The 72,089-nt window shown below is 35.5% G+C and overlaps 3 protein-coding genes and 1 non-coding gene across 16 annotated transcripts; all 4 read left to right on the forward strand.

The window, feature by feature from the left end:
- The first annotated feature begins 3,212 nt into the window (after window positions 1–3,212).
- Window positions 3,213–3,295, forward strand: TRNAL-UAA. The gene has a single exon. It is a non-coding gene; the product is annotated as a tRNA-Leu (tRNA).
- A 1,927-nt stretch (window positions 3,296–5,222) lies between these two features.
- LOC110871591 (proteasome subunit beta type-5-B) lies at window positions 5,223–14,199 on the forward strand. Its single transcript, XM_022120284.2, has 8 exons — window positions 5,223–5,362; window positions 8,107–8,232; window positions 8,337–8,466; window positions 10,133–10,239; window positions 11,756–11,890; window positions 11,997–12,100; window positions 12,608–12,708; window positions 13,928–14,199. The coding sequence occupies exons 1-8, from the start codon at window positions 5,225–5,227 to the stop codon at window positions 14,053–14,055; spliced, it is 969 nt and encodes a 322-aa protein (XP_021975976.2). The 5' UTR covers window positions 5,223–5,224; the 3' UTR covers window positions 14,056–14,199.
- Window positions 14,200–36,790: 22,591 nt separating this feature from the next.
- Window positions 36,791–41,600, forward strand: LOC110871592 (receptor protein kinase-like protein ZAR1). Its single transcript, XM_022120285.2, has 4 exons — window positions 36,791–37,019; window positions 38,777–38,955; window positions 39,050–40,664; window positions 40,750–41,600. Exons 3-4 carry the CDS (start codon window positions 39,152–39,154, stop codon window positions 41,373–41,375), a joined length of 2,139 nt encoding a protein of 712 aa, XP_021975977.1. The 5' UTR covers window positions 36,791–37,019; window positions 38,777–38,955; window positions 39,050–39,151; the 3' UTR covers window positions 41,376–41,600.
- A 1,792-nt stretch (window positions 41,601–43,392) lies between these two features.
- LOC110871593 lies at window positions 43,393–55,707 on the forward strand. 13 transcript variants are annotated; one of them, XM_022120286.2, is made up of 19 exons: window positions 43,394–43,565; window positions 45,776–45,874; window positions 46,343–47,222; window positions 48,612–48,762; window positions 48,998–49,093; window positions 49,207–50,009; window positions 50,103–50,288; window positions 50,505–50,748; window positions 50,821–50,988; window positions 51,091–51,363; window positions 51,441–51,689; window positions 51,819–52,082; window positions 52,203–52,310; window positions 52,401–52,622; window positions 52,799–53,160; window positions 53,285–53,332; window positions 53,478–53,658; window positions 54,780–55,061; window positions 55,184–55,707. In XM_022120286.2, the coding sequence occupies exons 5-15, from the start codon at window positions 49,015–49,017 to the stop codon at window positions 53,038–53,040; spliced, it is 2,838 nt and encodes a 945-aa protein (XP_021975978.1). In that variant the 5' UTR covers window positions 43,394–43,565; window positions 45,776–45,874; window positions 46,343–47,222; window positions 48,612–48,762; window positions 48,998–49,014; the 3' UTR covers window positions 53,041–53,160; window positions 53,285–53,332; window positions 53,478–53,658; window positions 54,780–55,061; window positions 55,184–55,707. The 13 variants fall into 13 exon arrangements, with proteins under 13 accessions (XP_035832216.1, XP_035832218.1, XP_035832219.1 ...); XM_022120288.2 differs by having other exon boundaries at window positions 46,343–46,423; XM_035976323.1 differs by lacking the exon at window positions 46,343–47,222 and having other exon boundaries at window positions 43,393–43,565; window positions 48,656–48,762.
- The last annotated feature ends 16,382 nt before the right edge of the window (window positions 55,708–72,089 follow it).

The following is a 72,089-nucleotide window of genomic DNA, read 5'->3' on the forward strand; positions in this document are numbered from 1 at the left end:
TCATATATAACTAGTAAAGACATGTGTGTTTAGTGTTTACGTTATGAAAACATGTACTAGAAAAAAAAAAACATATGTAAAATAGACTAAAGACTTTCATTTTATATTTGGGAAACCTAACATTTAGTTAGAATGATACAACTCTTTGTGTAAGAATATGTCAGCTGACAATTAAAATGGTTTGGAGTTATTCAATTATGTTATTAGGAACTCGGTTACCACTAATGGCCTAGTCGGTGATGATTGCAATGTCTCAAGATAATAGTTCTTGTTGATGGCCCAAGTTGCATTAACTCACAGTTTCTAATTCTAATGATGATTAGTTGTTACTATCAACTATGGAAATCGAAATTTCTACCACTAGGTTTTGATGTGTCAGAAATCGAAATAATCTTGAAAAAGTATGCACTCCACATATCTAACACATATACTTATAACTAAATTATTTGTAAACGTTTAAATTCATGTGATACATGACCCTAACTATAAAACTTGTATCTTTATTCCATATGATATCCGTCTTCTTCAAATGTCAACGATAATTGCCAAAATTATATACGATGAAACAACGATTGAGTGTAACAATATCAATTCCAAAACGAGCATATTAGAATCTTTTTAATAATTCATAATGTATAATTGGGAAATTAACTAAAAATACACATTTATTGCACATAAAACATGAATGATACGTGAAAATGACCCATGGAACCTAACCTTTTACCCCAATAATCATGACACTACAAATCAAATTGTGGTTCTCGTCCCTTTTTACCAAACAATTTTGTTGAATCTTTGTATTTGTTTTCCAAAATACGCAGTGGTGAACCCTGAAAATTTTCACCGGGGGTCGGAAGTCACCGAACCTAATATTGGGGGGGGGGGGGGGGGCGAAAACGTATATACCTAAAAAATTCTATACGAAACGTACATACATAACACTACTGAGCGGAAAGTTCGTGGGTCGAGCACCCCCGACCCCTTTGAAAGTTGCGCCCCCTGAAAATACGCATGGTTGTACGTAGGGGTGTAAACAAGCCCAGAGGCTCGAGAGCTACTCGTGATCGGCTCGGTTAAAAGCTCGAACGAGCCGAGCCTTAACGAGCTCGAGCCTGAAATAGAGCTCGTTTTGTTATCGAGCCCGAGCTCGAGCCTGAAATACAAAGCTTGTTTAGGCTCGTGAGCCTAAACGAGCCCATACAAAATTTTATTTTATTTTATATATAATATATTAATAATGATGATAACATTGATGAGCCGAGCTTTGGCTCGTTTAAGCGATGTTGAAGTGAGTTCGAGCCGAACTTTTAGCTCGTTTAAGGTTGTTCTCAAAATAGTTCAAGCCGAGTCGAGCCGAGCTCGAGCTTTGGATTTTACTCGCGAGCCAAGCTCGAGCTCAAAGAAGTAGGCTTGAACCGAGCCGAGCTCGAGCTCGAGCTTCATAAAAACCTAACGAGCCGAGCTCGAGCCTGATCGAGCTCGGGCTCGGCCCGGCTCGTTTACACCCCTAGTTGTACGTAGGATCGCAAATCGATTGAGCATTTTTTATGCCGGATGAGAATGAAAGTATACGTAGAAAAGTTATATTCTGATTTCTCAATCGAAAAGGTTGTGATAAAACATCGTTCCACCCATTATATATGTATATACAATGAAAATATTTTGAAAACATAAACTTATGGGGTAATCTTATTATAATACGTCATTCAACAAAGTAACAAAGATAAGCAAGTTAGTGGATAACAATATGTTTACCCTAGTTGTGTATACCTTTTTTTACAACGATGAGTTTCTTGTATTAGGCTACCGTATTTTCTAAATTGGAGAATCTCGTTGCTCCAGTTCAGCCAGACTACGTTGTCTAAATCATGCCCACGCTGGCTTCAGAGTTTAACTTAGCCGTTACATCAGGAAACCATACCGTCGACTGTCACTTGACAGATGTTGTACCACCACAAGAGCTGAACACTCTCTGACGTAACACACGGTGGAAAGAAAACCCGGGTGAGCTCATAATAAAACCTGACACATTTGTAAGGAGCTATATCCTCATAACCTAATCCACCAAAATAACACAAGTAAAGATTGAATTGAGCCTTCATTAAAGAACCCAAACCTTTCTACATTAGGCCACAAGTGGTGGATACCTAGTTGTGTGTATATATGAAAACTTATGATAAACTGAATTTGAGTAGCTATATCATAAATGATGGTAGGGTATGATCATCAAATTCATGTGACCCTACATGAAAGTATGATTGGAACACATCCACATTAATTCCATGAGTTCTATTTCCAACATCCATGACTTATATTTTCAACTTTTAAATGGTTTACGGGTCAAAAAATGCAACAAAGATTTGAAATTAGTGGCAGATTATAGTCAAATATAAATAGATATGTATGCATGTCTATATATTTATATATTATATATTTGCTTTGGTTTTAAAATCAATAATATGTGGAATATCTACGAGAAAAATACAAGACATTTGTATGGTTATTTAACCGTCTGTGTTTCTCTTTCCTACTAATTATGACTAGCTTTGTAGGATTTCACATCTAAGTTTATATATTGCATAGTTTTTTAATTTATGTTTCGGCATTCAAAAGTCAAAACTATGTATTTAACGAAGTTAGCCCCCTTGCTTAGACCTGCGACAAAAATCTTACTGACCATGGAGATCGAACACCAATCTATTTGCGATAATGGCAAAGCTTATAACCAAATGGGCTAATCGATAGCTTAATATAATTAGCCACATTTATTTTATTTAATTAAGTGACGACTTAACTTTTTTTCTTTCTTTTGTTAATCTCTTGGAGTTTTTTCCTTAATTTGAAACAATTTCAAATTTTGAGCGATTACAATATCAGTACTATCGCCATTCTTACCGAAAAACATCCATGCCAGTTTCAATTCTATCAAAAGCCTTACCGATATTCATTTTTATTGTTCTCGGTCGTTACAAAATACATATCGACATCTTCTATTGGGTATACAATATCAATAATATGGCCATTCTTACCTTTGCATTTTGGGTTTTCTCAATCGATATCAATTGAATTCCCACCGTATAGAGCGGTTTCATTTTACTAGTTCTTAACATAATGTTGCTTCTAAAAACGTTCTAAAATATATAGTTGTATACACAACAAAAAAGAGGACAATAATATAGTTTTATATTAAAAAGTTCCATTTCAAAACAAAAGCTGGTTTGCCCGAGAGGTTAAGGGGGAAGACTTAAGATCTTCTGCACATAAGTGCGCATGGGTTCGAACCCCATAGCCAGCATTTTTATTTATTTTTAAGTTATTTCCAACCGGTTTACAAAATAGGTCCATAAAAATTATATGAGGCCCTTGCAGTTTCAGTTTTACAAAATAGGTCTTGTACTTTCCAAAATAATTTGATTGATTTCTTTTTGTGGGACAATGATGCGAAAAGACTATCAGTGTCATCTCACCTCACCTTTCTATATATAAATGCTTGTATAACCAATCAAACGTGCAAAGTAAATAAAATTAAAATGGTCAAAAACCAAAAAAAAAAAAAATACTTTCTCATTTATCTCATAAAATATTTCTCAACAAATCTTTTACTTTCATTTATCTCAAAGTCCCTCAACAAATATTTTTTCACATAACAACCCAACATACTTTCATTATTAATGATAATATGGATCAAAATATATTGAAACATATAATATAATTAGTTGGTAATTGTTGATGGACCATATTATCTTTATTAACTAACTGGGTTTTCCCTTGAATGTATATAAGGAGATTACTAGAGAGAGATTATGGTTTAGACATTCATAACATCACATAAAAATTCGACCTCTTCTCTCTCCATTACTACGAGTTCTTCAACCCTAAAGAATTCGGTACTACCATCAAGAACATACATCCTAAAGGGGAACCAGATTATCCTTACAATCATGTCGAACTCCATGGCTGCATGCCTGCATCTGTATCTGGATTCTCTATTGGCCTGTCTGCTGTATCAGATATTATTTACATGTTTTCCATTATGTTTAAAACATATCTGATCAACATGTTGTAGATCTGACATCACTACCCTGAAAAAAACCATAATTTAAGGTTAGAGACTAATAAGTATATAATTTATATAAGTTACGAAAAACAATTTTCTTTCATAATCGACCGGATATTTTTTTAACGGCAAAGGTTACTCCTATTATACTTTACACCAATAATGCTACATTACTCCCTTATTCGTGTTTTTGAACATGACCTCCCATCTAAAAGGCACAATTAACAGAATTATGCATTTATGTGGTTAATTTGCGATGCTAACAATGTCTTAAACCCTTAACATATAATCTAAGATCAAAACTTCTAGATTGCTAATTGTTATTTACTGAATAATCGGGTCAAGCCCAAAGTTATACAGCTGGCCCAAGTGATGAAACACACACACACACACAAAAAAAAAAAAAAAAACCCACTTGGGCTTATGAGATCCATACTAACCGGGTCAAATACCGGACTAAAACTGCTCGATTGCTAATTGCTATTTACTGAATAAATGGGTCAAGCCCAAATGTATACAACTGGCCCAAGCGATGAAAAAAAAACCACAAACTGACTTGGGCTTATGAGATCCATACTAACCGGGTCAAATATCGGATCAAAACTGCTCAATTGCTAATTGTTATTTACTGAATACACGGGTCAAGCCCAAATGTATACAACTGGCCCAAGTGATGAAAAAAACCACAAACTGACTTGGGCTTATGAGATCCATACTAACCGGGTCAAATATCGGATCAAAACTGTTCAATAGCTAATTGTTATTTACTGAATAAATGGGTCAAGCCCAAAGTTATACAATTGGGCCAAGTGATGAAACAAAAAAAAAAAAAAAAAAAAAAAAAAAAAAAAAAAAAACAAACCAACTTGGGCTTATAAGATCCATACTAACCGGGTCTAATATCATATCAAAACTGCTCAATTGCTAATCGTTTTTTACTGAATAAATGGGTCAAGCCCAAAGTTATACAACTGGCCCAAGTGATGAAAAAAAACCACAAACCCACTTGGGCTTATGAGATCCATACTAACCGGGTCAAATATCGGATCAAAACTGCTCGATTGCTAATCGTTATTTACTGAATAAATGGGTCAAGCCCAAAGTTATACAACTGGCCCAAGTTATGAAACAAAAAAAAAAAAAAAAAACCCAAACCCACTTGGGCTTATGAGATCCACACCAACCGGGTCAAATATCGGATCTCAAGTTATATTGTTGTTCAAGAAATCACTCTCTCATACATTCAACCTTTTGTCTGTTAAATCAAACGCATTAACGATCTGTTCTACACTTCTCGATCAAAAGGTATAATCTCCAATTGATTATTCACTTGTAGTTGCTTTTCAGTCTGTTTATATGTCAGTAATTATATGCATTATATAGAATTTGATCAGAATCATGTGTTAATAGTTAGGGTTTTGTTACGAAATTTACTTTTTGTTGTCTTGTTCGCTACGAAATCCATACAATTTGATCAGAATCATGTGTTAATAGTTAGGGTTTTGTTACGAAATTTACTTTTTGTTGTCTTGTTCGCTACGAAATCCATACAATTTGATCAGAATCATGTGTTAATAGTTAGGGTTTTGTTACGAAATTTACTTTTTGTTGTCTTGTTCGCTACGAAATCCATACAATTTGATCAGAATCATGTGTTAATAGTTAGGGTTTTGTTACGAAATTTACTTTTTGTTGTCTTGTTCGCTACGAAATCCATACAATTTGATCAGAATCATGTGTTAATAGTTAGGGTTTTGTTACGAAATTTACTTTTTGTTGTCTTGTTCGCTACGAAATCCTTTTTGTTTACATGAATTATCGATTTTGGTGCTGCTGAGTATTTGTTGATTTGTAATAGCTTTAAATAGATGTTTAAATTCAACTAGTTTGTTGTTTGCATTATTTGGAATTTGATTAGTATCATGTGTTAACTGTTAGGGTTTCGTTACGAAATTTACTTTTCGCTGTCTTTTTTTGCTATGATTTTGTTTTTGTTTACATCTAGGGCTGCAAACGAATCAAACGTTCGGCGAACAGTTCGTAAACCGTTCGGCGGGAAGTTCGTTTTTGTTCGTTCGTTTATTAAACAGACGAACACGAACAAGAAATTTTGTTCGTTTAGTTAAATGAACAAACATGAACAGAGGTCATGTACGTTCGTTTATGTTCGTGAACATTCGGTAACGTGTTCGTTTGTGTTCGATAGTTCATTAGTGTTTTTAGTTTTTATATTTATTTAAATTTAAATACTTCAAAACTCCGACAAATTAAATATCTAACAAGTGTCGGTGTATTTTATATATTTTGTTTGGTTTGTGTTCGTTTGTGTTCGTTTGTTTCCATTTGTGTTCATGAACATTAGGTTGTGCTCATTTGTGTTCGTCAACATTTTTTTTTGTTCGTTGCCTAAAGTTAACAAACAAACACGAACAAGTTTATTTTCTTAACAAACGAACACGAACATAAAATCTCGTTCGATAACTGTTCGTGAACGGTTCACGAACACATATATTTCTTAACAAACGAACACGAACAAGGTCTTGTTCGTGTTCGTTCAGTTTGTTTGCAGCAATACATCTAATATTGATTTTGCTGTAGAGTATTTGTTGATTTGTAACAGCTATAAATAAAGGCTTGATTTTAAGTAGTTTAGGTGCAATTGGTTTTTTACTTGGATGATTGGTGCACCAATGGATTGAGAATATTTTATAGCCTCTAGACAAGTGACTGATATTACTGATCACCGAGTTAGTTTAACAGTTTCTATGGTTTGTTGGTTGTGGATAATTTGTAGGATTTTGCTTGATGACGCACACGACTAAGTTTTGTTTTGTTTTTCATGATTCTTTTACTCGAAGAGATATGCACGTCTACGTTTTGAGATTGAACGACTTATGTAACAAATGTTGGTGGCTATTGTAGTTAATAGGCAAAAAAAAAAAAAAAAAAACCATAACATGAAAATTTGAACATTTTTTAGCATTGTGCTTGGCTTTGCTGTGAAGAAAATCTTATACTTGCAAAATTTGATGCAAAATTAATGGAATAAAATAAGATAATTCTGTGGTAAATGTTCTTTTTTGGGATTGTGAGATGGAAATGCGTTTCTGAAAGCTAAAGTGTGGTACGACGGTTATGGATTATAATTACTCATGGATATAATTGTTAAAATGTATTTGTGAGCGTAGTTAACGGCCATAGCCATTGTACCGGTTTTTTTTTGCAGCCTATGACCATTGTTATTGCAAAAGTATAATAAACTGTACCTATAAGATGAACATTTCTCCATCTTTGGCAGATACAATTGGTTTTATTTTATAAGTAAAATGGTTAAAAAAAGTTCTCACTCGGGTTTTTTACCTTTTCACCACCATACAACAATTATTTATTTAGCATAGGCTATGACGTTTGATGTAGTTATCAATTTTCTCTCCTACCAATTTATAGTTCTCAACTTCTCGTACATATCAAATTTAGATTGTAAACATGTTTAATCCTGTAAGTCAAGTCTCAAGCATAGTTGTCAATAGCGATCGTAGCGATCGCTATAGCGCGCTACGTAGCGTATAGGTCTAGTGTCGCTATTAGGATTGCAGCGATGGATAGCGAGAATAGAGACACTTCATTTATTTATTTTTTGTTTTTTAAATATATATAGCAATTAAATATAGCTATAAATAGCTGGATTTTAGGTTTTTGATAAATATACATGTAAAATAGCATATATACCAGGGTATTTTGATATAATATACATATAAAATTTTTAAATTTTTTTTTTCTAGTGTATCGCTATTTATAAAATAGCCACCCGCTATTTATCGCTATTTGCTATGTAGCATATAGGTACCTTATCGCTATTTGTCGCTATTTGGCATTAACAACTATGGTCTCAAGAGTATATCTGCTCTTGTTCTTTCAAATTGGAGCAAATATTATCAAGATTTTCATTTTAGTCGTTGATTGTATCAAATTCTTTTGTGTATAATATAAAGTTTGTAGTTTCCCAGGAACTTGAAAGTTAATAACTTCTGAGGAATTGTTGTTTCTAGGTGAAAATCATGAAGTTTGACTTTAGTGGACTAGAATCAAGTGCACCACTCTACGGGTTAAATAACGAGTTGCTGTCTGATGGGTTCTCAGCTGCCCCTTCATTTGATCTTCCGGTCACATCAGATGTGAGTTTTTCTACCTCGCTATATCGTAAATGCCTCTTCTTTTTAAATATAAAATTGATGAATGCAATATTATGCTAAAAACTACCTCGAATCCCTTGCTTCAGTTTGATGATTTCCAGAAGAATTCTATCCAAATGGTAAAGCCAGCAAAGGGGACAACAACCTTGGCTTTTATCTTCAAGGATGGTGTGATGGTTGCTGCTGATTCCCGAGCTAGCATGGGAGGCTATATCTGTATGCACTTCTTTTGTTTTAACTGCAATGATAATCTATTCTATAACTTTATAATACATTGTGCAATCGCAGGGCATGCATTTATTTAAATCTTTTTAATTTTCAACTTTTTATTACAAACTTTAACATGAAGCAGCTTTTATTAGATCTGCTTGTTAACCTTTGGGTCTGACCATAGTTGTTAAAAGCCATCGCCTCTTGCGCCTAGGCCCAATTTCCTAGCGAGGCGAGGCAATTGCGACTTAAGTCAAGGCAATTGCGCTTTAATTCTCCAAGTGATGGTTCATGCGCAGGTTCCGGCGAGATTCCTAGATTCCTGAGAGTTTTCGGCCAAATTCTCTAAATTCTTGCAAGAATCTAGCTAGTTATCTACTTTTATCTAACGAAACTATTTTTCTGCACTAATAAACTAGCATTTTATAACTTTTAGTACTAAATAGACGATATTAAATGTTATATAATAGCTTTAGTTTATTTTATTTGAAGAATAGTATTAATTTTCTATTATACAAAAAAAAATTAATTTTTTTTTTGTTGTACGCTTTTTTTTTTCTCAGGCCCGCGCTTTTTTTACGCCTTGCGCCTAGGCCCCAGGCGAGGCCTATGCGCCTTGAGTGTGCTTAACGCTTTTAATAACTATGGGTCTGACTACATATAACATATCCAAAAAATTTTGCAAATTGCGTTTGGACATTTTACCCACTTCGATTATCCTTATTTGTGCTAAAAGAGATTGAATATTGTTACATGAAGATGGAACAAAGGCAAAATATCATCCTTGATTAAGATGGAACCCAAAATACTTGGTGTAGACGTGTAGTAAACCCAGAAAGATCTTCCCAGAAGGCTTTTTTTGTGCTTTCCGTAATTCTGGTCACAAAACACTGATATGTAACTATGTTAAGTGATAACAATTAACAAATTGATGGTTAGTGATAGATATATCATATATCGTTACCATGTGTCAAGATGCTATAGCGGTATGCCTGTAGTGGTAACCTAGACACAAACATTGTATCATGAACTATTTGTATACCCACCATCTATACTTTTTTTGCGAATGGGGAATGGACCTCATCAACCTTCGTTTTTATATCGTCCATAGTAAATAGTTAATAGGGCTTAAAAAAACCATATTATTACAGTTGTAATATATATTTCCCTTTCAACTATTATTTTTCATTCAGTCTATTAACGCTAAACCATAACCCAGCTCGGTCCATATATAAGTACACGAGCTATGCAGATAATATCAGTGATATATCGGTTATCGGTCCCCATGTAAAATATTGGTGTCAGATATCGGTCCGATATTATCAGCGATATTGACAGATATTTGACCGATATAACCGATATATCACTGATGTTTGACCGATATATCACCGATATTTGACCGATATATGACTGAATTGTTAGTGTTAAATTGCTATATATATAATTCTGATTGATATTAAAATTACACCGATATCTCACCGAGATGACCTATGTCTCAAATATCGGTCCTTGACCGATAGCTGATTTACTTATAAGATACCTTATTTAGTTTTCAACATTATTACACTTATATAAGAGTGGTGAAGATTCGCTCTGTAAGAGGTTTTACTGTAACCACTAACCAGTGTTCGAAAGCATTACACGGTCTAATATATCATTCTGATATTTTCAGCATCTCAATCTGTGAAGAAAATCATTGAAATTAATCCCTATATGCTGGGTACAATGGCTGGAGGAGCTGCAGATTGCCAGTTCTGGCACAGAAATTTAGGTATTAAGGTAATATTCATGTGTTGCCTACATCTTTTTGGCTATCGTAGCTTCTTTTTAGATTTCTCTTGTTCTTAAAAAACCGAACTTTAGAAACTTTCTGATAAAAAGTAAAATGCACGGATAGTCCCTGTGGTTTGGTAAAATAACACCTATAGTCCCCAACTTTTGGAAATTACACCGGTGGTCCTTGTGGTTTGACAGTTTGTTACTTGAATAGTCCCTGGAGTGGATGTCCGTTAGTTTTCACTGTTAACACCATGTAAAATGACCAAAATGCCCTCAGTATTAAATTAAAACACATTAAAAGACTATTTTTAAATAACAAAACAAATAAATCAATTGACCAAACCAGCCTGCAGCCACCAACAGCTACCATCTCTGAACCACCACAGTCACCACAGCCACCATCTGAACCACCACCATCATCATCTTTTTCCGCCGTCAACGCACCTATCATTGCCACCACCGTCATCAATAACCATCATCAAAACCCAACCAATAAAACCCTAAATCGGTTCTAAATCTACAAATTCAACTCAAAACTCAAAACCCTAAGAGGCGATATGTACTGTACCTTAATCGACTGATGTTGATGGAGGAGGGAGTTGCAGTGGTGGTGAGTGAGTTACAGTGGCGGAGATGGAGGAATTACAGTGGCAGAGATGGAGGAATTACAGTGGCGGAGTCAAGTGGTGGTGAGTGACCTTTTCTGGGACCATTTCTGTCTCTCTCTCTCTCTCTCTCCGATCAACCTTTTCTGGGATGGAGGAGGGAGTTACAGTGGCGGAGATGTTGATGCTGGTGGAGGTGGTGAGGGTAAGAGTGGTGGATTGGATGGTGGCGTTGTCGTAGAGGGAGATGGAGGTGGAGTTGAAGAGGAAGTCGACGACGGAGGACAGTGGGGATAGGAGGAGGAGGAGGGTGGTGAGGAGGAGGTGGTTGTGGTGGTTGATCATGGTGGAGATGCGGTGGTGAACATGAAGGTGGAAATGGTGGATTGGTTGACTTGTAAATAAAGGGTGTAGATTGTTCTGGAGCTGCTTATAATACATGTTGATGATTATAGTATGCTGACTTGTACGGATATGCACTCAAGGCATTTTTAGTGTTTAATTTAATATTAAGGGCATTTTGGTCATTTTACATGGAGTTAACGGTAAAAACTAACGGACATCCACTCCAGGGACTATCCGAGTCACAAATTGTCAAACCACAGGGACCACCGGTGTAATTTCCAAAAGTTGGGGACTATAGGTGTTATTTTACCAAACCACAGGGACTATCCGTGCATTTTACTCTTTTTTTTATATAATGATGATGTGGCTATGAAATTTGTTACCTGCTGACAATGTTGAAGAAAACCTTAAATTAAAATTGCTAAAATTGGAAACTATTGATGTGGCCTTTTTTCTTCTAGAATGTAAAGTTTGCTGAAAGCCTGAAATATTGGATATATACGTAAATAATATATACATTGCGGCAGCCTAAACCAATACCTGTTTTTTTGCTTATTATATTCCAGTGTCGTTTGCATGAATTAGCAAACAAGAGAAGAATTTCAGTCACCGGTGCTTCAAAATTGCTGGCAAATATATTATATTCTTATCGTGGAATGGGTTTGTCTGTCGGGACAATGATTGCAGGATGGGATGAAAAGGTATTATATACACACAATCAAACATCCAAATATTGTCGTGTACTTAAGTTTCATGTTTGGCATGGTTAAGGTGGTTCGAAAGTTACACGCATTTTACATGTTGTAGGGTCCAGGCCTGTATTATGTAGACAGTGAAGGAGGACGCCTGAAGGGAACAAAGTTCTCAGTTGGGTCTGGTTCACCTTATGCTTACGGTGTACTAGATAGCGGGTGAGCACCCCACATACGTTCGCTTTTAATAACATTGTTGAAGGCTTGTTTTAGAGTTAAATGCCATTTTAGTCCCTGTGGTTTGTGCCATTTTGCCAGTTTAGTCCAAAGGTTTCATTTTTAACCTGTGGGTCCAAAAAGGTTTCACAGTTGCCATTTTAGTCCACTTGGTTAACTTCATCCATTTTTTCTGTTAACGAGAAGGCCAATTTGGTCATTTTGTATGTAATTCTGTTAACTAAAAGGGCAATTCAGCCATATAAAATAACCGAATTGGCCTTTTCATTAACAGAAAAAATGGATGAAGTTAACCCAGTGGAATAAAATGGCAACTGTGAAACCTTTTTGGACCCACAGGTTAAAAATGAAACCTTTGGACTAAACTGGCAAAATGGCCCAAACCACAGGGACTAAAATGACATTTAACTCCTTGTTTTATTTTCATGTGTTTTCATGCCGTTAAGATTATAGTGGCTTCATGTTGTCTTAAATTTTTCAATATGGTAGGTACAAATATGATTTGACAATTGATGAAGCTGCTGAATTGGCTAGAAGAGCCATTTATCATGCAACGTTCCGTGATGGAGCTAGTGGTGGTGTTGCTAGTGGTACGCCCTCTTTCTTTCCGGTGTCAAATTATCTGTACTAGATGTTGTTAAACGGGCGGGTTGGTGACTTGGGTAATGGGTCAAAATGGGTTCGGGTCAGACTAATAATATCTGGTAGCTCAGGTTACCTGAAACACGTTTTGTCCAAATCTTTTAAGGTTTTTTGAATAAATGTCATTTTCGTCCCTAAGGTTTGGCCAGGTTTGCGACTTTCGTTCAAAGGTTTGTTTTTCCCTATCTGGATTCAAAAGGTCTAAAATCTTGCCATTTTCATCCGGCTCTTTAACTCCATCCATATTTCGCCGTTAAGTCGGAGGTGTTTTCGTCTTTTTTGTAAACTTAAAGGTCAATTCGGTCTTTTACTTAACGGAGAAAAATGGATGGAGTTAACGAGCCGGATGAAAATGGCAGGATTTTAAACCTTTTGGATCCAGATGGGAAAAACAAACCTTTGGACGAAAATCGCAAAAACTGGCCAAACCTCAAGGAAGAAAATGGCATTTTACTCAATTTTTTTTTATAATTCGTATCAAATATGGTAACAGAGTTATGTATAGGGAGGCCACCCAAAATGTAATTTACTTTTGGTTTTCTTTTCCATTTTACTTTATTGACCAACTAGGTTAAAACCCCGTGTATCTCACAGGTTGCATAAATAATTTATATACTAAATAATAAGAAAATACATCTTTAAATAAAAACAGCATTACAATTATTAGGTGTATATCACATGGGAACGTTTGATTCCTAATTTACCATAATTTAAATTACCGAACTCCAAATATCTACTCATAATATTCGAGATATAATTTTATGATTATATAAAAAAACAAAAGTTTATTCTTATCTAAAGTTTTGTTTAAAATTATTTATTGAAAAACAAATATTTATTCTTATCTAATTTTCTGTTTAAAATTATTATTTATTTTTATCTAATTTTCTGTTTAAATTATTATTATTATTATTATTATTATTATTATTATTATTATTATTATTATTATTATTATTATTACTATTATTATTATTATTATTATTTAATATAAGAGATAAATAGAAAAATACGTTGAGAAAACACCAGAAAGTGACACGTGTCCAAAAAATATTTTTGTTTATTAGTATAGGAAGATTAGAGTATAACCCTAACTAACCCATTCATAAGTTGAAGGGTTGAAATTACAATCTTACATCATTTTGTTGTTTTTTGGTGTTTTTGTTTTAGTTTATCATGTGGGCCCAAACGGATGGACAAAGCTATCGGGTGATGATGTTGGTGAACTTCACTATTCATACTATCCTGTTGAACCAGCCACCGTTGAGCACGAAATGACGGAAGCTGTAGTTGCCTGAGTCGAACGGATTGCTGTTGGTAATTTGTCAAAAAAAAAACATTGGAGCATGATGTACTTTTGTTATGATTTTACATGTTCGAATGACATTAACTTGTTTTTTTCTTGTTTATCGCTAGAGTTTGCCATTCGTATCGTTTCTTCATCTAAAAACTTCTATGCATTTATTAACAGGAGTGTTCATCCACCTCTTGAACCGATCAAACCACCCAAACTGTACTAAATAGACTAAAATAATGATTTTTGACAAAACACAAGGACTAAAAATGTAAGTAACTCACAATTTTTCTTTTAGAATGAACGATCAAACCGACAATCTATGTAGTTTCTTAGATTGATACAACTATGGAATGCATGTAGAAAAACAACCATACTTGACAACTTTTGTGTGCATCTTGCTTATTGTACGACAAGCTAGTGTCGGTTAAAATCTGATTAGACCACGTTCTAAATGTGTAATAATATTAATACTTATATTTTCTTTATCATATATTGTAATACGGAATTCTTTTTAAAGTGACAACGTTCTACCTTAATAAAAGACCTTATATGATATCTACATTAATATAACACACATATATATAGTGTTCAACGTGTGATGAATGATGATGATGAGGCTAATTGATGTCTTTTTTCTATTGATTTATGAATTTTGTAACCCGTTCAAAGCTTACTATGCTAAAAATTAGTTTGATAGTATTTAGAAGACGAAATCTGCCCAATTTGCCGTAAAGCCTGCATGGATAAATACGGGGAGCATGCTATTCATTGTAAGGAGCTCCCTGGTTTCAAATATCGGCACGACTGGGTGAGGGATGTTTTGGGGGACATATTGAGGAGAGCGGGGATTTCTGCCAAGAAGGAGGCCCCTGTGAATTTCCTTACAGATCCCATGGAAGGAAGATCTACATTGAGACCAGCGGATCTGCTCGTCTTTAGCTGGGCGGGAGGGAAACATGCTTGTGTGGATCTCACAGGAGTCTCCCCCTTAGCTGGTTTAAGGGAAAGCGGGTTTGTAGCAGGACAAGCTATAAGGAAAGCGGAATCTAAAAAGGTGGATAAACATGCTAAAGCATGTGCTGATAATCAACATGCTTTTGTCCCCTTCGCCTTCGACACATTTGGCTCCCTAGCTCCAGAAGCCATCCGTTTGTTGACTAGGGTCCAAAAGGTTGTCCATAGCAGCTGCTCATCAACAGGGGGGCAGGGGTTTATCTTTAATAGGCTAGGGTTTGCTATTCAGAAAGGGGTAGCGGCGCAGCTTGTTGCTCGCTTACCTGCGATATTGATGTAACTCGGCCAGTTTTTATTAAACTAGTAAATAAAAAAATGTCATTCACGATCAAAAAAAAAAAAAAAAAAAAAAAGTCATCGTTTGTTTATTTATAAAACACAAATAAATAAAAGATTCTTGATTATTTGACATTTAATGTTTGTAAGTGACAGCAATTGGCCCATGAGCCATGTTGGTTAGTACCCCCACGGCCACTCCCCCATCTTCAAGACAAAATATTTTTGTTTATACAAAAACACAACAATTAAATATTTATTAATTTTATTTGATTTACTTAACGTTCATTGATTCCTATTTAAAACTATGACCATTGTAGTTACAAAAGTATAAAAAACCTATACATGTAAAGTGAACATTCTCCCATATTTTGCAAAGACAATTGCTTTTCTTTTAGGAAAAATTACAAGTTTTGTCTTTTATCTTTATAGTACTTTACAGGCGGTGTCCTTTTTTTCAAATGTTGACAGGCGGTGTTCTTTTTTTCAAATGTTGACAGGCGGTGTCCTTTAGTAGGTATTTTGTTACAAGTTTTGTCCTTTCCACCCAACCTGGTTTAAAAACTCAGTTAATTTTTGACACATGATATGCACATCAGAGTAATTATGTCTTTTCCACCCCACCAAAACTTGTAATTTTTCCTTAAAAAATAAAACAAAACATTTTTAAAATTATTATTATTAATATATTATTACTACCGTCCCATTAAATGTGTCTTATTTTGAATTTTCAAAGTCTTTATTTATAAACTTTGACTTTAATTATATATTTTTGTGTTATATAAAACTTGATGAAAATTAACCCGATAAAAACACTTGTAAAACACCCTCAAATCATATAACTTTCATCAAGTATTATATAACACAAACAAAATTATTTAAGGTCAAAGTTTACAAATAAAGACTTTGAAAATTCAAAATATGACACTTTTAATGGGACGGAGGGAGTATTATATATAACCCTCTTTCTCTATCTGTACGACTATCTCTCTCTCCCCAGCTTTCTCTCTCTCTCTTACCACACTCTTAAAGATCCCACCATCACCTCCCACCTCTCACCACCAACATTAACCCACCTGCCACCACAATCGCCGTCAAACACCACCATTGTCCAACCCCACCATCGTCGGAACCCTAGAACCACCGTCTCCTAACATCCACTGCCACTACAACCAACCATCAAACACCTCCACCACCACTACCACTACTCCCCTTTCTTCTCTCTCTCTCTCTTACCTGCCGCCACTTCCCACCCCCATAATCAGACATAGCCGGCGAGTGGACAGAGTTTGGATGATAACAGCGGTTTGAAATCAGATCTGAAGAATAAGAAGAGTGCCGTTGAAGATCCCGCTGGACACAAAATTGAAGGCGAAGATCGGAAGTTTTAAGATGAAGAAGTTGCCGATTAAGGTTACGTGTGACAGAATTAAGACGGTGGCTCCTTCCGGAAAAACGACCACGACGGCGACGACTACTGGTGCGAAATGTAAGGTGGATCTGAGGATTAAGATCTGGAAATGGACGCTTTGATTTTGTGACTGAGATCGGCATTTTGCGTCGTGATTTTGTTGGATAAAAGGATTTTGATTCAGTATGTTAATTCTTGATTACAAAAGTAGTTAGTATGTTCTGTACATATTTACAAATTGATTTTGATTTTGAGATCGACATGTTATATTGGATATAAGATTTTGATTTGTTTGTATACTTTCAACTTGAATCAGTTCCCTGCAGATTTTTAAGTACAAATTAATTTATAGTAGTTTAAATATGATTTGTTCATATGTACAAATTAATATGTGGTTGGATTTGTTTTGTTCGAGATTATTTTTGGAGTAAATTACAAATTTTGTGGTGGCTAGTGCTGGCCACGGTGGTAGGAGGTTGGCAGGAGGGTTGCTGGTGGTGATGGTAGATTTAAGTTATTTACATATTTAGTCTTTTAAGGTGAAATGACAAAAATACCCTCACATGCAAGTCACATGATCAGATTTAACAAGAAAATTTAACCAGGTTAGTGCTAAAGGACAAGACGTGCAACAAAATTCCTTGTAAAGGACACCGCCTGTCAACATTTGAAAAAAAAGGACACCGCCTGTAAAGTACTATAAAGATAAAGGACAAAACTTGTAATTTTTCCTTTCTTTTGTATAGTATAGATGGGATTAGGTTTATACATTTATACATTATACATCTTATTGAATATTAATATTCTAGGTTAGAACCCCGTGTATTACACGGGTTGAACAAATGTATTTTTATATACTAAATAATAAAACAATATATCATTTAAAGTTTTGTTTATCACACGGGTTGAATAAATGTAATTTTACATATTAAATAATAAAATCTTTAAGAATCTCGTATATTGTACGGGTTGAATAAATGTAATTCTATATACCAAATAATTAAAAAAATAAATCTTTAAAAACACCGGGTATTACGATAAATCTAATTTTCTATGCTAAATAATAAAAAAAAGTATTATTTTAAAAAATCTCATGTATTACAAAGGTTGAATAAGTGTAATTTACATATTAAATAATAAATAGTTATATCGTTATATTTTAGCACCGTATTCATATTTTAATTAAACAGGGTATTAACCTAGTAGTTCTTATATATGATTAGGAAAATAGTAATTGGGATTATATGGTTTGATTATAGTATTAGTCAACGCATAATACGATAATTATACTTTGGCATTCGCATTTATATCTGTAAATTGTAAAGCATGTAAACGAAACCTTTACAATATTGTTTTCGTATAGTGGAACGTCAACTTGAAAAGCATGTAAATGAAACCTTTACAATATTGTTTTCGTATACTGGAACATCAACTTGAAGTTAAGATCAACTGTTAAGATAAAGATAAGATTAAAAAAAACTAAAGACTATTTATTTAGTATAAGATAAGTATGAAAAAAGACGGGAAAACAAAAAAATAGAGTCTTTTAATGAATGACACGTGTTATACATGATTTACTTTAATATAGAGAATGGATAAAGTGTATTCACTAATACTTATTTTTATATTTTTGAGTAAACTTTCACTTTGGTCCCTGGGGTTTTGACAGTTTTGCCATTTTGGTCCCTTAGGTTTAAACGGTATAAATTTACTTAAAAAGTAAAGAGAGTAATCGGGGGGATGAACTTTTCTGAATTTATTATTATTATTATTATTATTATTATTATTATTATTATTATTATTATTATTATTATTATTATTATTATTGCAGCTTTATTATATACTTTCAATTCTTCTTTTTGTTCTTGTTTTAAAACTGAAATCCAGTACTTGAAAAGTCTTCACGTGTCAGAGTTTGTGACATATCCATTTCTTAAAAAACATTATCCTCCACTGGCTGTGATTTAAACCATGAGTGTTAGGAATTCAATTCGGATTCGAGAAATTTGAAATTCGACTTGATTTAAATTCAATTATCAAAGTTTGAATTCGAGTTGATTCGTATTCAAGTTCAGTAATCAAATACGAATTTATGATTTTCAATTCAATTCCAATTCAATTTATATACAGCATACACACACTTAACTTCTAAATTTGGCCAAAATATGAATTACATTCATAAGTGATAAGTTTATTATTAATAACATTTGCATAATTATCGACAATTTCAATCCCTTGGCCAAGTGACATCCCTCTTCTTAGGTCACTAGAACAACTTTGTTCTTCTCTTTTGAAACTTTGTATGTTATACACAAATGGTCCTTATAGTTTGAGGGTCATTTAAAACAAGTTCTTATACTTACAAGTTACAAGTTGTATTTTATTGTGTTATTATGCAAACAATTAATATGAATCAAAACAAAAGTTTTCCTAAACGTGAGAAATGACAAATAGATAAAATCAAGACTTTGTTGTATAATTGTATTCATTTTTTATAAACTTCTTTTATAGTTCCCAAATCAATTCGTCATCATCTCATGATATATGCTTATATGGTTGTTGTTTTCCTTATAAGGGGAGGGGGCGGTCAGTGATACAATCACGATAACAATGTTCAACGCGTGGAACAATGGTTTTTCCCACCGTCACCTCTTGCTATAACGCGTTATAGCATAACGAAAGCTGATTTCGTTATTTTTTCAACGCCGTGATGGCCAGATTTTGTGAGTGGAATTGTTGGTTGGGGGAAAATTGTTGGGTGTGGTGGTGAGTGATAACCATTGCCACCAAAAAAGGTTGTGAGTGATGGAAAAATGGTTGATGACATGGCGGAACTTGATTGGTGCTTGTGAGTGATAGAATTCTATCACTAGTGATCACCCCCTCCCCCCTAACTCATTAGAAACAATCCAAGTGGGAGACCCATGAAATAATTCAAGAGGAGCGAACGAGGAGTTTAACCAAATTTTCAAAAGGTGTAATCGGGATTTTGCCTATAAAATACATTTTTCTTAAAGGAATGTGCCCATCCTCCCAGACGTCCGCCCCTGAATCCAACATTTCCTTATTTCGTGATAATCTTAAGAGAAGCATCTACAGATCCACATCGTTATACAAGCACATTCATATATTAAAATGGTTTATGAGGTTTATCATCTATGCAAGTTGTTAGGGTTGACTAAAAATGAATCTAAAATCTTCAAATTATTTTTTTCACATGAATGAGAAAAAATTCTCCTTTATATATGCGTAGGGAAAATAAATATACACAATAATTGAAATCTTTAGATCTATTATATATATATTATTGGCAAGGGCTCATGAATAGTGTCTTTTTTTACTTATGATTTTCTTTTATATATATATGAGTGAGATAGAGTTGATCAAAAGAAAAGCAAGTTGGTATAGTGGTTAAACCAAATGCTACTTATAAATTTCACTCAAGTTCAATCCATGCAACCCTCACTTTCATTCTTTTTTCACAACATTTCTAATTTTTTATTTTATTAATTCGTTTATTCCTTTCTTTTCCCTTATCTTTCAAACATTTAATATTTTGCTTATTTTTTTGGTTTAACTAAATGATTAAATCAAATAATTACATCATTTTTTTCTAATATTGTTTCATACACTAATCAACCAATATCCATACCAGTACCGTATTTATTTTTACAAATTTTTTCAATGTGTAAGTAAAAAATTCATTGAACACAAAGTTGCATCTGTAATAAAGTATTTTTTGATATCGTAAGTTATCTCGAGTGGCGTAACATTATATATGTGTGTGTATATATATATATATATATATATATATATATATATATAGTGTATACCTATATAGGGTAAGGATAGTGTAAAAAGTGCTCAAAGTGTGAGAAGTGTAAGAAGTGTATTATAACACTATATATAATACTATATAACACCATATAAACATCGTATAACAATATGTAACACCATATAATACCATACAACACTATGTAACACTATATATCATTATATAACAAATATAACACTATACATCTATAATAGACATGCTATCAGACAACCTATAGTGTTATATTTGTTATATAATGATATATAGTTTTACATAGTGTTATATGGTATTATATGGTGTTATATATTGTTATACGGTGTTTATATGGTGTTATATAGTATTATATATAGTGTTATAATACACTTCTTACACTTCTCACACTTTGAGCACTTTTTACAGGATCCTCTACCTATATATATATATTATATTATATTGTTGCTGAAAGAACATGAATAGTAACTTTATTTTTATAATAATATATAGCTTCTTTTTTTAATATATTATAATAGTTTATTATTATATTAACTTTTAATAACATATTTTTTGTTTTTTCGTTTTTTTAAAATCATATATTTCATTTACTATTTTTAATAATTCTTTTCTAGAACATATATTTATTAATATATCAATTAATTTGATACTTCTTTAATAATTTATGTTTACAATTTTTTTCTAAAAACTTAAGTACGTAGGTGTTCTTGATTTTCTTCCCTCGACATTCTGTTATAAGTTTTGTTAAAAACGAAGTTGTACTAAAAATAAAGTATTTATTTGATATCATAAAACGGTAAGATTATAAACTAAACCGTTCTAATGGTTTTACTTTCTAAACAACATGTTTTATTTTCAAATCATGTTTGCTTTACACTATCATTTGCTCGATTTCGCCGCAACGCGCGACTCAAAAAAACTAGTAAATATAAAATATGAAGATAAAATTAAAAAGAATTGAATACAATTAAAATTGAGGAACTCATTAAAATTGAAGAACTCACATCCATCATTTGAGTTGTAATAATCCATATTATAATAGATTTCAAGGGTAAGGTTCAGATACAAAGTTCATTTTTTTACAAAGTGTACAAAGTCATAAAACCATAATATCAATCATAAAACACACTTAAAACTAACAAATAACAGAGTGAAGATCACTAAAACACAATATCCAAACCCTATCAGTCCATAAAAACCTCAAACACAACATCGTAGAATTATGAATAGAAAACACAACATGATAATCAACATAAAACACACTATTGTTAATCATTTGATAATCAAAGCCATATCATCCAAAACAAAACACAAAACCCACAAACATGGCGTTTTAGTAATCTACACTTTGTTATTTGTGAGGTTTGAGTGTGTTTTAATTTAAATATTAATTTTTTATTTCTATAATATAGAAATATATATGTTAAATATTAATATAATAATTTGTATCTCTATCAACGTCGTACATTTTATTTATCTATTTTTATACATAAACTTGATAAATAAAAATCTTAAAGGACACAAGACATAGCTCTAAGCAATCTTAATTTTTATTTTTCCCCTAAAACGTATACCCATTTAACTTACACACTGATCCTTACCCATTTTAAATTTACCTAATTTCATTTTCAGTATTACATTTCTTATTTCGTTTCAATCAACGTCGTACATTTTTCATTATTTAAATAGTTAATTACATAGTTAGTCCTTGTGGTTTGCACAAAGTAACATACTTAGTTACTAATAGTTTAAAATCACATTTTAGGGTATTAACTTTTTATTTTGTAACGTTTGGAGGTATTAACGTTATTTGTAGGTTTAAAATCACATTCTATTAGTACCTGCGTATGTTATTTTGTGGAAACCACAAGTACTAACTATGTTACTACCCTAAAAGTTAATACCTCCAAATGTTACAAAATGAAAAGTTAATACCCTAGAAGGTGATTTTAAACTATTAGTACCTAAGTATGTTATTTTGTGTAAACCACAGGGACTAACTATGTAATTATTAACCTTTTTTTATAATATGATTTTAATTCACCGTTATTTTGTTTTTATTTTTTAAATTTAAGAGTTGTGATTTTTATTATCCTCTTTTGTCTTTTATGATCCCACATACTAAAAAATACAGAAATACAATTAAGTTTTACTAATTCAAGTTGTATAATACATAAGATCACCAAGTAGTAGTAATAATAATAATAAAATATTATTATTATTATAAGAAATACTTTTCCAAGCATTCATGAAATCAATGTCATCATTAGGACATAGAGTACGTTTTGCTTCTAAGCATGTTTTCATCATTGATGCCTTATGTTTTATCTATATCATCTACTTCCCCACTCAAAAATTTTCTTAATTCATATTTTCGTATCATTATTTTTAAACATAAAAAAAGGACAGAACTTAAAACTTTACGTTCTAAAAACCAACCTCAGTTTATATAAATTTATTTTATATATCGTATAAATTACAAAAACTTATTTTAAGCATCTCATTATACCTATGTGGAAAAGCTCACACCGACCGATGAGTAAAAAATGAAGGTTTGATTTCAACTTTCACCGATGTGTTTAAAATGTTTTTGTTATAGACAAAAGTAGAGTATATAGTTTAAAACACCCTTTTAGCAATGTTGTTAAAACTAGATCGGATTAGAATAGATCACTAACCATTTTGGTTGGCATGGTTTACCGGCACGGTTAAGTGGTTGGGAAATTTACAAAAATAACCATTTTAGTTGGATTGGATTAGATTAGATTGATGTACCTTTTTTAGTATTTTGTATTTACTATTTTTTAAATACATCATATTTATCTGGAAAATTTACAAAAATAACCATTGTAACACTACCTAAGCTTTATTTAATACATCAATATTTTAGATCTAATTGTGAGTGTAACACTCTAAGCAAATTTTGCATTGGTTGTAGACAAGAGAAATTATTTCATAAGACATGCCCTATACCAAATATGGTTTCAATTTGTTTATTATTCTTTGATTAGTTTAATATTTGTGAATTAATTCTTTTCATATTAGTTCAAGAGATATTAATAATTTATTAGATATTAGATTTAGATATTATTAACATTATTAAAAGATTAAAGAAGAAAATGTCATGTGGCATTAATTGAAGTTATTTATTAATCTCAGATAGATAAAGATAAGTGATATCTATATATTAGTTACTAATATAAAAAGAAATATAAACAAGGGTTAGGATCAAATACAAAGGATAAAATAAATAAGAAGGGTAAGAAGGATTCTAGTCCATTGATCTTAGATTTGGATGGCTGAGATTAGTTGTAGGGAAAAGAAGATAATAGAAGGGTATAAAGGGAATCCTATATTTATGGATTTTCTTTCTCCACATGCAAGGCACATGCCAATTCCCCCATCGATTTAAAACGTCCATAATTTTTTCATACGACATTTTTTTAAAATTTTTTTTTACCATAATAACGAGTGTTTTTTTATCTTTAATATGAGTACCATATTATCATATAAAAATAAAATAAAAATTTTCATTTTTACTGGGTTTTTTTTGCATTGTGTTAAAGGTTCAGGTCATTGTGTCTTTTAACTGGGTTTTGGTCAGTAGAGTTTCTATACATTGTGTTATTATCAAAACCTATAACACAATGTTTATTTGGGTTCTATCCATTGCGTTTTTATAAGAACCTATAACACAATAAATGACACAATGAAGATGGTGTTATATCTGGGTTTCTATAAATTGTGTTATTAGTTCAGGTCATTGTGTTTAATATGTTATTCATTGTGTTTTAATATGTTGTCCATTGTGTTTTAATTATTTCTTTAATTTTTTTTATTATCTTTGTTCATTGTGTTTTAGTTTGTTGTGTATTGTGTTTTTTGTTTGTTTTCCATTGTGTCTTCATCTGCTCTCAATTGTGTCTTTTATCTGTTGTCATTAATTGTGTCTTTTATCTGTTGTCATCAATCGTGTTTTTATTTAGTCTGATACTTATTGTGTTATATGTTATCGTCATTGTGTTATACGTTATGGTCATTGTGTTTTAGTATTTTGTCCATTGTGTCTTTATCTAGTTGTAATTGATTGTGTTTTTGATCTACTTTACATTGTGTTTTACATCATGTCCATTGTGTTATTATCAAAACCTATAACACAATGTTAATTTGGGTTTTATCCATTGCGTTTTTATAAGAACCTATAACACAATATACGACACAATGAAGATGGTGTTATATATGGGTTTTCTATAAATTGTGTTATTAGTTCAGGTCATTGTGTTTAATATTTATTTATTGTGTTTTAATATGTTGTCCATTGTGTTTTAATAATCTGTTCAATTTTTTTATTATCTTTGTTCATTGTGTTTTAGTTTGTTATGTATTGTGTTTTTAGTTTGTTTTCCATTGTGTTTTCATCTGCTCTCCATTGTGTCTTTTATCTGCTGTCATTAATTGTGTCTTTTATCTGTTGTCATCAATTGTGTTTTTATTTAGTCTGATACTTATTGTGTTATATGTTATCGTCATTGTGTTATACGTTATGGTCATTGTGTTTTAGTATGTAGTTCATTGTGTCTTTATCTGTTGTCATTGATTGTGTTTTTGATCTACTTTACATTGTGTTTTACATCATGTCCATTGTGTAATATGCAACTGGGTTTTTGAATTTTTTTTTTTGAAAAATATAACAATATGGTACTCATATTAAAGATAAAAAAACGCTCGATTTTATGGTATAATTTTTTTAAAAACAAATGATGTATAAAAAAGTTACGGACGTTTAAAAATTGAGGGGGAAATAACATGTGACTTGCATGTGCATATTCTCTTTCCTCTTGTAGACAAAATTACCCTTTTTCATTTAATTACTCATAGGACACTTGTCACTCTCTGGTGGCTTCTTACCCTTCTTATTTTTAAATACTTTGTATTATAACTCAACCCTAAATAAAATTTATAAGGTTGAATAAGAGAATGACATGTACTCTTTTATTATAAGTTAAATTAGATATCTTTTCGCATTTAATTTAAAAGGTATAAATTTTATTTCTGATAATTAAATTGTTTTTCTTAATTATATATCGGTTTTAAACGTTATATATATTGTATGATAATACGTGATAGTGAGGAATTAAAATGTTGTATACTGTTTGTGAAATTGTGATAATTTGATATATCAAACTATAAGAACACTCTTCACTTAAATACTAGTACTATATAGAAATATTATTTTGAGGAAATGGTTTTCAAATTATTTGGAACCAATAAATCCATCATAAAGAAAGTGAGTATGGATGGTGTTAGTTGGATGAAAGTGATGGGTATACAAATAGCCAACCCAAGTAAGCCTAACAAATAAAAACAATTTGGTGTGTATATTCAAGTGCTTTGAAGAAATGGACACAAATACACTTGTAAATTATAATTGAACTTTATTGTGCAAAATTTTGGGGGCAAACAATTAAAACCTTTACCTATTTTTTCCGTGATATCACTGGTGACATAATTCATGATTTACCTTTTCTTTGTGATTTATTTATTCGAAATTCAAAGTTTAAAAACCATGTTCATAGACTCAGAGGCGCAACTTAGTGGGAACCGGGGGGTGCATACGCCCCCCTCCCAATGTTTCGGTTAGAAGTTTAAAATTTTCGATTTTTCGTACAAAAATTTTAAAATTATATAGGATCTCCCACCCTCACCCCAGAATTATTTTACCTAAACATTTATACAATATATAAATTAGGTCCCTAACTTTCCGCCTCCTCAAAAACTTTTAGTTAAACTCCACCACTACATATAGAATAAAGCACCACCTATGTTTTTCACGTTTGTGCTTGTAATCACGTGAAAAGTTATTTTTTCATACAAGATGACAACTTGTTTTGTAGTTGGTTTTTATGATTCAACTTTTTGAGAACTTTATACACTTCAAGATAAATACCAATACATTATCAAAATATTTATGCCAATGTGGTTTACTAAAAAATTGGCAAGCTTTAGCATCCGTATAAGCTTGTGTATATCACAATAAAAAATACTAACTTTTTGTTACTATTTTCATGACTTTTTTATCAAAATTTGTTTCATACATAATATATTGGTATTACATAATGATAAAGTAAAAGACCTGTGATTTTATTAAATAATTATTTTTTGAAAGGCGATTTTGTTAAATAAATATCCAATAGTAATCACCATGTGTTTCGTCTTTAAAACTTCATGTGATATGATTACTATTAAGTTTTCTTTAAACATTCTGGAGGAAGAAGTATGTGTGTGAATTTGAATTGTTTATGTCGGATTTGTGTTAGTATTCAAAAAGAATAAGAAAATTATATTCGTATATCTTCTTATATATCATTACACACTACTATCGTTGAACAATATATCATATTTTACGAATTTGATTATTCTTTAAATCTTTTATCTTATTTTCACTCTTTTTTAACATGATTTCTAATACAAAGGGGGATGTGTATATTTTTCTAGGACAATATATAAAAGACGAAATACTTGACCAACTATTAATATAATAATCATTGATTAATAATACTTCTATAATTTTAAGACATCATTAATTATTAAAATATTTGATAGAAAAGTTTGTCGTGAACAGGATTCGTGAAGTTTAAAAAAAGTATTATATATAATAACAAGCGAGGGCATAATTAATTAACGTGATTCAAAATGGAGATTAATTTACAATAGACAAACATAACGAAGGAAAAAAAAAAAGTCAAACATACTACATATGACTCATAATATATTGGAATTTGGCCCTTTCCCGGTTGTATCAGAGCTGTTGTTTTGTATTGGCCTTTTGCCCGTTTGAATCGGATGTTTGTTTTAATGAAGTTTAATTTTCAAAAAAGAAAAAAAAAACATATGACTCATAAAATATCTACTTATATTTTTTCGTTAAAAAAATCTACTTATATTCATTTTTAGAAAATATAACAATGAGTGTAGTTCAATCAAGTTACTTATATTCATTTTTACAAAATATAGCAATGAGTGTAGTTCAATCAAATAACGAATAACTAAATATTAATTTATTTTTGAATGACAAATTTGGATTAATGACGGTCCACTAGAGTATTATCGTGCCATCAGCGAAACCACCTAATTATATATTCATCTCCACTAAATATTTAAAATATTTTATATGATAATACTTACAATATTTTATATGATAAAACTGAAACCTAGACAAGAAAGGTAATGGATCGCAAGTCGTAACACATCGAGCTTTCTAATAAGTGTTATTTGCCGAATATGTAGTTTTGAACAAAATCATAAAAAAACTTTAGCCTTTTTTACAAAATAGTATTTATTTGGTCACTTTGTTTCCATTTTTACCTTTAAAGTAGGTTTTGCTAACATTTCAGGTTATTTATGCATTATTCAAAGCTATCTCAGACTCTTTTTAGGTTGTTTCTAGAATATATATATATATACTAAAATATCATGTATGTGGGTTGTGTTTTGTGGTTTGGATGATAAGGCCACCCGTGGGGTGTTTTTTTTAAAAAAAATTCAAAAAAAAAAAAAAACGCCGGAAAACGCCCCGGACCCCATTACACCCGGCGTTTCCGGGCGTTTTTTTTTGTTCAAATTTGTTGTTGGCGTTTTTTTTTTTAAAACGCTCATTTTGTTTTGTGGAATGGTTGACCATGTGACCATGTGTTTGACCAGCCAATCACCATTTGTTTCATTTTTTTTAATAATTGGAAGGGGCGTTATTGGAATAATGCCCCATTACGCCACTTTTGCTATAATGCCCAACGTTGACTAGGATGGCACGTGTCGGATAATGCCCCATGGTGGAGGCATTATTTTTGTTCACCACTACGGGTGGTCTAAGACTTTAATTATCAAATGACAAACATTATTGTGTTTTATTTTGATTATCATGTTGTGTTTTATATTTATAGTTCTATAATTGTATGTGTTTGAAGTTTTTATAAACTATTATAGTTTGAATATGTTGTTTTAGTATTCTTCACTCTGTTATTTGTGAGTTTTAGATGCATTTCATGGCTGAAATTATAATGTTTTATAGCTTTTTAGACTTTTTAGAAAAATTTGGACTTTGTAGCTGAAATTATATATATAACCTTTATTATATTTAGAGAAGAATTACTTAATAGTAAGGCTATGGGGTGTGGTATACCGCCCCTAGCCAAATCAACAAAATTAGCGCCCTATAGCGCCCCTTAGCCACCCCGTGGGCGCCAAGGGGGGGGGGGGGCGTTGAGTCTCCGCCAACACATCACCAATCAGATTTCCTTTTTTTATTTCATTTTTCTTTTTTTTTTATAGTGTTTAAAAGGGGCTTTAAACCATTATAAGGATGTTAAAAGAAAGGGTTTTAAAGCCTTCCATATGAGCTGGCGCATAGATGACACTGATGTGACATGATAAAGTCTGTAGGGGCTTTATACCACACCCTACAATCTAAGAATAATGTAACGAGAATAATATAGTTTTACTTTTCATCTTATATATTAGAACAACGTGTGATCAATATATCTTTATGGATTACTAAATGATTTTAACTAGGATTAACACCCGCCCGCGTTGCGGCGCGGTATATCGTGAACATTGAATGGATTGGTTCAAACATTATATGATGCATTAACTATATGAAAACATATTTTCGACGTATCCAGTTGAACTCAATGTAACCTGTATAAGCATTGTGATTGGATCAAACGTAAAGTAAATCAAATTCATATCGAACAATCATAACATATTATATGTGACCCAACTCATACATAAAAAAACGTAACGGGTATGAAGGAAAATCTGCACATGTAATCGAAAGGGATTAATTAGAGCTTTCGAAAAAAAAAGAGAAAAAGAAATCATAATTTGACTCCACTCGATTCGAAACAAACTTTACGAAACATACATAAAATAAACACGAAAAATATTATATTTGACCTGAATCATTTCCCAAAAAAGTTTACGTCGAAACGTAGAACAACTTGAATTTATACCAAAATGTACATAAAAATATGCACGTAAAAATGGTTTCTTTAAACGAAAACGTATTATTTGACCTGACTCGTCTATAAAAAAAGTTTACGTCGGAATGTAGAACAAATCATATTTATACCTACCCGTACATAAAATATGCACGTAAAAAATAGTTTTTAAGTAAATGAAGTATAGGGGCAAACCGAAACAAAATATTAGTAAAAAATTTAATAGGTTAAGAACGTTCGTAAACCGTGCCAAGTAGCACCAATGCCATGACGGCATCGACTCTCAACATCGTAAAAATAAAATAGATAAAAATGGGAAAATTACACTGAACGAAAAGCAGATTTAAAATCATTGAACCACACACACCCGTTACAGTGTGTTAACGCGAAGAAATTAACCAGAAACGTAAAACGTAGAAAATAATAACTTATTCGATCTAGGACCCGCTCGTTGTGGCGAACTTGTCAAAAGGGAAAAAAATAGACACGTTGCGACGGGTCTGTCAAATATGAAAAAGTAGAGAAAAAAACGTTGAACCTCATATGCACTCTACGACGTGTTAACTCGCAAAATTTAGAACGAAACGTAAAACTTGCGAAAGATAAAAAGTATGGGGACCAAAGTTGTAAATAATAAAGTATTGTGTTAAAATATAAAATATGGAAAACTTTGGGTTAAAAGTAAAAGTTAAAAGAAGCTAAAATACAAAATATGCAAAATGGGAAAATTACACTGATCGAAAAGCAGATTTAAAACCATTGAACCACACACACCCGTTACAGTGTGTTAATGCGAAGAAATTAACCAGAAACGTAAAACGTAGAAAATTATAACTTATTCGATCTAGGACCCGATCGTTGTGGCGAACTTGTCAAAAGGGAAAAAAATGTACACGTTGCGACGGGTCTATCAAATATGAAAAAATAGAGAAAAAAACGTTGAACCTCACATGCACGCTACGACGTGTTAACTTGCAAAATTTAGAACGAAACGTAAAACTTGCGAAAGATAAAAAGTATGGGGACCAAAGTTGTAAATAATAAAGTATTGTGTTAAAATATAAAATATGAAAAACTTTGGGTTAAAAGTAAAAATTAAGAGAGGCTAAAATACAAAATATGCAAATACTTGGGTTAAAAATGAAAAATCAAAGTTTTTCTTTTGAAATACTCCCCAAACTTGGGGTACAAACCACAATGCAATAAAGAGTTGCTAATTTATCATATGGGAATTCACTTATTTCTTAGACAACATAAAACATGGCTCTAGAATAATAATAAAATCCATATGTACTTATTTCATACGAAGATATTAATATATGAATTCAGTTGGTTGTCCGTTATCTTGGTTTGGCAGATTTGGTTTTATTCTCCAAAATTTCAAACGGAGCTTACTTAAAATTCAAAATCAAGGTCATGAACTTATTAGGGTGTAAGGGGTGCTCACCTAAGAGGTGAGTCCTCTCTCTTACGCTCAACCAATCCTCGTGTGCCACGTCAACTCCCCTCTTAAACTCCCCTAACACCCTAAATTGATGGCGGCACTCCCCTCTTAGGTGAATTGGTTTTTTTTTTTTTTTTTTTAAAAAAAAAAAAAAGAAGAAAAGCATTGATTGGTCAAGCTCTCCCTCTCTCCTCCCCTCTCTTCGGCATCTCCCCACCGGTTCTCTCTCCTCTCTCTAACTCACCTCATTGTTGGCAATGCTCACCTAATAGGTGAATTGAGTCACCTAAGGGGTCACCGAAGGGTGCCCCGGACACCCTTACACTCGAATCAAACCAATGTTTGACTATGGAGTGATATTTGTTTTTCTGTTATTAAGGGCATGTTTGGCTAAGCTTATTATAGTTAAAAAGAACTTTTGGAAAAGGACTTTTGTGAAAAGGACTTTTTGAAAATGAGTTTTTAAAAAAAGTGTTTGAATTAGCTTATTGATGTAAAATGACTAAAATGGGCATTCTTTTAGATATAAGGGGGTAAAGAAGGGGTATATTGGTAATTTGTAGTTTGAAAAGTTAAAAGCTGGCCAAAAAGTCATAATATTGTGACTTCTTGAAACCTCCTTTTTCTTCTTTGCAAAAAGCCATTTCTAAAAGGACTTTTGGCTTAGCCAAACACAAAAACAACTTATTGGCTTTTTGATAAGTCAATAAGCCAATAAGTTGTTTTGAAAAGCTTAGCCAAACATGCCCTAAGACAGATAATGTATTTTAATTATATTGAAACTATTTATTTGGTTTTTATTAGGGGTGTGCAATAACCGAATCATTAATTGAAATCGAATAAAGACTGACGAAACCGAACCGAAATAACCGGAAGTTGGTTATTGGTTATTTTTTTACTATCGGTTAACCGAACTGAACCAAACTATTTATATTTTCATATATTTCTAGTTTTTATACTTCCAGTTCATGTTTTTATTAGAATTTGGGCCCACGGGCTTAGTTAGGTTTCTAGGGTTACTCGTAATCCTTATATATTGTAACATACTCATTCAATAATGATCATTCAGTCTTTCATAATCTTACATGGTATCAGAGCCAGCCTAGGCTCTATACCGTTTCCGCCGCGCCACACACAAATATACAAACCCTAGCCGTCACAACTTGAGAAAAACCCTAGACAGGGCGGCGTGCCGCCACTGCCGCCCTGTCCGGTCTTTGTTAGTTTTCCGTTTCCGTTTTTTTTCAGTTTTGTATTCAAATAAAGCTTCGTCTTCGGTTCTAGATTCACCAGTCTTCTTACGGTCTCTTACCACACAGATGATGCTACGGCTCATCCTATTGATTTCGCATATCCGTCAAGCCGCCCCTTGCCGCCGTGCTACCGCCGCTCATTAGACTACGGTCTTCCGCCGCGCCGCCTGCAGGATTACGATCCGCCGTCGCGCCGCTACCAGCTGCCGCTGCACTGCCGTATTGGTTGTCTCTTATAGGATTACGAGATCATTCAAAACTGTGGATTGAAGATTGCAAGATTATGGAATTTTGACCGAAATCGAAGACAGTTTTTTAGGGTTTATTATTGTTTTTGTTTTTCAGTCTAAGCTTCTAGTTCCATCCGCTACGACTGCGGGGGTGTATTAGAATTTGGGCCCACGAGCTTAGTTAGGTTTCTAGGGTTACTCGTAATCCCTATATATTGTAACCTACTCATTCAATAATGATCATTCAGTCTTTCATAATCTTACAGTTATATACTTTGATTTCATGTATTTGTACCTCAATTCATGTATTTATACCTCTATTTTGTGTATTTATTTCTCTATTTCATTTATTTATACATCAATTTCATGTATTTATACATCTGTTTCATGTATTTATACCTCCATTACATGTATTTCTAAGAAAAAAAATTAGTTCTTATTTGATTTGGTTATTAACCGAACTGAAACCGAAAAATTAACCGAATTAACTGAATCGATTAACCGATGATTTTGGTTACAGATATGCTTAATGCTAATAACCAATCCGAACCAAACTATGCACACCTCTAGTTTTTATATCTTATGTTTAGAGTAGTATTTAATATTGATTTCAGATTTATGATAAAAAAGTGATATTTCTAGACATATTTATTTTTAACACAAGTTAACATTAATTAATATAATAATGATAATACAAAAGAACCTATAAATCAAGGGTTTTTTAGGGGACATCTTTCATCTTTGTTATGAAATACAAACAACCATGATCGGAAAGAATCAAAACACATAATAATAATTTTTTTTTTTTTTTTGACGGTAAACACATACCACCACAAGTCTACAACTACTCCTCAATCAGTAAATTACATATTTCGTTCATAATAAGACTTGAATTCTCACAACTTTTACAGATAAACATTTATTTTAACACTTAGATATTATTGAGCTATTTTGAAAATTATTTTTATTCAAATTCTAACTTTTTTTAGTTATGTTTTGAATAGAGTAAATTGCCATTTTAGTCCCTAAATTTTGTCCAAATTTGTCATTTTAGTCCAAATAGTTTTTTTTTGCCTCTGGGTCCTTGACTTTTCTCTTTTGTTGCCATTTTGATCACATACACTAACTCTATCCAAAAACTCCATCTTTAACCAGGGGTATTTTGGGGATTTTCATTTTAAATATTTTCAATTGCCATTTTGATCCAATTCCAAAAAATCAAAAAAATTCCAAAAAATTCTAAAAAATCATAAAAATTCTAAAAAATCCGTTTCGACGCGAACCGTTTCGAACACGAACCGTTTCGACCCATACCGTTTCGACCCATACCGTTTCGACCCGTACCGTTTTGACCCGAACCTTTTCGAGCTGAACCGTTTCGACCCGTACCGTTTCGACGCGAACCGTTTCAACGCGAACCGTTTCGACCCGTACCGTTTCGAACCGAACCGTTTCGAGCGGAACCGTTTCGAGCTGAACCGTTTCGAGCCGAACCGTTTCGAGCTGAACCGTTTCGAGCCGAACCGTTTCGAGCTGAACCGTTTCGATGCGAACCGTTTCGACCCGTACCGTTTCGACCCGAACCGTTTCGAAATGGTACGGGTCGAAACAGTTCAGCTCGAAACGGTACGGTTCGAAACGGTTCGGTTCGAAACGGTACGGGTCGAAACGGTTCGCGTCGAAACGGTTCAGCTCGAAACGGTTCAGCTAGAAACGGTTCGGCTCGAAACGGTTCAGCTCGAAATGGTTCGGCTCGAAACGGTTCAGTTCGAAACGGTTCAGCTCGAAACGGTTCAGCTCGAAACGGTTCAGCTCGAAACGGTACGGGTCGAAACGGTTCAGCTTGAAATGGTTCGGGTCGAAACGGTACGGGTCGAAACGGCTCGGGTCGAAACGGTTCGGGTCGAAAAGGTACGGGTCGAAACGGTTCGCGTCGAAATGGTTCAGCTCGAAACGGTTTGGGTTCGAAACGGTTCGGGTTCGAAACGGTTCGCGCCGAAACGGATTTTTTATATATTTTTTAGAATTTTTATTATTTTTTATAATTTTTTGGATTTTTTTGGATTTTTTGGATTTTTTTTTCTTTTTTGGAATTGGATCAAAATGGCAATTGAAAACATTTAAAATGAAAATCCCCAAAATACCCCTGGTTAAAGATGGAGTTTTTGGATGGAGTTAGTCTATGTGATCAAAATGGCAACAAAAGGGAAAAGTCAGGGACCCAGAGGCAAAAAAAAAACTATTTAGACTAAAATGGCAAATTTGAACAAAACTCAGGGGATACGGTGTGGTTTGCGGCAATCAGCGGCAAACTTGTTTGCCGAGCGGCAAACACCGCCGCCGACAAACATGGGACGCGGCAAAAGAACAAAATCGGTGATGGATTACCGATTCAAGAAGCATGAGAGAGAGGGTAGTGAGAGAGAGAGAGGGGGTATTGTGGGTGGGGTCCATTCCTATCTCAACCAATCACACCTTTTTCCTTTTTTTTTTTAAAAATAGTTTACCACTTCACCAAGTGTTTAAACCATTGCCAACATTTTTCACCAAAGTTTAAACACTTTTGCCTAATTGACATGGCGCGCTCTCATTGGTCGGTTTTTTGGTTTGCCACTTTAAAGTGTTTAACCACTCCTTATACCCTCGGGGACTAAAATGATAATTTACTATTTTGAATACATGTAAAATTTCACTTGTAAGAATTACTATCTAGCCATTAAATATGTGAAATAAATGTAAAAAAGCAACGTAGGTCACACCTCATAAAACTAGGATGTGACATCATGAAACATAACAAAATCAATGTAGCCACAATACGAAGTGTAGTCAAAATTACGAATTGATAACACTCAACCAACTATTTATGCGACAACACCCAACCCAAATTATTAATATTATATATGGTATTTAACTTAATTCACACGAGTGACTTTTTTAGCACTAGTGGTATATTTGTATGGTATATAACTTAATTCACACGAGTGACATTTTAGCACTAGTGGTATAATTAAACTAGTATAATAGAAATGCATACACATTTCGTAAGTCTAAAGTGACTAAAACTCGAAAATTTTTGGTTTGATTTTTTTTACCATGCTTTCTTTCACAATAGCAACACAAAATATAAATTAACAAATACTTCACTTCTGTAAATATAGAGTAAATTGCTAAACTCATCCCTGAGATTTGAGCATGCTTGTAAGTTTAATCCAAAACAATTTTTTGTACCATATTGTCTTTCATTTTTGGGATTTTTTGTCATTTTCATCCAAACGTCTAACTTTTTTTTCTTCCCAAAATCGTCCTCGAGATTTGTATTTTTTTTTTCATTTTCATTCAAATGTCTGACAGAAAAAATAAAGCAAATTAAATGTTTGGATGAAAATGACAAAAAATCCAAAAAGCGAAAGGCAACATGGTAAAAAAAAAGTTGTTTTGATGAAACTGATAAATATGTCCAAACCTTAAGGACGATTTTGGCAATTTACTCATAATATATTTATATAAATCAGACAACCATACATAAATACCTGATTTTTCACTTTAAAAAAACTGATTTCAGATGACCTCAACCGGATCACGCTATACTAATTAACGCAAAAGGTAAATCAAGTTAATCAAGACTAAGATAATCAATTCTTAGTAGTAATAAAGTTAAGCAAGAGTCCTCGAAGAGATATCCTGGTGGTTAAGATGTGTATCTCATAAGTCATAACCAAAAGGTTAGTGGTTTAAAGCCTATAAAATACATGTTATGGTGTGTTTTCTAGAAAATCTTGGAATTGCGTAGAAAAAAATTAAGTTAAACAAGAATAAAATTAAATGCAAACATATATAGTAAAATATAACCAATAAATAAATAATAACAAACATACTAATGCTAAGTAACCTAATTAAAGAAAACAAACCTTAAATACACCACTATAAGCACATAATTAATTATACATATATCCTGTAACTTAAACTAAAAGCGATCACATATCACATACTTTTTTTTTAACGGCAAATTTGGATCACTGACGGTATTATCAGCGAAACCGCTCGATCATATCCATCTCTCCACTAGACATAATGTCTATACACCAATTCAGAAGGAAACCCAATAAATATAAAAAAAACCCTTATTATAAGAATCGAACCAGGACCTATTAATTTTAAAACCTTATCTCGCCTCTAAAAGACCACCGGACACATATCAAATATCACATACTTGATTAGCAATATAACAATCAACAAGTTGTTAGAAAACAAAAACACATTAAAAGCTCATTTGCTTTCCTTCTACTTCTAGGAACAAATATGTGTGGGCCCCCAACCCATCGTCTTCTCACTGTCCATTTCTCATTCATAAATACTACCACCCACCACCACCACCATCCCCACACACACATATACACACAAATATCAAATAACCCAATGTCACAATTCAACTAATCTTCAGTCCCAAACACCCCTAAATCATCTTCTACCAATTATTATATACAATAAAGTTTTGTGGGTAAAGATTTTGGAGCTCCAATTTCACAACGTGTGCAGGTAACACTTGTAATTTGTTGAATTTTGTTGTGGGAAACGGGTTGATTCGTTTTTATGGGTTGTGCACGTAAGGTGTTCGATGAAAGTCCTGAATGAGTATTTTCAAAATAAAGAAGTTGAAATCATGAAAAAAAGGATTATGTGTAATTGGGTATGCTGTTTTTTTTTATCTTCACGGTTAAATTGTGTTTGATATGAGATTTGGGTTGACGAAATTGCCCTCCATTTTGTGCTTAATTATTGGCTAATCATGCTTTTTATTATAAAAAAAATTGAATCTGCTGGTGTTTTTGTGATGCATTTAGCTTCAAGATCTCAACATATTTGAGTAACCCCAATTGGGATTTTGTTTAAAGGATTAGAGTAAATTGCCATTTTAGTCCTTGAGTTTTTGTTTAAATTGTTATTTTAGTCCAAATAGTTTTTTTTTCTCTTCTGGGTCTGACTTTTTTTTTTTCTTGCCATTTTGATCACATTGCCCAACTTAGTCTAAAACCAGGTTATAATCAGGGGTATTCTTGGCATTAAATTATTATTAGGTTATAAATTTTGTTGTAAACTACCCTGGTTATCATTACACAAAAGTTATGCCAAAAATACCCCTGATTATAACCAGATATTTAGACTGAGTTAGGCAATGTGATCAAAATGACAAGAAAATGGAAAAGTCACGACCCAGACGAGAAAAAAAACTATTTGGACTAAAATAGCAATTTGAACCAAACCTTAAGGACTAAAATGAAAATTTACTTAAAGGATTATTATTTGTTTTCTTGATAACAATTCGGTAGGAAGCATTATGACTTTTAGTACCCAAGGGTTTTATTTAATTTTAGTTTCCAATATGTTAATTTAACAGACTTTTAGTACCCAAGACACTTTATTTTTAAATTTTATTTATAAAATACCCATTTAGAGGATCTATAAAGATTTTGTGGCGAGTCCTTTTTGTTTAGTTGGTTAAACTATTATTTTGATATTTTCTTTGTCTCAAAAGCCTATGTTTTGTTTGACATTTTGTCTCAATGAGTTTAATTTCAAAGTTTTGTCTCAATGAATTTTATTTATCTGTAGCATGGTTTTAAAAAACGGTTGAGGCGTGCGCCTCGAGGCGCGCCTAAAGGCGAAACGGCCAAAAAACGATTCTGAGGCGCGCCTCATGGGGTTTCTACTGTATGTGCGTCTCAGAGGGGCTGAGGCGCTAAAAAGGTTGCGCCTCGGGTGCGCCTCAGGGGTTTTTGTTATTTGTTTTTGATGTTTTTGAGTTTTTGTGTCAATTTCAAGCAATTTATGTCTTTTATATGTGTGTTTTTGATTATTTTGATGAATTTGATGATGAATTTAGTTAGTATTACTATTTTTATAAGATGTATAATATTTATGTTTATTTTTTTAACTCCGCCTCGGGCTTACGCCTCGGTTCGTCTCGAGGCTTACGCCTCGTGAGGCGAAGGGAAAACGCCTCGAAACTCGTTTCCTTTTTTTAAACCTTGATCTGTAGTAACATACCCATTTAGTGGGAACATCCGAACTTGGTTGGTACGGTACCAGTTCAGTATAGGTAGGTAGTACCAAATGCTGATCCCTACCTTTATCATTCAAATTGAATTATTTAAACATTACGAGGCACCTTATAACTAAACATGGTCGTGAATAGTGTGTTCGTAGGGTTAAATTGTTGTTAAATTTTTTTGATACCAAATAACTAATGATTTGATTCATAATCTTATATCTGATATATGATGCACATTTTGTAGAGTAAATAAAGATCTTCTAGATTCGGTCGCATAGAGACATCTACATAGATGCTACTACCCACACGGTGAACACGGTTTTCACTCCACCAGCCGCCCTCGCCGCTACCTCCCTATCAACCACAACGACACTACCTCCGACCGCACCATCCGGCAAGCCAACACAAAGAAAAGCACATAAGGTCAACACTAAGTCCTATTGGGTTATTCTGATATGAGTAAATTAAAAAAATTACTGTTAAACCACGGTAACAAAGCTATTTCTTTCTTAAACAGGTGAATACCAATAAATGTTAAAAAAAAAACTCGAAGATGCACAATCAATTACACCCGTCACATCGTGCGAGCTAAAATAACTAGTTCTAAACATCTCTAACGATGTTAATCCGTCATATCAATTCCCTTTTTACCCTTACATTTGTTCTTAATTACGCTTCCGCCCTCACCTCCGACGGCCTCTCTCTCCTTTCCATCAAATCCGCCGTAGACGGCGGCGACACGGTGTTTTCCGACTGGAACGACAACGACGACACCCCGTGCAACTGGACCGGAGTCTCGTGCGCCAACATTTCCGGCATTTCCGATCCACGTGTCGTCGGAATCGCCCTCGCCGGAAAAAACTTAACCGGTTACATCCCGTCGGAGCTCGGAAACCTAGCCTATCTTCGGCGGCTTAACCTACATGACAACAACTTCCACGGCTCAATTCCTGATCAAATCTTCAATGCGACGTCGCTTCACAGCTTGTTCCTGTACGGAAACAATCTCTCCGGCGACCTTCCGTTGTCAATTTGTAACCCTAACCGTCTCCAAAACGTTGACTTATCTCACAACTCACTCTCCGGAACCTTACAGAAGTATCTAGGTAACTGCCGGCAGTTACAACGGTTAATTCTCGCGGGAAACAACTTTTCCGGCGAAGTTCCGGCAGGTATTTTCCCTGCGTTAGCGAACTTAATCCAACTCGATCTCTCGTCAAATGCATTCAACGGATCGTTACCGTACGATATCGGTCAGTTAAAATCGTTATCCGGAACGTTAAATCTCTCGTTCAATCACTTCACCGGAAAGTTACCGCCGTCGTTAGGTGAGTTACCGTTGACCGTTAGTTTTGACCTCCGGCATAACAATTTCAGCGGCGAAATACCGCAAACCGGTTCGTTTGCGAACCAAGGCCCAACGGCGTTTTTAAACAATCCGTTGTTGTGCGGTTTTCCGTTGCAAAAAACTTGCCGCGACAACGGTTCGACGGTGGTTACACCGGGAACTCAGAGTTTAACGCCGAGAGTTAACGGTGATGAGTCGAAAAAAGGGTTGAAACCGGGGTTGATCATATTGATTTCGGTTGCGGATGCGGTTGGTGTTGCATTGATTGGGTTGGTTATTGTTTATTTGTATTGGAGAAGAAAAGATTCAAATGGTTGTAGTTGTAGTTGTAGTAGAAGATTTGGCGGGAATAGCAAGTCGAAATTCTGTTGGTTTCCTTGTGTAAGTAGGTTTCCGAACACGGATTCCGAGGTGGAGTCGGAAAAAGGGGATGGTGGTGGCGGTGGCGGCGGTAGTGGTGGTGAAGGGGGGAAGCTTATTGCTATTGATAAAGGGTTTAGTTTCGAGTTGGATGAGTTGTTGAGGGCTTCGGCTTATGTGTTGGGGAAGAGCGGGTTGGGGATTGTGTATAAGGTGGTGCTCGGGAATGGGATTCCGGTGGCGGTTAGGCGGTTGGGCGAAGGCGGGGAGCAGCGGTATAAGGAGTTTGTGGCGGAGGTTCAGGCGATCGGGAGGGTGAAGCATCCGAATGTGGTGAAATTGAGAGCTTATTACTGGGCTCCTGATGAGAAACTACTGATTAGCGATTTCATTTCGAATGGCAACTTGGCTTCCGCGTTAAAAGGTGTTTAAGTAATTCTTTTTTTTTTCTTTTTTAATTTCTAATTTTATTTTTGATCAACATATAATTTATTAATTTTTAATAACAGGTCAAACATCTACGATTCTTTCATGGTCAACGAGGCTAAGGATCGCGAAAGCCACTGCAAGAGGGTTAGCGTATATACACGAATGTAGCCCGAGAAAATATGTTCATGGAGACATCAAACCCTCGAATATTCTCCTAGACAACGAATATCAACCCTACATATCTGATTTCGGTTTGAACCGTCTAATTACCATAACGGGAAACAACCCATCCTCATCGGGTGGTTTCATGGGTGGGGCCCTCCCGTACTTGACACAAACCGAAAAAGTCAACAACTACCAAGCACCCGAAGCCCGAGTGTCATCCAACCGACATACACAAAAATGGGATGTCTACTCTTTCGGTGTAGTTTTGCTTGAACTGCTAACCGGAAGGTCACCGGAGTTTTCACCTCCGACAACCTCAACGTCGATTGAGATCCCGGATCTTGTGAAGTGGGTCCGGAAGGGGTTTGAGGATGAAACTCCTCTTTCCGATATGGTGGACCCAATGTTGCTTCAAGAAGTGCACGCGAAAAAGGAAGTGCTATCGGTCTTTCACTTAGCCCTCGCGTGTACTGAACGAGACCCTGATATTCGACCTCGAATGAAAACAGTGTTGGAAAGTCTTGAAAAAATTAGAACATAAAGTAATAATTTTTTTTTATTATTTTTTTGTTGTAATGTAACACAAAGTTGTAATTTTTTTGGTGATGGGATGTCACACATTGGTGGTTGACAAAATCTCTTATTTTCCAAGTAAAGAAAGGTACATTTTGTGGGAGGATTGTGTTTAGTTATACAGTTTATGTTGTTGGTTCTTTGATTCAACGCTGAATATATATTATATTATATCATGTATGACTTTTGGTCACATGTGTTGGATTTTATGTTTTGATCATTCTTTCATTTTAAAAGTACTAATAATAAGTTATTTATGCTTCTAATTAGGGGTGTTTATGTCTGGTTTTGACGATTTTTAGGACAAAGACCATGAAACCGCTAGCCGATTTGAGCTAAATCGATGACTGGTTTGAACAATTTTTGCAGTTTAAAGTGAACAATACCCACACTACTGTTGATTACAAAGATCCTAGATGTAACAAAGGCTTTTCTAAAAGCTTATTCATGTAAAAAATTAAAGAAGATATAATTACTATCACGTAGTGGAATCTGAACCGAGTCATAATGTAACTTTTTGTTTCATTAGCTTCTACTACTATACGAAAGATACTTTGAAGGTCGAACTATACCTTCAAGTAATTTTAACAGACGCTATAGTAGTCTAGTTAAAACCCCTAATTACATGTTTAGTTTTTAAATACTCTACTTTCTCTCTATAAACCACGCGTTCCGAGGTGTGAAGTGGGAGAGAGGGGATGTTGACCCCAGGTACTACACTTAGATTTATTAGATTTGTTGCTAAAATATCACAAAATATTTCTAGATCTCAATAGGGAAGTGCTGATTTGCAGGTGAGGAATTAGCATAGTTCGTCTTGGACCAGATTTCGACTATCGGAATTGAACCGATGACCATCGCATTACAAAATGGTATAACAACATGATTTGTCATATTGAATAATGAAATTATATTTATCAGCCCACCAAAGGCATTGAGTTTCATGTACACTTGTCACTTGATATACATCACAAATGGTTTCAAGAAAAACTATATTGGCATATGATTTAAAGAGACCCTTCTCAACAAACTCAAGGAAAAGAATACAAGAGTCAAGAAATGCAACTTTGGGCTACATTTTGCATTGATACTGAGGTCAACTAATGGATGCACTCTTGAACGCTGATTAATGTGTAATTGACATGTGTCTTATGTATTAAGGAAAATGACTAACTCAAGATGATCAAAGAGAAAATCAAGTCCATCACATTAATCAGTCAAAACCGTTTGAGTGATTGTCTCCCACATTATAGCTTTGCATATATTTGTAATTAAATGTATTTCTTAGAATTAGCTTTCTCTTCTTGTATTTACATGTCTTATTGTAATACACAAAGTATGGTTGATCAATTTCTTATATGTTATCATATAAGAAATTGATCAACCATGTCTAATGGTGATGTAGGTCAAAGGTTTTATTTTTTATTTTAGGAGAAGATGGATGGAAAATGGATTGTATGTGACAGAGGGTGGTGGAGAGGAGTAATATTGTGATTGTAAGACATATTACTTGAATATAGAAAGAAGAAAAGGAGATTTTGAAATCTATAGAAAAAGAGAAGGGTCGGGATGTTGAAGTGGAAATGTAGGAGAAGTCATTGCTAATGGTAGACTTGTTTAGGAGTGTTGGCTAAAGAAATGATGGTTGCAGGATCAAGAGCTTCTCGGTGGAGATAAGTGCTCTGATACCATATGATATCAAAGCACTTATCTTCACCGAGCTCGAACTTCATAAAAACATGACAAACCTAGCCAGGCTCGGTCCGGCTCATTTGCACCCATATTCATTTGTACAATCTGCCATAACCCTAAAATATGGGTGCACAAAAAGATCTAAATTCAAATTATCCGAAATTTGTATATATTCGAAAATTCGGATACCAAATTTGTAAATTTGGGATACTAAATAATGTTATTTTTTAATGATACTAAAATTGTTAGTTTTTCATTATTTTATATTTAAAATATAAATACCCATGTTTCCTCCCTTATAAACCCTAGATCTGATTCCTCACACGACGCCGCCTCCTCTCCAACTTCGATCTGAATCTTCACTTCACTACTCCAAATCTTATCGATCTAATCTCCAAGACACAAAGAGATCATCGGTCTAGTCTTGAATCGTTTACAGTTCGTGAATTTTGGTCCATAGAATCAGGTATGACGGCTGCCTTTTTTACTCTTGTTTACAGGTTATGTTCCGAATCCGAATCAGGGGCTCCATAGAATCTAGTTATAAATATAAAATATTCCCTTGAAAACGATAGTTATTAACTTTAATATTTATATTTTACATAAATATACAACTCGCATAATTTTCCAAACAAGTCTGGCTAGTTGAGTGAACGTAATACTTCGCCACTTGGCCTTCATAGTTCGGTTTTATAGGTCAAAAAGTAAGTCAAACTGCTATCAACGTTTTTTTTTTATCATAGAAAACCAAAACCGCACCGAACCGCTGAAATCTGAAACCCAATCAAACCGTTGGTAACGGTTTAATCTGTGTTTGGTTTCACTGTTTAGAACTTAGGGTGAGCGGGGCACTTCTCGGGGAGGGGAGCGGGGAGTGAAGTCCCCGAGCGGGAACACCGCCGTCATCAAATCGGCGAGGCTAAGCGGTGAGTGGGAGCGGGGTGTACTCACCGATTGAGAGAGAGGAGAGAGAGAGAGGGGGTGATTGGTTGTTAATGTGGGTTCACCATTTTTCCACCAATCATATTTTTTTCTTCTTTTTTTATAAAAAAAAATAATTGTGTGAGTGGAGTGATGCCAACGTTTGAGTGCAAAATGAGACTTAAGAGGGGAGTTGACGTGACGAGTGCTGATTGGGTGTGTGTAAGAGAGGTCACTCCCCTAAGACTATCCACTATCATGATTTATTTTTGCAACCGGTTGCCACCTGTATATAAGACAAATAACTTTTTAATTTTTAAAATGTAAAAATATGGAATAGTTACTCAACCAGGTCGTTGCTGCAATCGTTGGTTGCAATCTACAAGTGATTATTATAGTAGTTTTTCTTTTTATAATTAAACATTTTTTTTGTATAATAAACAATAGTTATTATCATATTTATATAATAAAATATTTGTTTAGGTTGGGTTGTGAATGAGAGTGATAAGTTGGATTGGATTGGATTGTGTAGGTGAAAGAGAGAGAAACTTATATTTTAGTAAAAAATTGGGTTGGGTTGGGTACCCTTATAATTATAACCAAAGAGGTGGACTTAAAATGGACGTTAGTACACATCAGTAATATTAGTTTAACATCTAACATCACTTTTGACCATGATAAAAAAAGATGGATCATGTAAAACGAATTATTTGACCATAAAGTTCTATTGCTATAACCTTAAAAAATGGATTAATCCTGCTTATTTTCTTGTTCATATTTCTATTTTGTTATACCTATTTGGTTTGGTGTTTTTATACCTAATTGGTTTTACTGTCCAAAATTAACAAAGTATACGATTTTAGGTTGTTAAGTTTAGTAAATTTGGTTTCCTTTGTATTTTCTTGATTCGAATTTGGTTTAATAATTTTGTTTTTTGTGGTACAATTTTTTTTTTTGAGTTTGGATAATTGGTTGAGGTCTTAGGTGAGAAAAAAGTGATGATACGTAAACGACAAATAGACTTTTTTTTCCCCACTCAGAAATGCCCAAAATGAGTGTAACAAGAGGGGTGTGATTTATTTATGTTAGTTCTATACATATTAACAAATGTAATGTAATTACTTTACCCAAAAAACAAATGTAATGTAATTGAATAAATATTTATAAAACTGTGCACGATATATGAACAACCCACTTAAAATCCTTATTCCATAAAATTTTAGTTAAAACCTTATGCAACCCAACCCAACACATCACCACGGTCTGTACAATGTTATTTCCATATACCTTGTTCTCTCTCTTAACAACACACACAAACCCTAAAATGGAACAAGATGAAGCAAAGTATGCGCCGCGGTCTCTTTCTATCTCAATCTCACGATAAATCGAAATACATTGTTTCATCTTGTTCTATTTTGTCAAACCACACCTACATCCTAATGCACCCCGCTGTTCAAAAGGTTTCCCCGTTGGGCATTGATGGTCCAACGTGGCATGGAACCACGCCTCTTACCGCAGTGATAACACACAGTCTAAAGGGTTGGGCATGTGTGCTTGATGGTCCAAGTAGGTATTAGTAAGTTGTAAATCAAGCTTAGACTACTTGTAAAAAATTAAAGAGTAGCTCCTCCCATAAGCTAAATTTGCAAATTAATATATAGTTAACTAACTAACTTGGCTTGAATAATTGAAAAACTATAAACCCTAATTGAAGTTGTTGTGTAACCTAAATTTCGTTGTTCATACTAATTTCAGTATGGAGATGCACTCTACAATGACATGGAGATGCGGATACAACTTTTTAAGGCACCAACATGTGGTACAAGTGGACTATACTACTTTCATAAAAGAAAGGTAAACACAAGTTAGTTTTTACTTTATAATGGTTATTATGATTTGGTTTACTTAAAATGAAAAACAAGTATAGGGGTAATTTATTCTAGTTCTTTCATTGTTTTTAGATGCTCCATGTTCATAAAACCGGACATAGAATTTCTAGGTCGGTTGAACGGTTCGAATCGAGTTCCGGGTGTGTTTGACATTTTACCTAATTTTTTTCTAGTTTTTAGATCTAGGAATTCAAGTTTCCTACACCTAATGTATTTTGAATCTGGCTAGACTTCTTAAAAGATAGGTTTAATACCCTGCACCTAATAGTATCCTGAATCCGCTGGCACAACACCAAAACAAACCTTTGTCTATTATTAAACATTCTATAATTTTGATCTTGCCAATAGTAGATAGTAGCTGCCACCACTAACCTTTGTATATTACAACAGACTGATTTAAGCTTAACAGGTGTAATTTTTCATTTGTTTGTAGGTTGCAGGATAGGGTAGATAGGAAAAGTTAAGAATTCCCGTTGCCACAGAATCTGTACAGCCGAACATTGATGTTGGATAAGTATATTTCAAATTGGGTCTCTTAACTCTTTAAGTATGAGCACAAATAACGACTTACCAACCCTATCCCCCAATAAAGGTATAGGTGTACAAAATCTGGCTTGGGCTAAAACCAGTTCGGGTTATAACCCGGCCCGAGTTTTTTCCTAATGGTCCAAAGCGGTTCATGTTAGAAACCCGGTTTTTGGGGAAAAGGTCCAACTCACTCAAACTGATTAAAGTCTGGTTAAAAACCGGTTTGGCCATTTAAAAGTAGTTTTTAGTTCGTTTTTCGGTTTGGATCCAAACCTTGGGTCAGATCAGTCCAGTCCATAGTTGTTAATAGCGAATAACATAGTTGTTAATAGCGAATAGCGACAAATAGTGACCGCTATATTATAAATAGCGATACACTAGAAAAAGAATTATGAAAATTTTTATATGTATATTACATCAAAATATCGTGGTATATATCCTGGTATATTATAAATAGCGATACACTAGAAAAAGATAGGTGTATTTTATAGTATTTACTAACAATATTTACGTGTTTGTAGTCAATCACTACTTGTGAGCTTATATGGCCATTCGACGATTCATTCCCCAACATGATTTTAGGACATGGGCAAGCTTATCCATCTTCTGATAGGATTTTAGATAATAACCCGATGCATGTTGATTACATAAAAATTTATGTAAATGGTGTAATGGAAAAATATAAAGGTTATCCTATCCTGCCACACACAATGAAATCTGAGGAAGTAATTGATATGGGTAGTACACAAGGAAAATTTATTCAATGGCCTAGAAAAGCTATAAAGGTATCTTCTTTACAAAAATGTAGCCGTATATTACTTTATTTATTGTTATATTAACAATATTTGTGTAATGATACAACTTTTAAACCCCGTTTCTTGTAAAAAATCAAATGCTTATTTTATCATATAAAAAGAAAATATGTGATGCAAAACATTATGGTGATAAAAGCACTAAAAAATATACTAAAAAACAAACTTTAACAACATTACTAACACTTCGATCATTTCATTAAAAGTCAAGTTTAGAAAAACAATCTCACAATATTAAGAATGAACTCTATTATTATAACTTGGAAACCAAATTACAATAACTCACTCATACATAACCTTTGACCCTTGGATATATATATATATATATATATATATATATATATATATATATATATATATATATATATATATATATATATATATATATATATATATATATATATATATATATATATAGGGAGCCGCTAGAATGAGAACCACCTCGAGTTGTAAGAACCGCGAGAACTACACCCCACGGAGCGCCGTTCGCCGCGATTTTTTTTTTACAAGTAGATGTGTGCATTATAAACACGGCCGTAAAAAATCACGGCGAACGGCGCTCCGTGGGGTGTACTTTTTTACACCTCAAGTTTGGTGAAAAAAAAAGAAAAAAGAAAAAAAATTAAAAAACACCAAACTTGAGGTGTAAAAAAGTACACCCCACGGAGCGCCGTTCGCCGTGATTTTTTACGGCCGTGTTTATAATGCACACATCTACTTGTAAAAAAAATCGCGGCGAACGGCGCTCCGTGGGGTGTAGTTCTCGCGGTTCTTACAACTCGGGGTGGTTCTCATTCTAGCAGCCCCCTATATATATATATATATATATATATATATATATATATATATAGAAAAAGTATATCGTACATTACGGCTTAACGTACTTCACGTACAACAACGTGCATGATTTGTTCTATAACATGCGTTATTAATGTTTTCAATATGCGTGATTATTGTGTTTCAACATGCGTAATTTTGGATTTTTGAATTATAACGTGCGTGATTTTAAAATGAACGTGCATAATTACCTGTCGTACGTGATGTACGTTAAGCCGTAATGTACGTTAACCTTCCTAAAATGAGAACCACCTCTAGTTGTAAGAACCATGGGAACCAGTTTTTAGCCCTTAGATCAACATGATGGATGGATGAGATTAAATGAATATAAAAATATTTTCCAACTCTTTTTGTCTTTTATGATTTTGATTTTTTTATTCACAAAAGGGTATTTATGGAAACTAATTTTAATGCCAGTAGTCATATCCTGCACATTTCAGCATGCATGTCTAATCAAATATTAAAAACTTTCAATTCTCTATGTTTACTTCTTGCCTTCTTCCAATCTTCGTCATAAACAATCAGAAAAACATCAAACCCTAGAGAAACTATTTGCTCTCCTCTCTTAGGCGACGAAGAAACACCCAAAAATTCGTTCGGCGATTCCGATTTCGGCGTCCACATTTGAAACGGCGAGGACTCCTAGGTTCAAATCCAGGAGAAAAAACGTTAACAGGTTGGTGTCTCTCCTTTTCCTTTTAATAGTGAGAATTCTGTAATAGGGTTTTTTGAATGATTCTTTTGGATATTTTTATTGGGAACGAATGTGGGTTGTTTCAAGTTATGTAGCGGATGTTTGGGTGGCGAGGGGTCGGTGTTGGGGTCCTTTATTGAATGGGGTTTGGGGTTTGATCCTCCGGGGGGGTTTTGTATATTTTGGCGATGATTCAGTATTTTATTATATATCGTAGGTGTTTACAAGGAAAAAATGGTTGCACATACCAGAAGCTTGAGCCGGGGGAAGGGGAAGACAAATTTAGAACCAGATGTTATATGCGTTAGTTCCGGTGAGAAAAGATAGTTTTCTTTCGTTACGTAATTAACAGCTGGATTTTTTACACCACGTGTAAAATGAAAACCTAAATGTACATAAAATGTTTTTCCTCCCGCGTACATGTAGGCACGAGGTCCCGGCGTCAGCGCAATAGTCATGTCGCTTGTGTGCTCTTTGACTCGACCGAAGAAGATGTCACGCCCCCACGGGCGAACATCAAACGGCAGATAACGAAGCGGAAGCAAACGGACTATTGTGGCTCCCCGACGAAAAAGAGGAAGAAACACAGACAACCAGCACAACAGATTCCAGCGTTGAATACACGATCTTCCCCGAAGCAATTATTCAGTGCCATGATGGTTTTAAGTGATCGTCAGAAAGAGTCTATTAAGGCAATGGGTTTCGGGGGCTTGTTAGGTCTGAGTGTCAATGGGATTCCTGAGAAGTTAGCCTTCCATGTGGTGGATAGTTTTGATGCGAAGTCGCTGACGTTAAACATAGGTAACGCCAGCCTGGTGGTTGACGCGGGGTTGATTAGCAAATTGTTAGGGATACGAAACACAGGTTTGAGGTTTGCTGATGTCGAGGTAGCCAAGACGCTTCCTCCATCGTTGAAGGCGTGGCGGGCACGCTTCCCACCAACAACTTACATAGCCCCTTCACTGATTTCGGCCGAAATACAGAAGGACACGTATTCGGACATGGCGTTTTTTCGTACCGATTTTGCCTTGCTTTTCCTCACTGCGATGGGCAGTTCACAGCAGAACGGTTATGTCAAAGACAAGATTTTGAAGCGTTTGACAGCGGAAACAAGATACGAAGATTACAATTGGTGTGAATTCATTATCGAGTGTTTGAGGAAGTGTAAGAAAAAATGGAGGCCATCGGACCCCAAGTGTTGCTGGGTTGGGCCGTTGACGGTCCTGACGGTGAGCATGTGTTTGGTCGTTATGTTTTAATTTGATTTCTTTTTATTAAAAGTTTACGTTTATATGTTATTGTGTTTTTATCTTTTCCTACAGTTGTTGTATGTAGACTGCACGCAGCAGCCAGCGTGCAACACCGGCGTTGGGGTCCGCGCACTTCATTACTGGACAAAAGATCTTTTGACGCGTCGTCAGGACTACGAGATAGCGAACGGAGGGTTCGGGCGTGGACGGGTGAAACCTCTAAGTGAGGCCCCAGCTGAAAACGGTGGAGCTGAACAGGTATGACCATATTTAAATTTTTGGTATCCCCTTTTTCCCGTATTTCCTTATAATTGGTTTATTGTTGGTCCAGCCTTAAAACAAATTTACGTAGACCGTTAAAAGCATAGCGTTTTCAACGATAAACCTGTAGGAACCACAAAACACTTTTTTCGTAAAAAATGGAAGTTCTACGTGAATTGTAAAAACCCTAACGATGACGGTATGGGCGGGCAGGCGAGCATTGTGGATGAATGGTTACAAGAGTTAGCTGCTTTAAGGTCCAAAATAGAGAAGACCTTAAGCGATCGGTTGAACCTGGATCCGGACAACGAGGATCATAGGAGGTTGAAGCGGAAATACCTCGAAGTGTTAGACGTGTTGCCATGTCTGCCGGATGAGGGATTAGAGACCTTCGAGGAAGGCGACATGCTGAATAGAACAGCCGGGGGTTCTTCCAGCCCTCCGTCCGCCCTAGCAGGTAATTGAATTGTTTTTTTATTTTTTTTTTGGCTACGCTAGGTGCATTTTTTTTACCACGTTTTTTATGCAGAGGGGGTTGAGCAAGCGGCGCAAGACGACACAAATGTTGCTTCTGATTCTGCCGACGAACACGAAGAGTGTAATTTAAATGTGTTGATAGCAGGTATCGCCAAAACCGCAGTGGAGGGGGACGGCGCGAGCCTGAGAGATGTAAGCATAGTCTGTGACACCTTTCCAGGTAATAAAAGAAGGAAATGAGTAAACAAAACGCCCCCTCGAATTTTTTTCCATTGGAATTGTTGTCTTTGTGAAAAAAAGTGTTTATGTATTTTCATATTAGGGACGCGTGGCGCTGCGGGGGGAGACGATGCCGACGATGGCGCCGATGAACCAGATATGGGCAATGTTGGGGCTGTTACCGCATGTAGTGGCGGTGCTGGGTACAAGCAGGCTGAAAGTTTGGAGGGGGTGAATCACGGGGAAGACCAGTTGGCGGTTGACAGCCAGGGTACAGTGAGCTTGGGGGAAAACAGTCAAGTCGATGCTAGCGTGCCGGTCGAAACGAGAGTGGGGCGCTCGGACGTTGAGAGCCCGGCGAATGTTGGCAAGTCAGGTAACGAAAAAAGGCCCCATGAATGGAAGAAATGGACCTGTTGGGTAACTACTTCCTTTGTTTACTTTTTTTTTCAGACTCGGGTGACGTTACGGGCGGTCCTGAAGCCACGCCCGATGATGGGAACAAAGAAACGGGCGCAACCGTCGACGACGGTGTTGAAAATGCACAGGCGGATGTTGATGGGAGCCCACCTGCCGCCGACGTTTTGCAGCAGCAGGCTGCCTCATTGCTTCGGCCCCTGGCTGTATGCGGGCTGTTTGCTCCGTCGGTTCGATCACCCAGGCTCGCAGCCGAAATTGAAAATGTTTCAGAACCTGGAACAGGTATGTGACCAGAAAAAATAAATGGGATTCAACTTGTTTATAACATTTTTGTACTTTTTTAATTTTTATTCTTTTTTCAAGCTAGTAAAAAATGCTCTGATGCATGAGTTTTTTGTGCTTCTAACCAAGGGGTGGCCGCTGAACGGACTGATGGCGTGACAACGGAAGGGGTGCAAGTGAGCGTTAAGACTGGCGGAGGTGAGACGGTTGTTAATCGCAGTTCGACGATGGAACTGGGGATTGGGTCTGTTGGGCGGGGGCGAGGCTGGACCAAGTCATCAATTGCCGCGAGGCTTCTTATCGGGCCCCCGTCTGTCAGCGCAGGCTGTTCCTCGGGCTTGCGTGCAGCAGACTACGTGCCCGGGGTATCTTGCGAGGGGGAACAGCCTGTGGGTACGCACAGTGGAGTGTATCTAAAAAAATACCAATTCACGTTTCTTATTTGGGTTTAATGTCTAAACACGGTAAAAATGTGGGCCTTCATGTGTTAACTATTTATTATCGCTCCCGTAGGTGTTGACGGTGGCAGAAGCCGGGTGGGGGGCAGTAGCCATCCGAGTTTTAGCTTGGGGATCTCGCAGGAAGTAGCGTGTGGCGCGGGAGCAGGCGAAAAATCACCTGGTACGTTCCGTGGGGTGCTATTATGTTTCTTATTTTCGTTTTGGTCCTTTCTTTTTAATTTTTTTTAACCTGTGCCAAACCACCCACCAGTAGCAGGTGTCCAGACTGACTTCGGACCCGGGCCTTCGGATGATCTGGACGTGTCGGCCACCATATCTAGCCCTGTCAGAAGCCCTCTAAGCTTCAAGTCATGGGTGCGCGAAGGTGAGGCCCCTACGAAGGTTGATGTTGCGTCGGGTAGCCAACCTAGTTTCAGTCTGGGGATATCGCAGAGTGTGCCTTGTGAGCGGCAGCCAAACGGGAAAAACTCGAGTACGTGCGCCGTGACTGTATAAAAAACAAATCACTTTCTTATCACCTTTGTTTAATATTTTTTATTTATTTTTTTTTCATTTTCCTTGCGCTACGTAGGGAATGGTTTGTTTTTTATGTATCTTAATTTTTTGTCTCTCGTTCTGTTTTCTTCCTGTGTAATCCCCACCACCCAGCAGGTAATGAGGCCGGACCGGGTTCCGTACGTAGTGGTGGTGCGGGCGGCACCGACGGTGCAAGAAGACGTTTAGGAGCTGATATCTGCGGCTGGGTCCCTATTGCAACCCGGGGCCCGTTCGACATGGCAGAGGGCAGTAAGCGCACGGGGACTGGGGGGGCACCCGAAGCAAACGGAGCCTATTCAAGCAAGACCAATCAGAGCGTTTCACGAGAAGCCGCGCTTGCGTTCCAACCCTGATGATGTCGAGATAGACCCAAAACAAAGCACGACGTTGGAACTTTCGGCATGGCGGTTGCTTTTCCGTAAGCGGACAAAGAATGGACTGTTGAAGCAAGCACTATTTGAAATGACCGAGAGGTAAAAAAGATAAACAACCACGATTTATTATGCCGCGCTCGTGTCGCCATTTTTACACCAAGTCTAAAAATGATTTTTATGTTTTCGGATAAGCGGGTTTTTTTATGTGTTTTTTTTTTCGCAGTGATCCATCCATACAGGTCAACCCGGACGATGCATGCGTTAACTTTCCGTAAGTTACCCAATCGAAAATAAATTTATGAAGAACCCTATCGGTCGGATATTTGTTAGGAAACATACCTGATATGAAAACTTCTGGAAATTCCCCGTTTTAAATTTGTAAACTTTTTTTTTTCCTTCTTGTTCATGCCCCGTAGATATGTGATGTTTGAAGACATGTTTGGGGCACGGGTGGAAACTATAGCCCTTCAATCCCTGGAGATTGGAAGCAATGTAGCCGGGTCAGTAGTCGATGCATGGGCGCACGTCCTCAACGGTGACCCAAAATTTTCAATCCCCGGGATGCCTAGACGCTTGTTTTGCGTCCACACAGCCGTGGTAAGATGTTAAGCGTACACCTTTTTTCCCACATAAAACGTACAATCCTTGTTGAGATGACCTTTTTACAAATTTTCGCAGAACACAAGTAGACCTTTTTTACGTAAACCGTAAGAGGAAAAAAAAATTATGCCGTAAAAAAAAATTATGCCCGTAAAAAAATTATGTGCATAAGTTGTAAAAAGTAACTTTTTTATGTGCATAACTTGTAAAAAGTAAAAAAGGGTTCCGTAAAAAGGTATAGATTGTAAAAAAAAAACTTTTTATGTGCATAACTTGTAAAAACTAAAAAAGGGGACCGTAAAAAAGTAAAGATTGTAATTTGCGAACATAACAAAAAACTTTTACGTAAGCGGTAAAACGTAAACCTTAAAAAATGTTTTCCGTATAAAGTTTGGCATAAACAAGTTAAACGGGTGAAACATAAATTTAGTGTAAACCGCAAAAAAGTTTTCTTAAAGGTAAAACAACAACTGTAAAAAGTAAACGTACGCAATTAGCAAAAAAGAATAAAAAATAAAAAAAGTACAAAAGTAAAACAGCCCGCATACAGCTAGGGGCCGAAGCATGGTGGCATAAAATTATGCCTGAACCGTAAAAACTTGTGCCTGAACCGCAAAAAGTTCCCCGTAAAAATTACGTTTTCATTAAACCGTAGTTTCGCGAAAAACTAAAAAGGTTTTTTCTGTAAAAAGTAAAACGTAACCCATAAAACGGTTAACGTAAAAATTTGCCTAAACCGTCAAAAAAATATTACGCTAACCTTATACGTAAAACGGTTTCCGTTAAAAGGTAATCTAAAAAAAGGTCTCCGTAAATTTTTTACGTAAAAAGGTTTCTGCGAACTTTTTTTACCTGTAAAGTTCTTGCGTAAAAAAGGTTTCCGTAAAATTTAACGCTAAGCATAAAACCGCTTAAAATGTGCGTAATATGTAAAAAGTAAAAGGGTTTTCCGTAAAAAAAAGAAAACTTTGTAATTTGCGCAACAATACAAAAAGTTTTACGTAAACGGTAAAACGAAAACCTTAATATGTTTTGCGTATTCCTTATGCCGTAAAAAAAAATAATAAAACGTAAAAAAAAATTATGCCGTAAAAAAAAATAAATAAAAAATTATGCAGGTTGACTGGATGTTAAGCTTGGAGACAGACCCTGATGGGGGTCGCGTGTCTGCGTTTGAATGTGGGCTCAAGAGTAGCCTGGCCGGGCGACATCACCTGCTGGACCTGCGAGCGTTCGACATGGTCTTTGTGACAATGCTAGAGGGAGACCACTACTACCTTGTAGTTTTTGATTTGGAGGCCGAGTGCATACACCTCGTTGACCACTTGGGCGACAGGGGGTCTGGGGCATTGTTAAGGGATGACGACAGCTATATCATGAAGTCAACACCGTTTAAAGTGGTATGTGTTGCATGTTTTTTTTCCTAGTACTGATATTGTATTTTTGTCCTTTCTGGTATAATTAAAGCTCAGGTCGTGTTACGTCTGACTTTTTTCCCCTTGCCCGCATCGATTACTTGAAGTTGGTGAATCATCCCAAAGCGACAGCAATGCAAGCGAGTCTCATTATGCGCGAGGACCTTCCATGGTCTACAACCCGCAGAATTGTAGCGCCGTTTGTTGAGTCCGGCATATTCGCAATGCGCCATATGGAACAGTTTGTGGGTTCCAGGCGAAGTTTCTTCTGTGGGTTTAGTGTCCACGGGGCGCGGAAAAAAGTCCAGTGCAATTACTTACGCAAAAGGTATGCTGCGGAGATAATGTTGTCCCCCGTGAACAAATATGGCGACGTCATTCGACACCGGTTGCAGTTTGTGTAGTCATTGTTCTGACATGTTAGCCAGTCACTTTTTTTTTTTGAATGGGGGTATTATGGGTTGGGCGTCTTTTGGGGTGGTTTTTAGCAAGCTTAGACAATGACTTTTTTGTTTTGGGACGATTGACAGATGTGTTTCTGTGGGTCACTAGGACAACCGCATGTTGGTTGACTAAAAACACCCAGTAGGGGGTGGTTTTAAAAAAAAAATTCCCTTTCCTTTTTTGTTTCTTTCTTGGTTAATCGAAACTTTACGTAACCCGAAATAATTTTCTTGCTTAGAAGGTAAAAAACGTAAACTCCAAAAGGTATGCGTAAAACGTTAAAACGAGCATGTAAATTCGGGGAATAACGTAAACAGTTATACGTACAAAAGGGCTAATCGTATATTTTTTTACATGAACAGTTACGTAAACCGTACAATAGTTTTAAAAGGTTCATGTAAAGCCTGTTACATAAACAGGTGCGTACCCCGTAAAAACAGTTACTTCCCGTAAAACTTTTTTCGCGAAAATTTTTATGTAAAAATTTAAAAAATGCAAAGTTACATAACCCGTAAAAAGTTTTTGCGTAAAAAAAAAAGGACGAACATCGCCCAAAAATGCCCGTAAAAAGCTTTTTGCGTAAAAGGTAAAAACATAAACCATAAAAGGGTCCCGTAAAAAATTTGCGTAAAACGTTAAAAAAATTTACGCTAAGCGTACACCTGTAAAAGTTTTTGCGTAAAAAGTTTCCGTGAAAAGGTACACACAAAAAAGGTCTCCGTAAAATTTTTACGTAAAAAGGTTTCGGTAAACTTTTTACCTGTAAAGTTTTTTTGCATAAAAACGGTTTCTGTAAAATTTTTACACTAGCATAACTGTTACATAAACAGTTACGTAACCCGTAAAAAAAGTTACTTCCCGTAAACTTTTTTCGCGAAAGCTTTTTATGTAAAAAATTAAAAATGAAAAGGTACATAACCCGTAAAAAAGTTTTTGCGAAAAAAAAAGGACGAACATCGCGTAAAGAGGTTTTTGCGTAAACAGTAAAAAATTTGTGGAAACCGTTAAAAATTACACCTGTAAAAGTTTTTGCGTAAAAAGTTTCCGTGAAAAGGCAAACTAAAAAAAGGTCTCCATAAAATTTTTACGTAAAGAGGTTTCTGTAAACTTTTTACCTGTAAAGTTTTTGCGTACAAAGGTTTCTGTAAATTTTTTACGCCAAGCATAAACCGTTTTAAAAATGTGTGCAGTATGTAAAACGTAAAAAAGGTTACCGTAAAAAGGTAAACTTTGTAATTTGCGCAACATTTACAAAAAGTTTCCGTGAACAGGTACACACAAAAAAGGTCTCCGTAAAATTTTTACGTAAAAAGGTTTCGGTAAACTTTTTACCTGTAAAGTTTTTTGCATAAAAACGGTTTCTGTAAAATTTTTACACTAGCATAACTGTTACATAAACAGTTACGTAACCCGTAAAAAAAGTTACTTCCCGTAAACTTTTTTCGCGAAAGCTTTTTATGTAAAAAATTAAAAATGAAAACGTACATAACCCGTAAAAAAGTTTTTGCGAAAAAAAAGGACGAACATCGCGTAAAGAGGTTTTTGCGTAAACCGTAAAAAATTTGCGGAAACCGTTAAAAATTACACCTGTAAAAGTTTTTGCGTAAAAAGTTTCCGTGAAAAGGCAAACTAAAAAAAGGTCTCCGTAAAATTTTTACGTAAAGAGGTTTCTGTAAACTTTTTACCTGTAAAGTTTTTGCGTACAAAGGTTTCTGTAAATTTTTTACGCCAAGCATAAACCGTTTTAAAAATGTGTGCAGTATGTAAAACGTAAAAAAGGTTACCGTAAAAAATGTGTGAAACGTAAAAAAGGTTACCGTAAAAAAGCTTTTATGTAAAAAATTAAAAATGAAAAGTTACATAACCCGTAAAAAAGTTTTTGCGAAAAAAAAAGGACGAACATCGCGTAAAGAGGTTTTTGCGTAAACCGTAAAAAATTTGCGGAAACCGTTAAAAATTACACCTGTAAAAGTTTTTGCGTAAAAAGTTTCCGTGAAAAGGCAAACTAAAAAAAGGTCTCCGTAAAATTTTTACGTAAAGAGGTTTCTGTAAACTTTTTACCTGTAAAGTTTTTGCGTACAAAAGTTTCTGTAAATTTTTTACGCCAACCATAAACCGTTTTAAAAATGTGTGCAGTATGTAAAACGTAAAAAAAGGTTACCGTAAAAAGGTAAACTTTGTAATTTGCGCAACATTACAAAAAGTTTTACGTAAACGGTAAAACGTAAACCTTAATATGTTTTGCGTATTCCCTATAAAGTTTATAGAAGACGTATAAAATCAGCAGGAACCAACATAATGTAGGACGTATACCTTTTTCAATGTGGCAACATAAAAACCGAGAAATGTTCCAGGAATTTTAACGTAGAGTGTAAAAACCTTTTCGTTTATTTATGTGAAACGCAAAAAGCTTTTTTTTTACGGTAAGACATACACGAAAATCATTAAATGCAAACATAAAACCTTCATATTCTATAGGATCGATTAAACGTGAATTTTTTTCTTTAAAACTTAATACATTCTGTGGGACAAAAAAGGATAATAAAAATCAATAATCACACTCAACTTGTAAACACACAAAAAGGGAAGTGGTAGGTATGTCTGTAAGGAGAGGTGTTTTTGAATTGGACAAAACATCTTTTCTTAGTTTGTCATTTAGTCAAAAATAGTAATGGGCTTGGAACCACACATTTTTTCTTTTGGAGTTGAAGTGATAACTGCACAAGGGTCAAGTGTCATGCACCAAAAAGGTCAGGAATATCTATAAGTGCAGTTGGAGAAAAAAGCACACCTCCTCTTGTCACCTTCCTTTGTTTGTATCTCTATATATAGTATACCGAATTAGGTTGTTTTTCATCCCAAACCATAGAACAAAAAGACATTCTCTAAATCCACTAACCGACTTCAACAACCAAAAAGGAAAAGCAGATGGCAGATGGCCGGAAAGTTTGGCGCCCACGCAAACCTGTCCCCCCCGGAGGTGAACTAACAAAACATACATGTGTTACATTGTCTTAGCGCGTCGCTTATTTAATTTTTTTTTATTTTTAAAAAAACGTTTTTGTTTACCTTCTGTCCAGGCTCGTCACCAAGACCTCCCAATCAAAATGCGAAAGCCAAAACAGTGCAAGTGTGGAGCAAGACGGGATTGGTGTCTAACCCAGACACTATTTGGCTCCCTATCCAGCGCGAAGACGGTGTCTCAGGGGTGCAAGTATGGGATCGTCGCCGACTGGGTATGAATTCGGAACCAGATTTGGCTTGGTATCCCAGGCAAGCCACGGTGTCACACCCGTTCATTAGCGGAAGCGCGCGGTGTGAACTTGATTAGTTCTCATTGCATACGATATAAGTAAACAACTACATGAATAAAAACATACGATGTTCATCCATTGACATAGTAAATTATTACACATCATAAGTTTGTTTAAAATGCCAAACGACATAAGTTATAAGTTTTACAAAAGACGAGTTCAACATAAGTTTAAAACATAAGGCTTTGCATCCTATATCTCATTGAAGATGAGATATATGGACCAAACCCTCCAAAAGGGATGACATCGATGACTTGTAATCCAAAAGCTTCATAATAAACACCAGCACCCAAGTTCCATTAGTTTCCTGAAATACATGTGAGTTTGAAAACATCAACAAAAGTTGAGCGAGTTCATGTGTTTTATGTGTAATGCGCATCAAATGAATCTCAAAAACATTTGAAAGTTCAGTTTATAAGTAGGTATGTAAAGCGTCTATGAACATGTTGATCATTAATGTTTTGCAAGGACATTAATATATGTGACGACATAGGAGGTACTCAACCCGCGTAGGCAATTTAAGTGTCGAACTCTCGACGATGGACACAACAACACTCTAGTGGTCACTCCTGGACCGTGAATGGGGCTCGCCCGTACCCATTAGATCTAACCTTTGTTCCTTGGTCCTCAAAAGGATTAATGGCACCTCAGTTACAGCCTATGCTCACATGATCTAAGAGTTCATTCCATAACTTAATCATACCTATGTTTGACATGTATTTCCCCCCGAAAGTTGTAAGCCAAAACGTTAAGAGAAAAGGGGGACATGAACTCACAGTATTGCGTCCAGCAATAAGCTCTAGCAACCGTGTTCCGTAAGCGTGAGTCAACCTACAAGGGTTCTAACTCATTAGACACGTCGGTCTTTCCTAGACCTTGTACTCGTTGTTCATCTTGAACGTTTATTATTTTTATATAGATTTTGGAACACTTGTATATTTTTAGTAATATGTTGGCACTTGTTTCATATGTATACCTTGGTGCTTTATATTTGTTATACAAATATAAGTGTAAAGAGTGTTAAAAATATTTATTTTTAACGTCGAAATACGTTGTCGTATGTATACAACCTTAGTGAGAGAGTACACTTCAACAAGTGTATGTGTGTATATCGTCATGTACTAGAGTCCTTTATACATATACCGTATGTATACTTGTATTTGTGTGCTTTATACGTGTACGTATACCTATTTATACGGGTAGATATACTGTATTTATACGTGTAGGGGCATCGTATAATACGTGTAGGTATACTGTGTTATACGTGTAGGTATACCGTAATTATAATATATTTTTATAATATATAATTATAAAAATTATACATGTATTTTACATTGGGCCTAGCCCACATCTTAGTGTCATTGGGCTTAACCCATGTATTTTGTCTTTGGGCCTAGCCCATGTCTTTTAGGTTGTTGGGCTTAGTCCATAATATTGATGTATTTGGGCCTAGCCCATATTATTTATTACAAATGGGCTTTTATAAGGTTTATGGAAATGGGCCATTGCCCACCTATTTAGAAATTGGGCTTAGCCCAAAATTTATGTTATCTTATGCCCACTATTAATTTAAAAGCCCAAAATGTTATATTTTTAGCCCAATTTAGTGTTTAGTAAATTTTGGTAGCATTTACTAGTTATGCTAGTAACTTGTTATTATTATTATTTATTTTATTTTTTTTTCTAAGCACACTTGGCGTTATGATCAAAGTTAAACTTTCCAATTTTTCGTTGTCGTGTGTATATAAATTTCAAGTGTCTAGAATATGTTGTTTGTTTATTATAATTGTCACCGTAAGTTGTCTTTATATTTTTTGTGTGGAGATGGTCCGTTTCGCCGATTATGCAAAAAGCGTCGTCCGATGCTCGCGCCTTAAGTTATTGTATTACAATTGTGCATTTTTAGTAGGCGCGACGGTTCGCGACTAACATCACACTTGTGAATGTTTGTAAGGTTTCGGTCGTAGTGTATGTGTATATTTATTATAAAAATTGTATGTGTTATTTTAGTACATTTTCCTAGTACTAGTACATACACATACTTATACATGTATTATACACCAAAGAAGGTAATGAAAATATATATAATTTTTCTTCAAAAATTATATTGATTTATATACTTTAGTTTTACCCATTTTATTTAATAAATATACCTTTTAGTGTTAAAATAAACTCTTGGATAGTTAATACTTAACCCTTGTCATTAGGGTTTGTCTAATCACGATTAAGGTTGTTAATCACAATTAAGATCACTAATCACGATTAACCATGCTAATCACCCCGCTAATCTCTTTTTAATCGCTATTAGATTTTTATAAATTTTCGCCATAGTTTCCCTAAACTATGGCGTTTTTCCCATGTAGTCAAAACATGTTTAAAAATCATTTTTCAATTTCCAAATCATCATCCATGTATCAATCTCCTCAAAATACAACCTTTCAAGTAATAATAATACCATTTATTCCCTAATTCATGAGCTCCTATATATATTAATTTCCTAAACTTTCAAGACTTTTATGTCTTGAAATTTAAGACTTTGTAAGTGTGGTTTTTGAAATCATTTATTTACTAACTTGCTTTTAAAAAAAAATTTCACATTTATTAGTCTTTAATCATCAAGTTTAGTTCTTTAAATCTTTAATCTTTCAAGTTTAAGCACATATATATATATATAAAGCTCATGAGTTTAAGGGTGATGATCTTTCTTGATTTAAACATCTAGTTGTTTAAATCATATTTTTAAGCCTAATATAACAAGATCATCACTTATTTAAGTTACTACACTAAATAAACAACATGCTCAACTTAAATTATAAGTTTAAACAACTTATTTTAACCAAGATAAGCAATATCATACAACTCATACAACTCTATAACACATAATAATCACATAATACTTCACATTTAGCAAGTTGTTAAGTTTTGGTTTAGGGTTTTAAGTGGAATTTTTCTTTTGATTTCAAGATGATCAACAAGTACTTTAATAATCTACATATGATAACAAGCTTAAAAAAATGATAAGTAAGAGGCTTACAACTTTGCAAGTGTCTTAAGATGATAATTTAGAAGAGATTAAGCTTCAAAATGTTCCTTAATGGCCCTCCATGCATTCAAGTGGCTTAATCCTTCTTGTAAAGGTTTTAAATAGTAAAATATATGATGTTTAGTGTTAGAGAATGAGAGAGTTGTGGTGTTTTGGGGCTGCCGTAAGTATGGATGAGGGAAAGAGAGATGATGGGTGTTGTTTAAGGGTTGTATAATGAAGATATGGTGAAGTTATAATGGTGAAATTTTCAAGTTATTGAATTATTGGTCAAAGACAATCTTATATCCATACATGTCTAAAAATAGTCTTGTGTGATTTGAAAGGGAGCATGGCCGTAAGCATGGAGCATGGTATGGTGGTTAATATATTTTTTTTTTACATATAAAACATGTGCAAAATTGATTAATTTTGTAGATATTTTAGACATTATGCTAAATGGTTTAATTAGAGTAGTTAGTGGTAGTTTATGATTTAAATAAAGTCTAACTAGTCCACTAGTTTAGTGGGTATAGGTTTTGGATGGTAAAAATACCACTAGTTCGCTCCTCGGTTCGATCTCGGGTGAAATATAAAAGATGTTATATAATACCGGGAGCGATGGTTCTATTTTACCATCGATGCTATGGCGTTTATTTAAGGCGTTTATGACACCAAAATATCGTTAACTAGTTCGCTACCCTTTTAGTTTAGGAGATTGGAAGATAGAAATATAATTTATTCGCCTATTGGCTCGAGTTTGGACAGTGTGTGAAAGTTGTGGCGTGACACCGGGAGTAATTGTTTCGAGTATCCCATTGATATCCCTAAGCTTATTTATGATGTAAAATGTTATTTATAAGTTCTACGGATGTTGTAAAACGTTATTTTCTAGTGCCGCGGACATTCTGTTTCGGTTGTATTTTGGCGCATAATGGATAAAGTGCAGTTAAGTGCATTTACCGGAAAGTAAATGTGTTTTTGTGTTTGGTGTCCCTAATTAGGGGTTTTTATTCATATCTCAACTATGAAGTGCGTTCATGCCATTTGTCGCTTGTTCCGCCAGTTTTCAGAACTTGCTGGCATGAATAGTGTGCTCAGGTGAATAGTGCTTTTAGCATTTTGCCAACATATTGGAACATAGTTTGCGGTTTTCTCGTGACATAGCGATTGTGTTAATATCGTTTAGCATTTTTAACCATGTCCTATGATTGCTAGAACTTATACGATCTAATCATGCAATAATTAAATCGTAAAGAGAGAAATTAAATGTTAAATCAAGTGTTTAAGTTGTACGGAATTACCATTATTTTTGCCAGTTGTCACATTCTCCCCCCGTTAGAAGAATTTCGTCCCGAAATTCGAGTCGTGCTACCGGTTGCAGGGGAGTCTGGAAACAGGTGAGGGTACTTGGATTTCATTTGATCTTCACGTTCCCACGTATACTCGGGACCGTGACGCGAGTTCCAACGAACTTTAACTAGCCTCCTACGATTCCTGCGTGTCTTGTGGACCTTCCAGTCCGTAACCTCAACAGGTTCTTCAGTAAATTGAAGTTTTTCGTTGACGTGTATCTCATCTGCTGGAATGACAACCGTCTCTTGTGTAGGACTTTTCTTGAGATTTGACACGTGAAACGTGTCATGTACACTGCTCAGTTCTTCTGGTAGTTCTAACTTGTATGCAACAGTTCCGATCTTTTTCAGGATTTTGAAGGGTCCAATGTAACGTGGGTTCAACTTTCCACGTTTACCAAATCTTACTACGCCCTTCCAAGGCGAGACTTTTAACAATACCATGTCTCCAACCTCGAAAGCTAATGGTTTGCGTCGTTTGTCGGCGTAGCTCTTTTGTCTATCGCGAGCCATCTTGATACGGTCTCGTATTTGCATGATCTTGTCTGAGGTTTCTTGGACCAAATCTGGACCAATGAGTTGTTTATCCCCGGTCTCCGCCCAACATAGCGGGGACCGACATTTTCGCCCATATAATGCTTCAAACGGGGCGGCCTGGATGCTAGTGTGATAACTATTATTGTACGAGAACTCCACTAAGGGCAAGTGAGTATCCCAGTTTCCACCCAAATCCATCACACAAGCACGTAACATGTCCTCCAAAGTTTGTATCGTTCGCTCACTTTGGCCGTCCGTTTGAGGGTGAAAGGCCGTACTAAGGTTCAGTTGGGATCCAAAGGCCTTTTGGAATGATTGCCATATCCTAGACACAAATCGACCATCTCGGTCTGATATAATAGAAACAGGCACTCCATGTCGTGCCACAATCTCCTTGAGATATATTTCGGCCAGTTTCTTGGTGCTATCCTTCTCACTGATCGGTAGAAAATGTGCGGACTTTGTAAGTCGATCTACAATTACCCAAATCATATCATGACCTTTTGAGGTTCGAGGTAGCTTAGTAATGAAGTCCATCGAGATTTGTTCCCATTTCCATACGGGAATTTCAGGTTGTTGGAGCAACCCTGAAGGCTTTTGATATTCCGCCTTAACCTTGGCGCAGGTAAGGCATTTACCGACATAAGCAGCGATGTCGCTTTTAAGCTTAGGCCACCAATAAAATTCTTTTAAATCTCGGTACATCTTATCCGAACCCGGATGTATAGAGTACCTTGACTTGTGTGCCTCGTCCAAGATAATTGTTCGCAGTTCGCCAAAGAACGGGACCCAAATTCGTCCCATAAAGTACAGTGTTCCATCCTCCTTTGGCACCAATTGTGCCTCCATTCCTTGTAAGGATTCGGCTGGTATATTTTCTGGTTTAAGCGCCTCTTGTTGAGCATCGTGAATCCGAGAAGTGAGATCATTATGTATGGTCATCTCCAAGGCTCGCACCCTTAGAGGTTTAATACGTTCCTTGCGGCTCAGGGCATCCGCCACAACGTTCGCTTTGCCCGGATGATACTTTATCTCACAATCATAATCGTTCAATAACTCGACCCATCGTCGTTGCCGCATATTTAAATCTTTCTGATCGAATATGTGCTGCAAACTCTTGTGGTCTGTGAAGATTGTACAACGAGTACCATATAAGTAGTGACGCCAGATCTTTAACGCGAATACCACCGCACCTAGCTCCAGATCGTGCGTGGTATAATTTTTCTCATGCACCTTTAATTGACGAGACGCGTACGCAATGACTTTGTCCCGTTGCATCAACACGCAACCAAGACCTTGATGCGATGCATCACAATAAACCATGAAGTCATCGGTACCGTCGGGTAAGGCCAAAATAGGCGCGTCACAAAGTTTATCCTCCAGCAGTTGAAACGCCGCCTGTTGTTTCTCGCCCCAATCAAATTTCTTGTCTTTTTGCGTTAGGGATGTTAGCGGTTGAGCAACTTTTGAAAAGTTCTCTATGAATCGTCTATAATAGCCCGCTAATCCCAGAAACTGTCGTATCTCAGTAGGGGTTCTAGGCGCTTCCCAATTCTTAATTGCCTCAATCTTTGCTGGGTCGACGTGAATTCCCTTCTCATTTACCACATGACCTAGGAATTGAACCTCGCGAATCCAAAATTCGCACTTCGAAAACTTTGCATACAGTTGTTCCTTTCTCAAGAGTTCCAAAATAGCTCGCAAATGTTGCTCGTGTTCCTCCTTGGTTCGCGAGTATATTAGGATATCATCGATAAACACAATCACAAACTTGTCCAAATATGGCTTACACACACGGTTCATGAGGTCCATGAACACCGCTGGTGCATTGGTTAAGCCGAACGGCATAACAAGAAACTCGTAATGTCCGTAACGAGTCCTAAAAGCCGTTTTGGGGATACTTTCTTCCTGTATTCTCAACTGATGGTAACCCGATCTCAGATCGATCTTGGAGTAGTAGCTGGAACCTTGTAGTTGATCGAATAAGTCGTCGATTCTCGGTAAGGGATATCGGTTCTTGATGGTCAGCTTGTTTAACTCCCTATAATCAATGCACATGCGAAAGCTGCCGTCTTTCTTTTTAACAAATAATACCGGAGCTCCCCAAGGTGAGAAACTCGGTCTAATAAATCCTTTATCTAGCAGCTCTTGCAGCTGAGTAGATAACTCCTGCATTTCAGACGGAGCTAACCGATATGGTGATTTCGCCACTGGTGCCGCTCCTGGCACCAAATCAATTCGAAACTCCACCTGACGTTGCGGAGGTAGTCCAGGCAAGTCTTCTGGAAAGACTTCTGGAAATTCTTTCACGACAGGGATGTCTTCTAACCTCGGCTCTTTGGTTTCTTTGTCAACTACGTGGGCGAGGAAGGCTATACAGCCTTTTCGAAGACACTTTTGCGCCTTCATGCAATTTATGATCCGTAGAGGTGTCTCGCGTTTCTCCCCATGGATTATAAGTGTTTCTTCATTCGGCAGTGGGATGCGGATGCTCTTTTCGTGACAAACCACTTTGGCCCGATTGTCGGATAACCAATCCATTCCAACAACCGCGTCAAAGCTGCCCAACTCAACGGGTAAGAAGTCGATAAGAAAATTTCGCTCTCCAAGCTCGAGTGTACAACCCTTGATAACCTCATCCGCTTCGACTAATTTTCCATTCGCCAATTCTATAGAATACGGGACGTCTAGTTTACTCGACTCTAGACTAACTATGTTCTTAAATTCTATAGATATAAAACTAAAGTCGGCGCCAGTGTCAAACAGAATGGATGCAAAGTGTTGGTTTATAGGGAACGTACCCGTAACTACGTTCGGGTCCTGACGCGCTTCACGTGCTCCAATCGTGAAGACTCTTCCACGGGCTTGATTTTCTTTAGGACAATCCTTCAAAAAGTGCCCTAAGTCTCCACAGCCAAAACAACCTTGGCCTCGTCCATTACCATTTCTACCTTGGTTGTTGTTGTTATTGTTTCCGCCCTGATTGTTGTTGTTGTTTCCTCCTCGGTTTGTATTTCTTCCTCCAGTTCCTACCCAACATGTTTCTTTGTTGTGCCCCTCCTTTCCACATTTGTCACACTTAGCTCTCGGACATCGACCATTGTGGTGAAACTTGCACTTATCACACTTAGGCTTGGAACCCAAATACCCTTTACCACTAGCCTCATTAGTGGCTCCGTAAGCTTTAGTACCACGAGTTGGGTTCACTTCCCTTCGTTTGTTCGCATTCCAGTTGTCGTTGTTTGCTTGAGTGCCTTTCTTCAAGTTTGAAAACTTTCTCTTGTTGCCGCTTGAAGACTCCACATGAGTCTCCTTTTTGTTAGAGCCTGGCTTTGAAAACTTATCTAAACGAAGAGCCTCCTCGGTGAGGGCGACAGCCAAGTCGATTGCCTCGCTGATTGTAGGGGGCTTGGAAGAAGTAACCATGCTCAGAATCTCAGGAGCAAGTCCCCAGATGAACCTCTCAATCCGCTTAAACTCAGGTTCCACCAAGTAGGGAACAACCCTTGACAAGTCGTGGAAGCGTTGTATGTATCCAGCGATATCAGATCCGATCATTCTTAAATTCCAAAACTCGGTCTCAAGTTTCTGAATCTCCGCCCTAGAACAGTACTTCTTTCTCATTAGATCCTTGAGCTCGTCCCAGCTCATAGCATACGCATCAGTTTCTCCTTTAGTCTGAACCTGAAGGTTCCACCACGAGAGTGCTCCGTCCAAGAACAACCCGGAAATGTAGGTGACCCTTTGTTCAGGAAGACATTTGCTCATTCTCAGAACTGAGTCAGTCTTCTCGGCCCAACTTACAAATGCTACGGCACCTCCTGTGCCGTCGAAGTTCAGAGGTTTGCAGTCCAAAAACTGCTTGTACGTGCAACCTGAAACATTTACAACCACAAACCGTGAATGAGCATGGACATAGTACAAATAGAATATACGAGAGTATTGTAATGTTTCATAGATGATTTAACATTACCGGCAGGGGGATTGTTTCCTGATGTACCACCGCTTTGCTCGGAGCGGTTGGCTTCGTACTGCGCAATAGCCTGAGAGATGCGCTCATTCAGTTCAGCTTCTGTTCTCGGTAGGGGGTTTGTGTTGATACTTCGCCTCGGCGGCATTGTCTTCTAATAAGAAACGTCAAGGAAGATTAGACAAATACTTTTGACTAAATATGTGTCTACTAAGGTGTATATGCGTATAAATAATAGATAAATAATCATCGCATCATCCAAACATGCAATCACATAAACAATACATGCACATGTGTAAGCAACAATGCATAATAAAGAAATAAACTACTGAGCTTTCATATATTAGACAACTTGATACATCGTTTTGTAGAAGAAAACAAAAGGACTCGAGGCTACACAACCCCGGTCGTACAAGTTCATAATACACAAAAGTAGTAAGTCTTTTTCTTCTACATTGGTCTTCCAAAAATCTTCAAGTGTCTTCAGCTCATACTAGGTCTTCATATGTACATAAAAGTGGGTCTGCAACTCCCAAACAAAAGTATCTGCAATAATCACCTAAGGAGTAAGAGGGTTGGGGTGTGGTGAAGGATAGATCAAGCGGAGAAGATGGGCACACTCATCTTCCTGCTCGTAGACACTGCGAGAGAGGGCACTGACTTACTGTTGGAGCACTAAGTCAAGCGCTCGAACAGAAAAGTCAGGGTCGGCAGGTGCAGTATGGTGTGGTGGTGGAGGGTAGGCTGGTGATGGCGGTGGCTAACAATTTTTTGTTTGTTTAGTTGACTAGTCTCAACCGACTCGTGATATAAATCGAATGCTAGGTGTGAACAAATACGTGTGACCTTCCGGTGTCGTAGGGTGTTATAGTACCACCCCGGCTAGTGTTCTACCAGATAGAACTTAAGATTTTTGAATAGATAGTGATCATTAGCTTGACCCACAGAGCCCATCAGGATTTCCATGCACTACAAGTTGTTATTACGTGGGCCCCCGAAATAATAAATTGCCTTGCATGGTCACCCTAATGTTCTCTCGTTCAGAGCAGATGATCAGATCGAGGGGGGGGACACTACTGTTTTCATACCTTCAACATAGAAGGGACCTTCATGATGGTCTACGTGCTAACATCCGTTGTCATTACTCGCGAAATGGCACAACGTTAGACGAAGTATAAATAAAGACAATTTGTAGCAATAGTAGCTGGAGGGGCACCTTCAAGATGAGTACTTCACCTTCCTGGTCTGGACAAGAGTGTCGTTAATCATGATTCGTAAAAGCCACAGGGACCTCGCCCCACAAATAGAGTTGTTGTCCGAGGTTGCCTCCTCCGCCTCGTCATCATCACTATCGAAGTCTGGCATTTTCCACATTCAATGGAAGAACAACCATATTCTACGACATCAAGCTTAAGGTCTCACTAAGTAACTACATTCGCCATAAGCTCCGCAATAAATGCGAGGTCGATATTCTCACCGCGCGAGTCAAGAACAACAATAGAATTTGAAGTCGAAGGTATTTCATTTTCGGCAAAATATTCCGTACAACATGCATATATATATATATATCAATAAATAATAACATTACTTATTATATATGTATGGGGAAAGTAAATGTAGCATATCACATGTGATCACATTGTCCTTGTGCGTTTCAGTTCTAATTCGGCAAGTCTATCCCGTATAGACTATGCCCCAATTAATGTCCTCGCATTGTTTTCTTGAGAAGAGTTTTGTTATCGGAGCTTGGTGCTTTTGTATATGCAATGAAAAACATTTTACAAAAACAAAATGTTTTCGTGAGAGGATCCTAGTGATTGTAGACTAGACTCGAGAATGAATCCTAGTTCACTACAATCGAAGCTCTGATACCAATCTGTCACACCCGTTCATTAGCGGAAGCGCGCGGTGTGAACTTGATTAGTTCTCATTGCATACGATATAAGTAAACAACTACATGAATAAAAACATACGATGTTCATCCATTGACATAGTAAATTATTACACATCATAAGTTTGTTTAAAATGCCAAACGACATAAGTTATAAGTTTTACAAAAGACGAGTTCAACATAAGTTTAAAACATAAGGCTTTGCATCCTATATCTCATTGAAGATGAGATATATGGACCAAACCCTCCAAAAGGGATGACATCGATGACTTGTAATCCAAAAGCTTCATAATAAACACCAGCACCCAAGTTCCATTAGTTTCCTGAAATACATGTGAGTTTGAAAACATCAACAAAAGTTGAGCGAGTTCATGTGTTTTATGTGTAATGCGCATCAAATGAATCTCAAAAACATTTGAAAGTTCAGTTTATAAGTAGGTATGTAAAGCGTCTATGAACATGTTGATCATTAATGTTTTGCAAGGACATTAATATATGTGACGACATAGGAGGTACTCAACCCGCGTAGGCAATTTAAGTGTCGAACTCTCGACGATGGACACAACAGCACTCTAGTGGTCACTCCTGGACCGTGAGTGGGGCTCGCTCGTACCCATTAGATCTAACCTTTGTTCCTTGGTCCTCAAAAGGATTAATGGCACCTCAGTTACAGCCTATGCTCACATGATCTAAGAGTTCATTCTATAACTTAATCATACCTATGTTTGACATGTATTTCCCCCCGAAAGTTGTAAGCCAAAACGTTAAGAGAAAAGGGGGACATGAACTCACAGTATTGCGTCCAGCAATAAGCTCTAGCAACCGTGTTCCGTAAGCGTGAGTCAACCTACAAGGGTTCTAACTCATTAGACACGTCGGTCTTTCCTAGACCTTGTACTCGTTGTTCATCTTGAACGTTTATTATTTTTATATAGATTTTGGAACACTTGTATATTTTTAGTAATATGTTGGCACTTGTTTCATATGTATACCTTGGTGCTTTATATTTGTTATACAAATATAAGTGTAAAGAGTGTTAAAAATATTTATTTTTAACGTCGAAATACGTTGTCGTATGTATACAACCATAGTGAGAGAGTACACTTCAACAAGTGTATGTGTGTATATCGTCATGTACTAGAGTCCTTTATACATATACCGTATGTATACTTGTATTTGTGTGCTTTATACGTGTACGTATACCTATTTATACGGGTAGATATACTGTATTTATACGTGTAGGGGCATCGTATAATACGTGTAGGTATACTGTGTTATACGTGTAGGTATACCGTATTTATAATATATTTTTATAATATATAATTATAAAAATTATACATGTATTTTACATTGGGCCTAGCCCACATCTTAGTGTCATTGGGCTTAACCCATGTATTTTGTCTTTGGGCCTAGCCCATGTCTTTTAGGTTGTTGGGCTTAGTCCATAATATTGATGTATTTGGGCCTAGCCCATATTATTTATTACAAATGGGCTTTTATAAGGTTTATGGAAATGGGCCATTGCCCACCTATTTAGAAATTGGGCTTAGCCCAAAATTTATGTTATCTTATGCCCACTATTAATTTAAAAGCCCAAAATGTTATATTTTTAGCCCAATTTAGTGTTTAGTAAATTTTGGTAGCATTTACTAGTTATGCTAGTAACTTGTTATTATTATTATTTATTTTATTTTTTTTTCTAAGCACACTTGGCGTTATGATCAAAGTTAAACTTTCCAATTTTTCGTTGTCGTGTGTATATAAATTTCAAGTGTCTAGAATATGTTGTTTGTTTATTATAATTGTCACCGTAAGTTGTCTTTATATTTTTTGTGTGGAGATGGTCCGTTTCGCCGATTATGCAAAAAGCGTCGTCCGATGCTCGCGCCTTAAGTTATTGTATTACAATTGTGCATTTTTAGTAGGCGCGACGGTTCGCGACTAACATCACACTTGTGAATGTTTGTAAGGTTTCGGTCGTAGTGTATGTGTATATTTATTATAAAAATTGTATGTGTTATTTTAGTACATTTTCCTAGTACTAGTACATACACATACTTATACATGTATTATACACCAAAGAAGGTAATGAAAATATATATAATTTTTCTTCAAAAATTATATTGATTTATATACTTTAGTTTTACCCATTTTATTTAATAAATATACCTTTTAGTGTTAAAATAAACTCTTGGATAGTTAATACTTAACCCTTGTCATTAGGGTTTGTCTAATCACGATTAAGGTTGTTAATCACAATTAAGATCACTAATCACGATTAACCATGCTAATCACCCCGCTAATCTCTTTTTAATCGCTATTAGATTTTTATAAATTTTCGCCATAGTTTCCCTAAACTATGGCGTTTTTCCCATGTAGTCAAAACATGTTTAAAAATCATTTTTCAATTTCCAAATCATCATCCATGTATCAATCTCCTCAAAATACAACCTTTCAAGTAATAATAATACCATTTATTC

This window comes from Helianthus annuus, chromosome 8 (assembly GCF_002127325.2).
Source record: "Helianthus annuus cultivar XRQ/B chromosome 8, HanXRQr2.0-SUNRISE, whole genome shotgun sequence".
Taxonomy (NCBI): Eukaryota; Viridiplantae; Streptophyta; class Magnoliopsida; order Asterales; family Asteraceae; genus Helianthus; species Helianthus annuus.

Excerpts from the sequence above, each read along its gene's own strand:
- LOC110871593 (XM_035976323.1), top strand. The coding sequence starts at position 45,777 with ATGGAGATGCACTCTACAATGACATGGAGATGCGGATACAACTTTTTA. Across the intron at positions 50,749-50,820 it reads CCCTCCGTCCGCCCTAGCAG|AGGGGGTTGAGCAAGCGGCG; the intron begins GTAATTGAATTG and ends TTTTTTATGCAG. Across the intron at positions 52,311-52,400 it reads AGCAGGCGAAAAATCACCTG|TAGCAGGTGTCCAGACTGAC; the intron begins GTACGTTCCGTG and ends ACCACCCACCAG.
- LOC110871591 (XM_022120284.2), top strand. The coding sequence starts at position 5,225 with ATGAGATCCACACCAACCGGGTCAAATATCGGATCTCAAGTTATATTG. Across the intron at positions 8,233-8,336 it reads ATCTTCCGGTCACATCAGAT|TTTGATGATTTCCAGAAGAA; the intron begins GTGAGTTTTTCT and ends CCCTTGCTTCAG. Across the intron at positions 10,240-11,755 it reads ACAGAAATTTAGGTATTAAG|TGTCGTTTGCATGAATTAGC; the intron begins GTAATATTCATG and ends ATTATATTCCAG.
- LOC110871592 (XM_022120285.2), top strand. The coding sequence starts at position 39,152 with ATGTTAATCCGTCATATCAATTCCCTTTTTACCCTTACATTTGTTCTT. Across the intron at positions 40,665-40,749 it reads CTTGGCTTCCGCGTTAAAAG|GTCAAACATCTACGATTCTT; the intron begins GTGTTTAAGTAA and ends TTTTAATAACAG.